At 37.6% G+C, this 72,089-nt stretch overlaps 3 protein-coding genes across 7 annotated transcripts in view; all 3 read left to right on the top strand.

The window, feature by feature from the left end:
- The window catches only part of LOC308680264 (uncharacterized protein), a 9,422-nt gene extending 2,210 nt beyond the window's left edge, over window positions 1–7,212 (top strand). For both annotated transcript variants that reach the window (XM_081348293.1, XM_081348294.1), the window contains 5 exons: window positions 118–228; window positions 393–502; window positions 3,560–3,770; window positions 6,162–6,287; window positions 7,137–7,212. In XM_081348293.1, coding sequence (XP_081204419.1) covers window positions 118–228; window positions 393–502; window positions 3,560–3,770; window positions 6,162–6,287; window positions 7,137–7,156 — 578 coding nt within the window. In that variant the 3' untranslated portion in view covers window positions 7,157–7,212. The remainder of the gene's footprint in view (window positions 1–117; window positions 229–392; window positions 503–3,559; window positions 3,771–6,161; window positions 6,288–7,136) is intronic.
- Window positions 7,213–14,794: 7,582 nt separating this feature from the next.
- On the top strand, window positions 14,795–59,044 carry kazna (kazrin, periplakin interacting protein a). Of its 4 annotated transcripts, none has more exons than XM_081349325.1 (16): window positions 14,795–15,258; window positions 29,528–29,611; window positions 41,142–41,333; window positions 45,443–45,579; window positions 45,676–45,846; window positions 46,040–46,123; window positions 48,189–48,363; window positions 48,474–48,658; window positions 49,683–49,806; window positions 55,350–55,555; window positions 55,716–55,834; window positions 56,226–56,457; window positions 56,622–56,723; window positions 56,826–56,992; window positions 57,121–57,241; window positions 58,415–59,044. In XM_081349325.1, exons 1-16 carry the CDS (start codon window positions 15,081–15,083, stop codon window positions 58,571–58,573), a joined length of 2,436 nt encoding a protein of 811 aa, XP_081205451.1. In that variant the 5' UTR covers window positions 14,795–15,080; the 3' UTR covers window positions 58,574–59,044. The 4 variants fall into 4 exon arrangements, 3 of the variants coding, with proteins under 3 accessions (XP_081205451.1, XP_081205452.1, XP_081205453.1); XR_014028961.1 differs by having other exon boundaries at window positions 14,797–15,258; window positions 57,126–57,241; window positions 58,415–58,446; XM_081349327.1 differs by lacking the exon at window positions 14,795–15,258 and adding an exon at window positions 22,810–22,929.
- Window positions 59,045–60,419: 1,375 nt separating this feature from the next.
- tmem51a (transmembrane protein 51a) lies at window positions 60,420–66,660 on the top strand. Its single transcript, XM_081348103.1, has 3 exons — window positions 60,420–60,765; window positions 62,985–63,452; window positions 65,052–66,660. Exons 2-3 carry the CDS (start codon window positions 63,094–63,096, stop codon window positions 65,443–65,445), a joined length of 753 nt encoding a protein of 250 aa, XP_081204229.1. The 5' UTR covers window positions 60,420–60,765; window positions 62,985–63,093; the 3' UTR covers window positions 65,446–66,660.
- The last annotated feature ends 5,429 nt before the right edge of the window (window positions 66,661–72,089 follow it).

The raw sequence follows: 72,089 nt of genomic DNA, 5'->3' as shown, positions 1-72,089 counted from the left end.
ATGTTTTTAAAGTTCTTAGAAAGAATTGGACATATTCAAATGTAAGTTATAGCCTGTGATTTTTTATTTTTTATTGCAACAAAACTATTAAAAGTGTTGCTTAATCTGATATTACAGTAACACAAAAGGAGCCACAGACCTCTTCTGCAGGCCACACTTCACTCCCACAGCAGCCAGTTCACGGTCCAGAAGAACCAGCAGAGGAGCAAACGGCTATAATACTCAAACGTGAGCATTTTCAAACTGTTTGACTATTAATTTTACATGCATGTTTTTAAAGTTCTTAGAAAGAATTGGACACATTCAAATGTAAGTTATAGGCAGTGATTGATAAAAAAAACGAATATAGTTATCATTCTTGGTGTGAATGGGCCTTTACTCTGATATTACAGTAACACAAAAGGAGCCACAGTCCTCTTCTGCAGGCCAGACTCCACTCCCACAGCAGCCAGTTCAAGGTCCAGAAGCAGAGGAGCAGAGCATAAGACACAGGGATGACAAGGTATTTCGTAGACTGTAAAACACAAACTCTACATATTCCTATCATTTTAATGCAAAGCAGGGGAGTCTTGAGAAGCCAGGTTATCTAGTTTATCCCTGTATACCCTTACAAATTTTTTTATTCAGCTGTGGTATTAGTATTCTTATTTTAAACTAGGGCTGCACGATTAATCACAATGAAACACAGTGCTCGCAAAATCGGCTGCCCGACGTCCCGGGGCTATTGTGTTTTCAAGTCGGGCTACCAAAATGCATAACCGGCCTGCCCGACGGGCTATCTGAAATAGTGTTCGCTTCAGTCTTGTTATAATCAGATTCAACGCGTCTTCATCTTCAATCCGCAGCAGCGCAGAGCAGAGCACATATCAGAAACAGGGTGTGTGTGTGTGTGTGTGTGTGTGTGTGTGTGTGTGTGTGTGTGTGTGTGTGTGTGTTCACCTGAGTCTCATTGGTCTGTCAATGTCAGAATATTTGAGATGACCAATCAAATCAAAGTAGGCAGGGTTTATATTCACAGAAGCTGCTGAGAGCGAATTTGAGCAGAGCGACTCAGTTTACGGTCAAGTGCGAGATAAGATGTTAGTAGCTAAACTAAACATTTCATATTTGACAGTTTTTTTAGGTCATAAATGTGAAACGAATGACAAAAATAATCAGACAAACGAATATACTTTTGTCGAATTTCGCCATTTTGAACTGAAAATAGGCCTATGTAACGTGACTAATAATTAGTTTACTGTCATTGTGAGGGGACATTTAACAGAGCATTAACAAATCCGTTTTCATGTTAGGCACAAGATTAATAATGAATGTGTACATATTGAGAATTAATATACAATTTGTAGCCTTCAGTAAATTAAAAAAAGTTCAGCTTTAGGAGGGGAAGAGACAGGGCAAGATGAGGAGACTGAGAGAAGAAGAAAGAGTAATGTATAAGAAGTGAGAGCAAGTATTGACACATAATCTACTGCCCGCTGACATTGTTTTAAAGCTATTTCTTATCCTTTTTTGGCCTTCAAACGTCTTGAAATGGACATATCAGAGAAATAAAAAATTTGAACTCCCTAATAACCTTAAATGTAGGACCTCTTTGATTTATAAAGCCCTGTCTACGGCCCTATATTAGGAAGAAGATCAATAATGAATGTGTACATATTGTGAATGAATTTAATAAACTTAGTTAGGCTACCTAGCTTTCTTAGTAGCTTTCAGTAAAGGAATGTGTCTGAGAAAATGATTCATAAATCAACCTATCAGTTGACCCTATGTTTACTTCACTGACAGACAAAAATGAAAAGCCTATATCAGTCAAAGCTCAGCTTTAGGAGGGGAAGAGACAGAGCAAGAGAAAAAGAAAGAGAATTGATACTTTGCACTTGACGTCACAAGTACTGTCTGGCGGGCAAGAACGTCGTTCTCCAGCAACGAAACCCAGTAAACTAATCAAGGGTCGCCAGTTTTACTATACAAAAGTTGGTGTTTTGAGGTGTAAACGACATGCCAGATAGTTGATGAGATAAGCAACCTTCACAGTATACACACGTCTGTGCCTATTACCATCAAAGGTAATTTCAACATTTGTTTGAACACAATGGGTGTATGATCATGTAATTAATCGTGTCTTTAAGTTACTGTAGTTTTGTCAATCAACACCACCAATATTTACCAGCTGGTTCGGCGAGTCAGCTGTTTGTGTTATGAATCTAAGCTAGACTAACTGTAACGTTATGTTCACACCGCCGCTGGCGAGAGCAGCAAAATTCATTGAAAATGAATGATTTCCGGGCACTTTGACGCTCTCGCCGGTGGCGGTGTGAACGTACAGTAACAGCTGTCGTCTTTTGCTAACAATAACAGAAGTGTGTGATAGGTTGTTTTGAGGTTTGCGATATCTATGATTTTCAATGAGAACCAGAGATGACCCAACAGTAGAGCTAACGTTAGATTATTTACGGAGGAATTATTACTGCTCTATTATCTTTAAAAAACTTGTCTGCTTTACACAATTTAGGAGTTATTATCTTGGAGTTAATCCTAGTCCATATGCAGCTAGCTCGCTAACAGACTTGATAGCTACTAGAAAGACCTGGAACTACAGGACTCTACGTTGGAAATACCCGTTTGTTGCCCGCCAGGTATCCATGGTAGTCACGTGACTGCAAAGTATCAATAGGAGTGTGCTGATGAGGAGAGAAAAATAATCAGCTGCCCACTTACATGGTTTTAAAGCTATTGTTATCCATTTTTTTGGCCTTTAAAACATCTTAAAATGCACATATGTAGATCAGAGAAATCAACATTTTCTCGGGGTGCCCCCGAACCCCCCTGACTAGCCTGCCTCACATTCGGGACCTCAGTGATGATAAAACCCTGCCATCTGCATGTTAATGAAACTTAATAGTGAGCATTAGACCCTAAACTAAAGTGTTACGTGTTTTTTTTGTTTGTTTTTTCATACCCTCATTGGGGGCTGAGCCACAGACACACTGATTCATGTTCCATACTGGTCACACACATTTCAGTTCAGTTAGAACCAGATGCATATTTGTTGATATTTTGTGTTTTGAAAAGGTTTTTGATTCATTGTTTTGACTCCTAACAAATTTTCTACATTAAAAATTGTCTTTTTATCTGGGCTAGTAAAATTCATTTCGGGGCTACCAAAATACGAAGAGAGCCTGCCCGAAGGGCTACCAGCGATTTTGAAATTTTGCGAGCCCTGAAACAGCACGGTAGTCATGCATTATAAATTCATAATACAATTTTTCTGGATCTCATGAAGTCATAATGTTCCTCATTTAAATAATACCCAACCACAAAATACGCAAAAAAGTACATACTTCTCCAGCCATCGTGGCCAAGAGTCAAGTCAAGAGCCACGGAGGCCAGTCCTACATGACTCCTCAAACTACCTGCATCGCCATGGCCCCCTTAGTTACCTGCTACCTATTGGTGCCAAGTAATCAGTAAAACCAATATAATGGTCGACCTCTACTTTTAAATGAGGTAAAATGGTCTTATGCATATTAATGTTTTTTTTTTTTTTTTTTTCTTTCAGGATCTAGGACATGGAGTCCTGATACCCACAGGAAAGTGGGACATCGTGAGGAGATTAGAGGGGGACTCAAAATTCTGCAAGAGCTTAGCTGTAGTCATATGGGGTACCACAGTCCTCAAACAGAGGAGTGTTACGGGGATGAAATGTAACGCAAAACCTGAGGCTGAGGCAAAACCACCTCTGAGTCCAGAAAAGATCTCCGCTATCAAAGGTAAAACTGTCAAATTTAGCTATAATTAAATCTCAACACAAGACACTAGGGCTGTAATAGGGTTGTAACGGTATGAGATTTTCACGGTATGATAATCGTCTCAGAAAATATCACGGTTTCATGATATACGGTATTAAACAATCCTTATTATTATTTTAATCATCTGCTACAATGCCCCTTAAATTAATGAAAACAGATAGGGTTTTTTGGTTGAACATATGGTTTATTAAAACAAACTTTTTTAATGAAAAAAAAAAACTTTTTTGTGTGAGTCTATCTTTTGGAAAAAATAAGAAAGAAAAAATAAATTCCCATTTGAACAAACATGTCTAATCAATTGAATTCATAAAACCTTAAATTATTTTTATTCTTAATTTATTAATTATTATTTAAGTTAATTATAAGATAGTAGAGTCTTATGAAATGTATTTTATTTCCTCAGAAATTCTGGGTAACTTGTCTGATATAATTTGTCTGGATTCTATGATTTAATACAAATATATTATTGAAAATGCAATCAGATGAAATGTAACAACTTTTGTTTGTCTGGATAGGGTTACTAAATTAAAACAGACACAAAACTATATTTCTTAATGTTTAAATAAACTTTATTATTGTTGTTGTTATAACTAAGCTATATTCTATTGTACAATAGTAACATTTCTTTAAGCTAAATCGAACTTTTATTTTGACAGGTTGTACTAAACACCTATGAGTTTCAGTCAGAGTGTATTTGATGATGATTCTTTTAAATAAAAGCAGAGCAGCTCTGGATATGTTCATGTGTTCACGTCCTCATATGAGTGAGACGGCAGACGCTTTAAACACCATGAGCGTCGTCACACATATTTGAGTATGTACTAGGCGAAATGGCGCTGCTCATTCACACAGAACAAGCAGAATATACAGGGTGGGCCATGTATATGGATACACCGTAATAACATGGGAATGGTTGGTGATATTAAAGTCCTGTTTGTGGCACATTAGTATATGTGAGGGCTCGGACATATCTTTATGCCTGTCGGACTCGGGTCGGGTTCGGTTACTGCTCTTTCGGACGCGTGCCGGGCTCGGACAGAAAAATTCGGCCCGATCCGCACTCTAAACCCATCTTCGAGGAAAATCCCGCGTTCGTTTTTCAGATAACAAAAGTATAACGTTACTTGTTTTCGGCGGGGGAAAACCATAGGGGAAAACGAGCGCACATGTATGGGTGGAGTCTAAGCAGTCAAGTGAAAAGAAGTTGCATATGCGCAGATGAGATCTGGTTTAATTTTTTTTTTTTCAAAACCGTGGATTGGCAAATATTTACGATATGATAATCGTACATGCCAATATCGTGATAAATCGTCATACCGGTATACCGTTACAACCCTAGGCTGTAATCTCCCAGTTGACTAGTCGATTAATTGGTAGGCTCTTGATTTTTCTAACGTCATTTTTAGTCGATTTTTAGTTAAAGACAGCTTGATCATGCCGGTTTGCACTGCACAACATCAGGAAGATCAGGCCTTACCTAACTGAGCATGCAACACAACTTCTCGTCCAGACTCTGGTCATATCTAGGCTTACTGCAATGCTCTTCTGGCTGGACTTCCATCATGTGCAATTAAACCACTACAGATGATTCAGAACGCTACCCCAGAACGCTAAAAAAAGACTAAATGTAAATGTATGCCTATTAACAACTGGCCGGGGACTACAGCTGGAAATTAGCCGTAGAGGCTAAAGCTGCTCTTTTATCAAAAGACACTGTCCACGTTATTATAAACTAATAAACTAAATAAGGAACACAGCAGTCATTTTGATGTTCCTAAATCCAAACCGCTGAAGACGCAGTGGCAGAGTTTTGTTTTCAAAGGGAATATTCCCCACGATCAACGTCAATGCTTTCATGTTTCGCGAATCATTTCTCACCAGACTGCTTTATAAACGAGGGTCAGTATATAGCTGGTTTTGCTAAGAAGCTGCTCCTGAAAAAATAATCGGTAAATCATTAGTCATGATCAGTACTTGAATTAAAAAACACAACCGGGTGTATGTCCAGCTGGAGCAACCAGCACCTGGAGCTTTGTGGTTCTGTGTGCTCTACCTCCTTAAATTGTCACTGTATAACTTCAGATTTCAGTTGTCAAGCATCATATTCTACTTAATTTCCTGTGTGGTCAGATTTAAAATGTTTTAATTACTCTGAAAAGCATCCTGGTGCTACTTTTTTTCCAGTACATCCTCGAATTATTGTCATTCCATTATCACATTGTACACAAAACACTTTGTATTTACAAATTATTTGGTAAATCATTAGTCATGATCAGTACTTGAAGTAAAAAATGTATTTATTTATTTGTGTGTGTGTGTGTGTGTGTGTGTGTGTGTGTGTGTTCTAAACAGAGTGTCTGTCTCAGAGGCTGGAGGAAAGGGGTCACACCTCAGAGGAAATAAATAAGCGCCTCCTAAGTGTACGGAAATACCTGGCTGAGAAGATCAGTGATATAAACAGGACAAAAACTATCACTGGTAAGTATTTAAATACCCATTTCTTAAGTAAGGGATAATGTATAGCGAGGCGATTGTTATAGCAAATACAACCCCGTCTTGAATCAGCCTGAAGGGGTTGTATTGCAATTATTACCTATTATCCAACTGCGCGAGACTTTTGTGTGCATGTGCTTGTCAAACAATGTCAAACATTTTGTTAAAGATTATAACATCTTTGAAAAAAAAAACACTGTCAGTTCTGTTTTTGAATAAAGGGTTGAAATAATATCTTTGTAGATTTATATGTTCATCATTTCATTGGGTAACTGTTGAGCAGCTTTTTTTGTTGAAAGCTTGACCACTTTCTTTGACACATCAGTTCCTACACTTCTTGAGTGCTCGAGTAGTGTTGTAAAATGGATGGTTCCGGTCCTCATGATTGGCTGAATTGCTTTATAAGCCACTGTAAAACTCTAAAACATAACAAACACCTGGGACCTCATTACATCATTAGCCCCTTTCACACATAGTCCTCACTGGTGAATTACTGTTAAGAGATCGTGTGTGAACAGGACTTTTTAAAAAATACTGGTAAATCAGTTTAGCCAAATAGCCAATTTACCTATGTATTTATTTATTTATCACTTAAATGATTTCGGTGCATCCTAGTTGAACTATCTGTTTTATAATTTAAAACCTACACCTGGAGAAGATTAAATAAAAGATGACTGTAATGCTGTAAAGTTTACAAAGATCTTGAATCTGCTCAAAGTACGCCCAAAGATGTTGGATGAATATATATAAATATATAATGTATGAATAATCTTATGTACTGGTAATGTGGTTTAAGAGGTACATTGTCCTAATGAATTCTCCTTCTTGTTGCAGGTCTCAGTCAGCCCAAGTGAAGACACACAATGTGTTAATGTAAAAAAACTGAATTAAGTAATAAAAATGTAATATTAATATTTTGTGTCAGATGTTTATTTCCAGCTGGGTTGAGTAAAAAAGCAGGTCTTAATACTGTATATAGTTTGTATTTCGGGTGCATGTTCTTTTTGCAAAACAAAACCTGAGCTGTAAGCTATTGAAAAGTTGGTGTGAAGTTTATATCAATTGTGTATAATAGTAGTTATAATTCAAATTAATTTATTAAAAACTATAGTTAATGTCCTAATTATTAACAGCTAAAAGCATCAAACCTACAAATCTTAACCAATACACAACTGTAATGGAAACCATTAAATATGTGCAATTCAAGACCAATACAAATTTGTAATGAAACCATCAGAACCAATACAAAAACTGTAATGGAAACCATTAAATATGTGCAATTCAAGACCAATACAAATTTTTAATGAAACCATCAGAACCAATACAAAAACTGTAATGGAAACCATTAAATATGTGCAATTCAAGACCAATACAAATTTGTAATGAAACCATCAGAACCAATACAAAAACTGTAATGGAAACCATTAAATATGTGCAATTCAAGACCAATACAAATTTGTAATGAAACCATCAGAACCAATACAAAAACTGTAATGGAAACCATTAAAATACAAATCATGACCAATACAAATTTGTAATGGAAACCCTTAAAACCAATAAATCCTAATGGAATATGGCCCAAAACACACTACGTAATGGACTCCACTTGGTAATGGTTTTAATGGTTAACGGCTGATGGTTTGTAATGGTTTTGTAGTGGAAACCATTAGCAATTCTGTAATGGTTTCTATTGTTTTTTTCAGCAGGGTAGTGACAACACACAGAGACATTTGTTCAACAGTTTTACTCACCGTCCGGTTCCAACGCCTTTATCATTGTGACTGCTCGATCCTTAAGCATTAGACGATCTGCAAATTCGTCGATCTGGGCTTTGTTTATAAAACAATCATCGTCGAAATGCAGGGAACAACAGTCTTACACAACTCCGTTTATGCTCAGGAAAACAAACTCCATCCACGGGTTCCTTAACGCCGGGTTCCTTGGGAATCTGTGCAGGGTTGTCTTGCCCTGGCAACCAAAAACACACTTCTTTAGTGACATTGACTTCCCAAAAGCCGGGCAGGGCGCTTTGATGGGCGAACTGCTTTCACTCTCTTGCTCTGGTCTACGAGTGTGCGCGCGCCCGCGATCTTACCGGAGAAGTGCCCTTAGGACCCATATAAGGAAATTCCGCTCTATCTTACGTAAGACAGAGCCATACTCGAAAAAAACTTTCCGAAACTTGTGACAAACCGGAAGGAGTATTTTTGGAACAAAAATACTCCTTCAAACGTACAACTTAGTTTTTGAAACTTTGTCCATGTTTAGCATGGGAATCCAACTCTTTACCAGTGTAAAAAAACTCAGTATGCATGAAATAGCATTTCACCCCCCCCTTTAAAGCATATTAAATACTCCAAATAGACACATAAACAACATTCAAAGCTTTATTTTCACCACAGGGGACTTGGCAAGGCTTCTCTTTATCAGCTATGCTAGTGCTTTAATTGTGTATGAATATACATGTATGCTCGTTCTTCTGCAGAGGGTCAGTCTTTGTGCAGTTTGAACGAGAAGCTTCCTTTATATGGGTGGAGGAAGAATCTGGAAGGTGAAGAGCAGGTGTCACTGCTTATCAAAAGAGAAGCACTTCAGAGAGCCATGACGCTCATGACACACCTGCAGCTCAACGCACAGGTATGGCCAATTATGTTCCTTTAAGTATATTTTATATACATTATTACTTTATAGACACTAGTGGTCAAAAGTGTTTTTGCAAGGATGCATGAAATAAATTTAAAGGAACAATAAAGACATTTCTATTTCAAATAAATGCTGTTCTTTTCAACTTTTAATTTTTTTTCTCACTTTATTTTGATTTTCTACATAAACAGAATACATCCCACAATTACAGATACCATTGAGATATCACATGTACTTAAATTCATCTCTCTTGTTCATAGAAAGGACCATACAGCAAACAGAGACAGAATAAGGTTAATTCTAAGTTAAGAAATAATAAAAAATGAATTATACAAATATTACGGATCTGTCATATGATGCAAATTACGTTTAAACAGCATTCCGCATGAGAGAATAAAATAATAACAACAGAAGTACATACATCTTTTGAACTTCTTTTAAAAAATTATTTAGGGTTTCCACCAAAAACATTTTCCACCTGTTTTCAACATTTATAATAATGAGAAATGATTCTTGAGGATCAAATCATCATATTAGAATGATTTCTGAAGGATCATGTGACACTGAAGACTGGAGCAATGATGCTGAAAATTCAGCTTGCCATCACAGGAATCAATTACATTTTAAAATATTTAAACATAACAGAGTTATTTTACATTGTAATAGTATTTCACTGTTTATGTTTTTTTTTTTTTTTTTACTTTATTTTTGATAAAAAATAAATGCGGTCTTAGTGAGCAAAAAGCATTTCTTTCAAAAACATTTGGTATATTTTTGTTCATAATCTTTAAAATTCCACAAAAAATATGCAGTAGAATGTTGTGTTGGTCAGTGTGAAATTGAGTGTTCCAGTATACAGTAGGTGTGAGAATGTGTTTGTGTTATAATGTGTGGTTGGACAGACAATTTCCCTATCCCATCTGCTCCGCCTGGCCGAATCAAACGCTGATGAGCTGAAACCTCCCCCCTTTCCCAAACCAGAGATCCATCAGCCAACCTGCCATTCAAGGCCAAAGGGGGGCTGGAAATGATAATGTTGCTACCATCTTCCTGTCCTTTTCCTGCAATTTTTAATATCCCGAAGCACACTCTCACTTCTCACGGCGTTCACTCACACATAAACACATTTATTTCGAGTGAGCTTTTAATAGGGTTACAAGGTTTATCGTGACTTTATGATTAAAAACCTTGCCGATTCAAGCTTCACGCTACACATTAATGACCCTCGGTATGAATGAGGCCTAGACGGGACCAAGCAAGGTCCAGACTAATCTCAACGGTGAGTCCCTGGGGGACTGATAAGGTCTGCTAGAGTCAATTTGCTATTCCTCATCAAGCCTAACATACACACACACACACACTGGTCAGTGTGCAAAGGCCCAGCTGGTTCTCAGAGGGCACATGTCACAAATGACTAACGTATCCCATAATGCCATCTGCTTCTGATATCCCAGAAGGCCTCCAACCAATCAGAAACACATGGTCACCAAAGAAACACCTGACTGACATTAGAGGGCCGGCTGTTACCATGGTGATGAGCCCAGCTCGGATGAGTGCTTTAAACTCCACAACAAATTGTTTTAGCGGTTTGCGTGCATGAGTGTCAGGTTTGTGTTTAAGGTCTGAGGCAGTTTGAGATCAGGGCAAGATGCTTAGTAAGTGTCTCGATAGGTGTATATGCGAGGGTCTGGCTGGTCTATTGTGTCTGGATGTGGAAGAGCTACATTAATTGTCTCTCCTCTCCTCATTTTCCTGCTCAGCAGAGCGGAGAGAGAGAGAGAGACGGAGAGAAAGGGAGAGGGCAAAGGACAAGGGAGAGGAAGATTCAGAGGGGCATAAAGAGAAGAAGACAAAGAGAACCAGAGGAGATTAGAGCAAAAAAAAGTGTAAATAAGAAAAATGGGATCTCATTCTTTCTCTTAAATCTCATTAAAGCAAAGTCAGAAAGTAGTAATTAAAATCAGGCATGATGAAAAACTCTGTTTCTCGAATGGTGAGGATCTTTCATATCTATAAAACAGCGGCTGGATGAGAGACTCTGGCTCTGGGATTTAAAGCATTTAAAGGGAAAGGGAAAATTCTGTCATCTCTTAAATGGATCGTTCACCCTCAAGTTGTTCCAAACCCGTAAGATTTTCTCTCATCTTCGCAACACAAATGAAAATGTTTTTAATGAAATCTGAACGATTTCTGTCCTTCAATTGACAGCTACGCAACTACCACTTTGACACTTCAAAAAGTTCATAAAGAGATCGTAAAACTGATCCATATGAATTGAGCGGTTTAGTCCAAATTTTCTATTTTGTTCTTTGCTTAGGGATAAAATGAAGTTTGAAGTATCTGAGTAGCGGAATACTGTCAGTGAACATCCCACTGCTGGATGTAGTGTTTAGATGAATACGCTTTCAAGGAACAAAATTAACACAAACATTATTTTTTTGCACTAGCTCTGCAATTTGGCTCTGCAGTGAAGTCCCATTATGTTAATTTAAATAGCATTTCAAAAGCAGTACAAAAGATTGCTTTAAAGCAAGCAGCTTTACAGTATTAAACATGAAGAAACAATGTCAGTGTTGTTTACAATTAGAATTACAAATTCTATCTCTAATATAAAGCAGCTTTCCAGTGTGATCATGTTTTTACTCATGTATGACCTCGAAGGACTGAACAGAAGAAATGAACCAGAGAAGATTTCCACGTCAATAAAAGCGGAGCCTCAGAGCACACCTGTAATGTAATCACCACGGACCATTGGTAGATGTCACAAGGTTTACCATTAGGAGTGAACTTTTCCGGATAGATTGCTTTGGGAAGCTGTTTAAAGCTCCCAAAACAAACTCCATACGAACATGTCATCACATCAGATCGTTCTACGATTTCGCTTGAAGTATATTGACCCGCATGCCGTTTTTGTCCATGCAATGGAAGTCAGTTTTAACCAAAATGTTCAGGTTACCAGCATTCTTCAAAATACCTTCTTTTCTTTTATTAATGTGTAGAACAAAGAAAATAATACGGGTTGGGAATGACATGAGGGTGAGTAAATGATGACAAAGTGTTCATTTTTGGGTGAAGAGTGGCAGTTATTCAAGTACTGAAGAGGTCAGGGGAAAACAGTCCTCCATCAGGGAATTTTGGAGCTGTTTGTGACTGACAATAAACACATTGAGAGAGACAGCTGAATGTCACCCTCACACCACTCTGACAGCAGCCTGGAGGAAGTGATGTCATAAACAGAGGGAGGTGTTGTCATCTGCATCAAAATACAGGCTGAATGCATGTGTTATATTTCTCGCAGTGAGCTGCTCACCTCCAGTTATATATGTTACTCTTATTCTCTTTAACAGTGTTTAATCTGCTTGATTGATACATTCATCCACGTGACGTGAGCAGCAATTATTTGCAGCTGGTGGTCAACATCACGTATCCTAACAGGGATGTGGTCAGTGTGGACATTGGTCAGGGACGTGGGACTAAATTAACACAGTAATGTAATATCTCATTGCTTACTGAACACTGTGGAGTACCGTATACTTGCTCCTTTTTTTGTGCAACATTGTCAATTCAATGCATGAAGCACAGCTCACACAGAAGTCACTTTCAAAGCAAGCAGATTTCTGTTGGTCTTTGCGGTGAATTCACATAGTACTTCAACCTGATGCAAAATCTTGCCCTCATTCAAAACTCCTGATTGTGCAGATTCCTATTGAAATGACTGAATTGTGCCAATGAAACTTCACAGAGCAATGGTAAATGTGACCTCACCTTTATGAAAAAGAAAAAGAGTAGTATGCTACGTTGTTGTCACATGACCTTCTGGCAGTCTGATTAAATAATGAGTCAAGAAAGTAATGTTAAAAATAAGAGATTGTTCATTTTGGAAATAGAAGGTCAGGTTGAGTCAAAGACTTATCTACAAAGATAGTGCACTCCTATTACTATGAATGGGAGAAAGTGCAATGCACACTATGGCAGAATAAGCCCCGCCTTCTAAATAAAAGAGCCAATCGCCAATAGGTAAAGTAATTGCATCACTGCAGCTGAGTGAAATGCCTGCCCTAAAGGGGCTTTGATTGGGTGCATTGCATTATGAGAGAGTACAATGTGATACTGCACTGGTACACAATATTAAATGCAGGAGGTCGTCCGAGTATTTTGTGCGTACTGTGCACAGTATACATACCACATGCTGAAGTAGTAAAAATAGTATGTTAACATTCTATACTGAACATAGTGAAGGTCACAAGAACAAAATGAATTCAATGGCAGCCATGATTCAGCTTTTCACTAAAAGCAGATAATATTGAACTGGGATCCCAATGGAATACTTTTTAGAAGGTGATGGATGTTAAGAGGATGTTGTCAGATTGTTACTACCGGTGTGGTCAGTGATCTTTTAAGCCAAGTCTCAGAGACAGTTTGACATTACGACATTGTGATTAACATGAAAGAGAGAATGAGCAGATGATCTATTGTGGTTCCACGGAAATGTGACAGGACTGGCCGCAGTCAGGAAGCTTTTGGGATTGACATTAATGTGGAATCGTTTTGTTTATACAGGGGAATGAAGAAAAAGGATTCTCAAGCAGAAAGTGGCATAAAGGGGATTTTTGAAATGAGTCCTTTATTTTGCTTTGGCTCTTGAACCTTCTTACGCACACACACACACACACACACACACACACACACACACACACACACACACACACACACACACACACACACACACACACACACACACACACACACACACACACACACACACACACACACACACACACACACACACACATTCATACCATTCTCCAAAAACCGCACTATTCTGCTGTCTCAGAGATGATTGAAGTGAAGAATTTGAGTGGGTACAGTAGAACAAAACATATGCTCTTTCTCTGTCTGTCACACACATACTGTAGCCTAAGCCTCACAAACACTTTGAATGCCTCGGCTTATCCTTTTCTCCCTTATGGTTTGATATAAAACAAATAAATGTATGTGGGAGAAGTTTGAAATAAGAAATGGATGAGTGTCACACATAAAGACCTTATATGCCATATTAGCAAGGGTCTTTTTATATACAATATTTTTCACATTTCACATTAATAACATTTACTATATCCAACACTTTAACCCTCACAGAAACCAACTCACTTTATTAGTTTTAAAGTGGAACATAATTCGGCAGTGAGGAACACTTCATATCCCCAGGTTTCACATATTTCACCATGTATTTGTGAGCACATTTTTTTAAATGCGGCCTGTAGCCAAACCTAAAACAGGCACATTTCCTCTGGGATGCATTCACTCAGTCGATCAGAACTATATACATGTTAAAATAAACTTGGTAGCTTATATACAATTAAAAAAAAAAAAAAAAATAATAAATTTATCAAAGATGATATTTGATATAGGCTTTTGAGGGGGGAAAAACTAATTATTAATCGAATAGTAACTATTTTTTTACATTTTATATTTATATAATTTATTATTACAATTACTAACATTTATTATTATTAGCTGTTTTTATACCTATAGCTATATGCTTTTTTCTACTTTATTTATTAAAATATTTAAATTAGGCTAAATAGGGGGAAAGTGTCCCAATCAACCTGAATTCATGCCTAATTAAATAAATAAACAAATGTATTTATCTATTTAGCTGTTTACTTTTATTTACCTTAAATTAGTTTTAAATCCTATATTGTTAAATAAATAAATAGTTAGTTAGTTCGTTACTTTAAGATTCAAATGTGACGTTCTGTTAGATGGGTGCCCTCCTCCTCTCTTCCTCAGATGGTACAGTCCGTTTAAAGAGCCGCTTGGAGTCTCTCGTGCGTTCAACTCTCTCCACGAGAGCGCGCGGCGGAAAGATTCGTTTAGTGAAGCACGCTGTTTTATTCTCTCCAAAGTCTCTTGTCTCTCACTGTTTATCTTTCTCTCTGACAGCCACATCCAAACACAGGACAGTATGGGACTCTGAATATCCGTTCTCATCTTGTGGATTTGGGGGGATTTCTGAGCTTATAAAAGAGAGCACAAGGACAGAATGGGATTTTAGTGTGCTTATGATGCAGCAGGCGATATGACACGCTCCGTGGGTTCTGTGGATTCTCCCGGCAGGCGAAGATCCGGAGAATGATGGACGAGAATAAGCAGCTCGCGCAGCGGATCGATGGCGCGATCCAGTGCGCGAAGCAGGAGGTGGCGAACCTGCGCGCGGAGCTGACAGCCACCGGTCACAGACTGGCGGAACTCGGCGAGCTGGAAGAACCGGGCGAACCGCAGGAACATCAACAACAACAGAACCACCACGGTAAGAAACCGCACGTGTGACCGCTCATATCTCTTACCTGCGTGACCTTCGAGTGAATGGACAGAATAGATACAAACTCTCTCTCTCTCTTTTGCTCCGATTCATTCTAGTGGGTTGGTAAGGTGATTCAGTTTTCAGTTTCCTCACTGACAGCTGTGGTGTTTCAGGACAATATGTTTTTGTGTGTGTGAAAGTGTCAGGAAATAATGCTTGTGTGTGTGTGTGTGTGTGTGTGTGTGTGTGTGTGTGTGTGTGTGTGTGTGTTTAAATACTTTTCATTAAGAGAAAGGTTGTTTGTTCATCAGCAAGTTTCAGAAATCAACTTTTTTATCATTATAAGACATATTTAGCCCACTGTTTTTCTAACAATAATTTAATCAGTTCATTGAAATTATGCATTGTCAAAACCCATGGCTGGATATTATGAAATGTTACATAACCAATCTACAAATACCAAATTTATCCTCCATGTTTTGAGCATCTGGTCATTGTCATTTTTGGTGGCAGTTTACATCTTTCCCTTGCTTAAACAAGACATCCACAAGAGAAACTGTTTTATTGAGAACCCGAGTACTGTAATCGGGCACGGCTCATGTTTCAGGAAATGGCCCTTCATTTCATTTTCCATTAATGCTAGTCTCACTAAGTGTACCACATTACAGAAGAGAGAGCATATACGGCTCTCCTGCCATTCTGTTTGCTGTTTGGTCATTGATTGATTGGTCAGTCTTCTGATTGTCTGTAAGCTGTGTGGTTTAGCTTTGGTTTTGAGTCTCTTGGGTGTTCAGAGTGATTCTCTGTTTCAGATCCACCTGCTCTCAGTGGGTGGAGTGGACACCCTGGGCTAACATTTAACAGATGCTTTTTATCCAAAGCAACCTACTGTACTCCAGAGCCACCCTGGGGTTATGCTGTGTGCCTTGCTTAAGGGCACAATGATGAATCAGGATTGTGATTTCCATAATCACTCAACAATCTCAGATAATTTGCTGTATTTAATATGCCCTGAAGTGACAGTGAAGCTTTGTTTCACTGTACAAACAAACATGCATACATCATTTTACACTTTCTTACAAGGTTAATACAAGGTTAGTCTGTGTGTGTTTTGATGAGAATGAATCCATCTTGCTATGTAAAAAATGTTTTAGAAATGCTACAGTAAAAACCTGTTAATTGTAAATTAATGCAAATCTCGCAGAAAGCTGCCATAATTTTACTGTAAATACAACAAAATATTTTTTCCAGTGTGCACGTATTACATGGCTACTTTTTTTTATGGTGTTCATTTTTTATAACGATCACTAAACTGTATATTTGACCCTCGTCTGTGCCACCCAATTTTTTCATATCTGTTTATCTATTTGGTAAGCAGCCATAACAAGTGGGAAAATGTACAGTCAACCAGTAGTTATTGCAAAACAAACGTCTTCCAGATTTACATCACAGGATGTTTAGGCTATTTTGTGATTATGCTGGCTAACTGTACATTATGCATTACATACATTTCTGCTAAAATCAAAAATACAAATCTGCTAAAATTACTTGTACAAAGCATATAAAAATACATTAATCTTTCTATTCCTCAATAGAAATCCATCACATGACCGCAGATGAATCCTGACACTGTGAGGCTCTTGCCCGCAGCTCTCTCTGATTTCATTCAGCACTTCATTGAGAGCTCAGCAGATTGTGATCTTGTGTCTAATGTCCCACATCCACTCCAGGAAAGGCACTTTTCTGCCTTGGGTTTGACTGGCCAAATCACTTGATGCAATTTATTTATGTATTTGGCAGATGGCTGCTTTCATCCAGAGCGATTTAAAAAGCGTTCAGGCTATACATTTTATCATTACATGTATTCCCTGGTAATCAAACCCATGACCTTGATGTTGCTTGGGCCTGTTAAGCTACAGTATTTCAGTCTGGCCAAGCCAAGCTGCTCTATCAGCGAATCAAGGACTTGATTGTTGTTGCTTGTGTTATTTTGCCACATGTCAGAATGCAGGACATATGTATTGACAAAATAATGACTTATCAAGATGGAAAATCACACAGACACATGTGCCCAGACACGGGCCTGTCAGTGAAGATGAGAACAGTGCTTATTTATCTCTTGGAAGAGAGAGTAGCAGTGCAGATGGCCCTACAAAGACCTGCTGGTAATGAATGAGACGCTAAACGCATACAAATAAACACACGCGCACACAATCTTTGTGTCTCAGTTATTTTCCCAGTTATGGCATAGTATCTACATTAAGAGTTATTTTATTTGCTTAAAGATGATGTTTATATAGTGTTTCCCCACTATGGCCAGCAAAGGATGTGTCTTAAGTGCACTTGGCCACCATGCATCTTACTTACATGATATTGATGTTTCTAAATTGCTTTAATGGCCTGGCTGCATAATTGTTTTGATGTAACAGCTGTCGGCGGCCATGCACATACAGAAAGGCTGGTTGTTTCTGTTTCTGTTCAATTACACTTGCATACGTTTGAGAATAGCAAATATGAGCTAGTCAGGATAAATCCAATTTCACTACCAAAGTAATTGCTGTAAAGCTTACTGCTTTAGTTTGAGAGACAATACTAACAGAAGATTCGCTCCACACAGGTGAACCTGTGTTCATCTGTAGATTATGTCATAGGGGCCGTTCAAATTCCCCTTCTATCGGTCTCTAGGCAGCAGTGTGGGTTGCTAGGCAATCTTCTCTCATTATGACATCACAAAGGGGAGGACTGATAATGCAGCTAAAAGCTTTTCTCCCTTCTCTCTATATACGCTTGCACACACTCCAGCGGATCAATGCTTTTAGTTTATCCTACTGACATTAATGAGCTATTAAGGGGGTCATCAGCTCTTTGTATTTGATTGTTGCGTTGTATAAAAGCGATTATATTTTCATATGGGTGTTTGTCCATGTTCACAATGGTGTTTGACCATTTATTTGTCCTATCTATTATTAAAATGCTGAATCTAGTTGTTTGTATCGCAGCAAGAGCGTGTTTATAGACAGGTGTTGTATGTGTGTGAGCGCGCTGGGAAGGGAGCTGGCTGAAAGCAGTCCTGATCCTCATCCCTCAGACGTGTGAACTGCCTAATTTAAATGCAAGGCAGAAGATGAAACATCACAACATATATCCAGATCAAGCAGCTGGATTGAAGCAGTCAAGAGCTCAGCTCACTCTTAAAGACCATTTCCATGCTTGGATCAAAAGGAGTCACCATAATTTAAGATGTAAGGCTTTAAATGGCAGTAAAGCAGCATTAAAGGTCAGGCTAAATCACCACCATCAAGTTAGAGAGAGTTCCGGGCTCAGTTTTAATCTAATATTATTAGACATATGAGTAGGATGTGCTCTCAACTAATCTGTGATACCTCATTCTCTCTCTCTTTATTTGATCCTTCTTGAATTCCTGATGGTGCTGACTGATGTTTCCCCTGGCCTGTGATTCTGGCTCCTTTCTTGGGAATGATGCTGTTTAAACTTGCGATGAAATGGAAGTAGCTACAGTAACGACGCGGTTTTCAACTAAAAACAGAATTGTTCACAATAAGATCACAATAACATATGCATTTAGAAAATAGATGCAGTGAAATGTAATGTGCCTTTAACCTTTAACTAAAGGTTATAAAGACTTTACCCCTTGAATAATGCAGACTCATTATTTTATTTGACTGATAATGGTGCTCTACTCTATTTACTGGTGATGTAGAGTCAGTCTTGTACCTTGTTAATATTCACTGCCTCTTTCCACACCAATTTTGTGACTCACTTATTTTCACGTCATAGGAAGAAAAAAAAACACAGTGACTAATACTGTAAGTGTGCTCAACACAAATATGACAGACTCAATCTATCTTGTTCAGCAATAAATTCCTCTGGCCAGGCCACTGGGTGTTTTGTATTGGCTACTTTAGCTAGTTGTTTTGCTGATTTGCTGTTCTTGAGACACAGCATAATGGACTTTTTTGAACCTTCAGACTGATTCATGATTTCAAAGGGCAGAATTATGTATGTGCTAGTGATGTCATGATAAGTGAATCAGCTGATATTTGATCATTTTGAGATTACTGGCAAATATTTTTTAGTGAATTTAATCAATATTGTGTGAAGTAGGTGAATTCTGTCAAGATTTCATTTTGTATAATTAAAAGGGTCCTATTATGAAGACCCCTTTTATGAAGTCTTGATTTTGTTTTTGGGATGTACTAGAATATGCTTCCATGCTTTTTTGTTCAAAAAACACATTATTTTTTAAATTATTTTCCATTATTACAGCACCTCTCTTCCCATTCTGGCTCGAACGCGCCGTATAGTTCCTATTTCGATGAAGCCCCTCCTTTCGAAATACGAAATGTGCTGTGATGTTGGTTAGCTGCCCCAGTGTGTTGTGATTGGCACCGCTGGCTTTTACGCGCATGTTTGGGAAATGTCCCGCCCCTTACCATCACCACAAGCTCTACTCAGGTGTAAATATTAAGGATGGTGTCAATTTCAAACCAATTCAAGCCTGATTCAGACCCTGACAATGTTAACCAACAAGAGGATTATCTTGAATGGATTTCATGCACAGACTTTGCAAGCATGGATTTCACTGGATGTTTCGGGGTGGTGTTTTTTTTTTTTTTTTTTTTTTTTCCTATACATTTCAGATACGATGTTATACACCATTTAATCATGATATTTGTGAAACTATGGTAATAGGAATCGATCATAAAAGCTACAGTAAAAACTATATCAACACTATTGTTGGTAGCATGGGAGCGGAGCCAAACAGCTTTGCCCTTTGTTCACATCGTAGCTACAACAAAAAACTTGTAATTGGAAACAAATGAGTTTTGGAATAGGGGTGGAAAAAACAGCGTCCTTTTGACATAGCTGTAGCTCAACCAGGCCTCATCTCCTTTTTTTGCGAATTCCGTGGGTGGGGATTATTTATATTAGTAACATTATGACATCACAAAGCCCAGAAAAAACGCATTGTAGTCCAAACGAGTCGTTCGTTGTAGTTCTTGAAAAGTGGATTCTGTTAAATAAAATATCTCCCTTTGGAGTGGACTTTGAGCTTTGTAACCTTGCAGATCTTGTTTATGCTCAACATTACAGACTAACTAAAGTTGAAAAAGTCAAAAAGCATAATAGGACCCGTTTAAGTTATACACTACCTGTTCAAAAGTATGATGTCAATATTGTTTTTTAAAATAAATTAATACTTTAATTCAACAAGGGTGCATTAAATTGATCAAAAGTGACAGTAAAGAGATTTATAATGTTACGAAACATTTATAATGTTTTCTATTCATCAAAGTATCATGAATTTTTTTATCATAGTTTCCAAAAAAATATTAAGAATGTTTGAAGATTTCTAATAATAAGAAATTTTACTTGACCACCAAATCAGCGTATTTGAATGATTTCTGAAGGATCATGTGACACTAAAGACTGGAGTAATGATGCTGAAAATTCAGCTTTGCCATCACAGGAATAAATTACATTTTAAAATATATTAACCTAGAAATTTTCAATAGTAATAATAATATTTCACAATAGTACTGTTTTTAATAAATACAGCCATAGTCAACAGAGATTATAGAGACATTTTCTCAATAATTAATAATTCAAAATAATTAAATAATCTTTTGAACGGTCTCTGTATATCGGCATCAGCTATTCAAAAACTCACATCGGTCAACAACTAGGCTACCCAGAATATTATTGCTTGCTTCTGGATTGATGTGTAGGATCTAGGATTTTAAAGACCCATACACACTGTATCACAGAACATAACCTGCTGTTTTGCAAAGTGAAGTTCTGTGAAATTGACAGTCTGTCATGAGTCGACAAATTGAGAGAATCTTATCTTTTGCTGCAACACATTCTGCCGTTGGCATCCATTGAGCAAGAATCTCAGACAGATACATCCAGTACCACATTTCTTTCTCTCCCTGTCTATCTCTCCGTTTTCTCTCTTCCTGTCTTTTTCTTTCATTTTTTGTTCACAGGTACTCACTTGCATGCTAAACTGATGAACGCTGTGGTCATAAATCTTTACTGCTGTGTTGTGATATGTTTGGCTGTCACCATACTGAAGGTGTTTAGGTCACCTGACCTGACACCTGCACATCCTGCTGCTCCAATGCCTGTGATTGAGGCTGTTTACTCCTCTAGAGCATTGCCGTTCTCTATCTGAGTCACTTGGTATGAATATGTGTGTTGCTGTAAACCTAATAAATCATCAAAATTTGAAAATAACTTTTTTTCACACCTGCCAATGGCGAATTGAGAATTTACCAGCATAAATATGTCTTACATGCCATGAAACTGTCATACATTTTATAGAAGTCTTTTGCCTTGCATGTCTCTGACAAACAACGATGAGCCACTTGAACTGCAGCAAAAATACATGAAAAATCAAGTTTACTACAGCAGAAAGTGGAGCTGGTTATGTGATGCAAGCATTATAATAGATTAGTTTACAAATCACATACTATGGTAAAAGTGTGTTCAGATCATACCATAGTATTGTTCAAGAAACCGTCCAAAAATAACTCTTTATTAATCAATGATCTGTGCCTGTAATCATAATAATTTGTGTGAAAAGGAATACAAGTTGTTGGTGTTTTATTGTCACTACTAGTGTTCATTTCAGCTGGAAACTGCAGTGAATTGTAGATATAGGTATGAATCTTGCGGTTTGCAAAATATGTAGGTATGTTTTTACAGTTGGTCGAAACAGTTCTGGAGAGAAAAAAAAGAATGGTCATTTGCATGTGGTAAAAATTATAGAATGCAATGAATGTTGTCTTTACTGTTTGCCATTTGATTTGATCTAGAACATGCATTAAAAAGACTATCAGTCTAATGCTTTGATAATTATCAAATTTTTTATGCATTTATTTTTAATGTATTATGTTGCAGCTTCTAATAAATGTACTATTCTACTGCCACTATCAAAACAATCATACTAACATACAGTTGAGTGTGTTGAAAGTTATATTATAACATTACTCTACTTGTTGCACACTGCAGTAGCTAGATCAATATTAGAATATCATACTCATAAAAGCTGAATGACCTAAAACACATAATATATTAAAGCTTCTTTGGTGTTTCTATGGTTTCTACGGAAGTAAAACCAGAAATCGAGGGTAATGCAGATCATTGACAGATGAGGTCATTGACAGGTGACGCAATGACACAGGATGTTACACTGGTTAAAATTGCAGATTTCTCTGGATTTGGGATTTGTATTATTTGGGATAATGTAAGTATACAAGTCTAGAGGCTTCTGGATATTTTAATGTTATCTATTGTGCCTTTTAAAGCATTTTTTTCCTACTTGCATTTGTTGCTTGTCGAGTGTTAATTTTGGATCCCGTATATAGCACGTCCATAACTTCACATTTATCAGCACAGTTACAGTTTAACACATAGGTTGAATCTCTGAGAGAAGGTGTAAAGGGACAGTCTATACAACCTTTGCACAGCATAGCTTTAAACTTCTCAATGAACTCACTTCACTTATATTTCCCCCCACACACACACTTCACAGAGTGTCATATTCCACCTGCTCTGTTAGTATGGAAGATCTGGAGGAGCTGACAGGACATTTTTGCCTCTCGCTCTCTCTCTTTCCCGTTTACTGGGCTACAAAGCAGTAGGAAAAAAGTGAGTTGTTATTTTGTGTGAGAGGAAATGCATTTGTTGTCATTCACACAGTGACAGTTACTAACCTGTGGAGCGTACGAGTTTTGCTCCTCGCCGTGTAATTTGATCAGCCACGTTTGAATGTGAACCGTTTTCTGCCATATTTAAATGTCTATAATAGGGTTTCAGTTAATTTCTTTTGCACTGTTGTAAAATGATGCAGTTATTTTTGTTTTATATTATGTAGCAAAGGGCTTGGGGTTTGGGACTATGTGTGATTTATATGGAGTTTTGAGAAATAAATTTGTGTAGATTTTCCAAACAAATCATCTGTACAGCATGTTTGGTAGTAGATAAATCATAAAAGTTTTTGTGTTAATGTTTGATTTGTAAGGGTGCAGTTTGTGTGTGCTGGTGTTTGCCAGTGTTCACTATAATGTTAAACACAGATGTCGAGAGTAAGCTTATATCTGTTTGCCGTTTGGCATTAAAATGACTGGATGGGGTTACCAGCCAGAGAGAGAGAGCGAGAGTGAGTGTGTGTGTGTATTTTGCTATTTGAAGCATTGGAGATGATATGCTTCTAAAATAAACCATGTACACTGCCTACAGTACCAATGAGGTTTAAGAGGTTACAGCTACATGTCAAACTCTGTCTGCACAACTGGAATTTTTTTGGTAACCGTTTTATAAGTTTTGGATCACAGACATTGTACTCTGCACTGCAGTAACGGACTTTGATTCAAATCCAGCTTCTTTTTGGGTGTCCTGGATCAAAATGAAATTTTCCAATATTTAAGCTGTTAAACCAGAGGTGTTTATCATTGCCGTGCCTCTGGACATTATTTGGCTGGGATTCATGATGGAAAAAGCTCTGCACATACATATGTGTATTTTGATCAAGGAGAAGATGACAGAGGGAGAGTTGTGGCATTAAAGCTGGGAGGTTAAAAAAGGCTAAAGGCTTTATTAAAAGCACTGACATTTTTCACTGTGGTCTCTCTACACTTTAAAAGCAGCAGCACATTCAAGTTCAGTACATAGCAGCTTGATGAAGGCCTGATTACATGCCTGTGGATTGTGAAAGCAACATTGATCACTTGTCATTCAGGGAATGCACAAGGCCATCTGCACAGCTTCAGCTGATCGGTTTAAACAGATCTTTCTTCCACTATTATTAACTTGTTTGTGTCCTATAACATCTCATTCAGTGGGTTTAATTGGTTGCTTATGGCACTTACAATATTTTATTCTTCCTTTTATTTTGCATTAATATTCCCTTAGAGTCTCTTTAGTGATGCACTCCAATTTAACTATCATTAATATAGTCATGCTTCTAAATTAATTGAATAGGTTTAGTCATTTATTGTAAGTATTCCATTTCAGATAAGGGCCAAACTTATTTAATTCAAGCGCCTCTTAACTTCCTTTGTTGTTCTGTATATATATATATATATATATATATATATATATATATATATATATATATATATATATATATATATCACCCAAAAATGAAAATTATGTAATGAATTACTCACCGTCATGTCTTTCCAAACAATGTACAGAACACAAATGAAGATAATTTGGATGAAATCCAAGAGGTTTCAGAATTTTCATTTTTGGGTGAACTAACCCTTTAAGACTTGATGCATTTGCTTAATAATAGTGACCTACATTGTAAGAGCATTACTGTGTACATTTTTCTTTGGTTTTATTAGCTATTTTTAAAGGAATATTTTGTGGTAATGCCACAGAGGCTGTCAATAAAGCTCAATATTGTTAACAGTGAACTTTCTCAATTGAAAGTCTCTTCAATGCAACAAAACACTTGATTTAACTACTTTATCTATTTAAAAAGTTTCATATTAATGCAATTAATTATTGCAGTTATTATTATTAGCTAATACATTACAACGATTGCAGGTACCTTTCAAGTATTTTCCAATTAATTAAACATGAATTAAACGGCTTTAAAGGGACACTAGGCAAGTCTGAGTGTTTTTTCTATACGAAGCTCCCCCTAGTGTCTGGTAGTAAATGCTTTCAAACACTCTGTCGTAAAAACGACCTGTTGTCCCTCCCCCCTCGCCACGAGCAACCCAGCTGATCAGCTGTCAACCCAGCTGAGCAGAGGAACCGGCTATTTCAAAACCAGTTATGTCTACCGAGGCAAGTAAAGCAATACTTTCTTTCGAACTGATGGCGAATTTTTTTTTTTTATTGTGTTGTCATGCATACTAGTATTTTTACAGGGAACGAACGATATGAACGAGGCGAACTACTGCTTTCGTGTTTGTTTGTTTTTGGGAGAATGGGCATGAGCATAAAAAAAAAAAATATATATATATATATATATCGGAGGCTAATATTTGTCTAAAGTTATATTAGCAAGGTCTATAAGTTCATCTGGTAGAATGATGGTTTACCTTTGCTTGTCTAAGAAAACATCAGAACGTTTTTTCTAGCTCGATCATGATATGTGCAACATTTTGCACGTCTGATATTGCCTATTATCAGACGCGTTGACTTAGTGACATAAAATAAAAGTGTAAGTTACACAAATAAAACCGACAGAGGAACGGCCAAACAACTACAGAAATCAAACGTGTTTGCTAATGACAATGCTAACATCAAAGTTATAGCCTAGTATCTAGCGTACTAGTAAGCCCGAAACAGACAGCGATCATACAGTCAGGTCCATAAATATTGGGACATTGACACAATTCTAATCTTTTTGGCTCTATACACCACCACAATGGATTTGAAATGAAACGAACAAGATGTGCTTTAACTGCAGACTTTCAGCTTTAATTTGAGGGTATTTACATCCAAATCAGGTGAACGGTGTAGGAATTACAACAGTTTGTATATGTGCCACCCACTTTTTAAGGGACCAAAAGTAATGGGACAGATTAACAATCATAAATCAAACTTTTACTTTTTAATACTTGGTTGCAAATCCTTTGCAGTCATTTACAGCCTGAAGTCTGGAACGCATAGACATCACCAGTTGCTGGATTTCATCCCTGGTGATGCTCTGCCAGGCCTCTACTGCAACTGTCTTCAGTTCCTGCTTGTTCTTGGGGCATTTTCCCTTCAGTTTTGTCTTCAGCAAGTGAAATGCATGCTCAATCGGATTCAGGTCAGGTGATTGACTTGGCCATTGCATAACATTCCACTTCTTTACCTTAAAAAACTCTTTGGTTGCTTTCACAGTATGCTTTGGGTCATTGTCCATCTGCACTGTGAAGCGCCGTCCAATGAGTTCTGAAGCATTTGGTCACAACATGCTTTTCTTCACAACATTTGGCCAGATCAAGAACACTCTCCAGGAGGTAGGTGTATGTGTGTCAAAGTCAAAAATCAAGAGAAGACTTCACCAGAGTGAATAAAGAGGGTTCACCACAAGATGTGAACCATTGGTGAGCCTCAAAAACAGGAAGGCCAGATAAGAGTTTGCCAAACAACATCTAAAAAAGCCTTCACAGTTCTGGAACAACATCCTTTGGACAGATGAGACAAAGATCAACTTGTACCAGAGTGATGGGAAGAGAAGAGTATGGAGAAGGAAAGGAACTGCTCATGATCCAAAGCATACCACCTCATCAGTGAAGCATGGTGGTGGTAGTGTCATGGCGTGGGCATGTATGGCTGCCAATGGAACTGGTTCTCTTGTATTTATTGATGATGTGACTGCTGACAAAAGCAGCAGGATGAATTCTGAAGTGTTTCGGGCAATATTATCTGCTCATATTCAGCCAAATGCTTCAGAACTCATTGGACGGCGCTTCACAGTGCAGATGGACATTGACCCGAAGCATACTGCAAAAGCAACCAAAGAGTTTTTTAAGGTAAAGAAGTGGAATGTTATGCAATGGCCAAGTCAATCACCTGACCTGAATCCGATTGAGCATGCATTTCACTTGCTGAAGACAAAACTGAAGGGAAAATGCCCCAAGAACAAGCAGGAACTGAAGACAGTTGCAGTAGAGGCCTGGCAGAGCTTCACCAGGGATGAAACCCAGCAACTGGTGATGTCTATGCCTTCCAGACTTCAGGCTGTAATTGACTGCAAAGGATTTGCAACCAAGTATTAAAAAGTAAAAGTTTGATTTATGATTGTTAATCTGTCCCATTACTTTTGGTCCCTTAAAAAGTGGGTGGCACATATACAAACTGTTGTAATTCCTACTCCGTTCACCTGATTTGGATGTAAATACCCTCAAATTAAAGCTGAAAGTCTGCAGTTAAAGCACATCTTGTTCGTTTCATTTCAAATCCATTGTGGTGGTGTATAGAGCCAAAAAGATTAGAATTGTGTCAATGTCCCAATATTTATGGACCTGACTGTAATAAAAACCTTTACAGACAATAGCAAACATCCTGAGGTCGCAATTACTTGAAATTTAAATATTAAACACAGTTTATTCCAAAGATACTTACAAGTGCAACAGCAAGAAGGCCAGGTCAGCATCCGTTTTGCAGGCTTCTGTTTCTCACAGTTCTCACCATTCTGAAAAAGCCGGTCCGATATATTTACTCGAGTCTGACTTCTTGCTCGGTCAGTCTCCCGTTTCCTCTTTCGTTGGTCCTCCGAAAAAGATTTCCTAGCTTTCTGCTTCTTTTTTTTACAGGCTCAGCCATAACTCAATCTATCGTTGCCCTTTGCGTATAGCTAGCCGGTGCTTGAATGGGGGCGTGTACGTGTGCAGTGCCGTCAAGCGATTCGTTACATCGCGAGACCTGATATCACGCAATACTTTCTGACGGCGAGGCCGCCGATCCGCCGGCCCAAAGTTGCAAGTGAGTTTTTTCCGCTCTCGGGCACCAGGGGGGTGCGAAACCACCACCATTCAACCCAAAATAAGTAATATAACCATTCCAGTGACTACGAAGCTGTAAGTTACCTAGTGTCCCTTTAAAAAGAAACAGTCAGTATAAGTAAAATGAGGAAATTGCAACAAGCAATCAAGCAAATTGCTTTTCAGTATCGAACAGTTGAAGGATTGCTTTCCAAAAAATTCTTGTTTGCTAACATTCACTAAACTGACTGTGTTTGAATAATTTGAGTGTTACACTACCAGTTAAAAGTCTGGAAACATTAAGGTTTTGTAATGTTTTTGTCTCTTAATCTCACCAAGGCTTATTTGATAGGATACTTTTTTTAGTTAGTTTTTAGTCCACGGATTAAAGCTTTGCCGTTTTAAACTGTTCATTTAACAGGATATTTTTTAGTTTTTTAATTGCTGTTTTCAATTGTCGTAACTTGGAAAAGTATTTTGCACCACAGGTGTTTCCTGTTTCCAAATTTTGGCCCTCTGACGACCTTCTGTCTGAAACAGCCAGGCATATGAGTTTTGGGTGCCGTTACCTTGGCATTAGTTGCTTAGCAACCCCTGGTCATATCCTGACTCAGCTCCAGACTTTCTGTCAGAAAGACAGAGTTTTGACCTCTGAATGAGATGTTTCAAACTTCACATCCTCCCAGAGCACACACGAGTAATGTCAGATCTGTTTAGTAAACCGATTGTATTTAACCTCTCTTTAGTCATCCCAATTGGTTCCCATGGTGATGGGATGCTTATGGTGATGTGAATTTATTTGATTAAGAGGATGTCATTTCAAGGATTTACAAGAACAAAAATGTTCACATTCTGTATTTAAAGTCTTTAGTTGTTTGAAGTTTCCTTCTGCTGCATTTTGTTCTTAGTTTGACATGTCATTCCTCCCCCTCACTCTCTTTTATCTTGATTCTGTCGCTTTGTCTGGGAAACAACACATTCATCCATTCATCATTTATCTGTTAAACTCAGTATGTGAGAGAGTCACAGAGACGGAACATTTTCCACTCAAATTGCTATGCTGAGAACATAATTTGTACCGTAAGACGATAAAAAAAGCAGCATTTTTACTAGTGGTCTCAGACTGTGTAGAGAAATGCACAAAAGTGTTGAAGAGAGAATGAAAGAGCAAAGGAAACTAGATGTCTTAACACTTAGCACTTTAGCGATTTTATGTCCCTCACAATCACGAAATCAATATTTTTCAAGTGCGTGTGTACATGTGTGTATGTGTAAGTGTTTTGAGTCGCTGACAGCTGAAGGATCTTATCGCACTCATCTGAAGGATGTTGATCTTTGCACCCGCCAAACAGGTTCTCTTATCCGTCAGTGCTGGAATTAAAATTGAGTGACGGATGATCAGAGTGAAAACATCTTCAGAGAGAGAGAGAGAGAGCTAACACATTTCCCCTGCAGAATAAAGCCAGTGATTTAGTTTTATAAGATTATGCTCATTTTAATTAGGTAAAGAAGCTTTCTAAGCATTGAAATCCATCCTGAAGGCGTTATAACAAGCATCCAGTGGCTGAGCCTCTATTCTGTCATTGATTTGTGTGTTAAATGCTTCCAGTTCCTTCTGCAGTGAGTGGTGTGATATTTCAGCCGGATCAGAGGTGAGATAGACTGCTGCCGATACCAGAGGTCATTCAAGCTGAACTCTAGACATTTATTTGACTAAAATGTGAACTTCCATCTTCCATCTGTTGCGATTATAAGGAAGCCAGAAGAGTTTATGTGTAAATCTAATGTTATGTGTCTGTGTGTTTCTCCCACAGATGCACCAGTGCAAAGACAGAAAGCTTTGACAGAGCTTGGTCAAAAAGGTGACGCCGTTCTCCAGGAGACGTCATTGGATAAAGGTAAGAAAGAATAGTGCACATGCTGAAAGCCTAAATGAAGTCCAGATAAGCACAAACACTCTCACACCACTAAAACGCACCGCTGACTAGTCGAATGAAAATGAGTGTGTTTCAGATTGAAACTCAGAGTTTGATCTATGAGGCGTCACCTGAAAGATAGAGAGTGAATTTTCCTGAGCTGGAAGCACACACACACACACACACACAGAGAGAGAGAGAGAGAGAGAGAGAGAGAGAGAGAGAGAGAGAGAGAGAGAGACACACACACTAGTCTCAACATCAGGCTAAAGGGATAAAGATTTTTTCAAAATCATAAGCTCCACTCTGTCTCTGTCTGGCAATCGGGATGCACATATATACCCTACCATTCAAGTTTTGGGCTCGGTAAGATTTTCTTTTTAAAAAAGGAAGTCTCTTACGCTCAACAAATCTGCATTGATTTGATCAAAAATACAGGATTTTTCCTTTTTGAGAAATTTAAATATAAACAACTGTTTTCTATTTTAATATATTTTAAAATGTAATTTATTCCTGTGATGTCAAAGTTGAATTTTCAGCATCATTACTCCAAACTGCAGTCACATGATCCTTCAGAAATCATTCTAATACGCTGATTTGGTGCTCAAGAAACATATTTTTTATTACCATATTGAAAACAGTTGCGCTGCTTACTATTTTTGTGGAAACTGTGAATACTTTTTTTCAGTATTCTTTGATAAATAGAAAGTTTAAAAGAACAACATTATTTGAAATATATCTTTGTAATAAGTGTTTGTTACGATTGAGCAATTTAATTCATCACTGCTGAATAAAAGTATTAAATGAAGTTCCAAATATGTTCATGAGGAGCCTAATCATGTAGGCCTGTCAATCATCATTACGAGCCTAAATAAATTGAATCCAATTTAATTCTTCCGGCATCTCCATCTCCTCCTCTATTTCTCTCATTCTTCTTAGTACCTTTATAGGGTGGTTGAGCTTGGAGTTTAAGCCAACCCTCAGGTTTGAGTCTCCTTCAAGAACAGCAAGCCAAGTTCATTTATCATTAAAGGGATACTTCACCGTTTAGCATTAAGCTTTGTATCAGTAGAAACCTGGTAGTTTTTTCGAATGACCGTGCTTCCCTCCCTCATGTCCCCCTGAGACGAGATATTTCTGTATTGTGTGTCTGGAAAAAAAACTCAGAACGGAGGCTTTTTTGGCCAGAGGCTAGAGACTACAGCTAGTAATAGGAGCTAGTTCCACATGTTTTTAACCCGGATCTCCTGATAAAACGGCGTCTTTTCAGTTTCGAGTCAACTAGTGGCCTAGTTGTGTCATTTCTTCCGATACTGCCCTCTGTAACCGGTAGGCGTGGCTTGGGAGTGGCCTCGTAGGGCAACGAAGCAAGTGCATTCTGGGAGTTGTTGTCTTTCATCCACATGAGCCAAAAATACATTTTCTGACTTTTCCCAGTCTAGAAGGCACCAACTTCTAAAATAATTTCACATGTCTACTACATAACTGAGCCAATTTAAATACACATTCATCTTTACAGCTGTGAAATATCCAGGGCCGGATTAACCATTAGGGCAACTGGTCACTTGCCCAGGGGCACATGACATCTAAGGGGCCCTGACAGGGGCGTTTTTGATAATACAATTTTCCAACGTTAAACAATTTTTCAATAATTAGCCTATTGTAAATGTGATTTGTTTTTGTTTTTGTTTTTTCATGCATTAAAACAATTTCCTAATAATATTAATAAAAACATGCTAATTCGCCTCTTCAGTTACGTCACGCCAGCGCCCAGTAGGCTAGTAAGTTTCTTCTTCGCGCAAATATTCGGATTTTAGCTAGCAGCGCCCTTTTTATGTTATTACAAAAATGGCTTAACCGCTATCTATGATGAATTTAATAAAGAAAAACGTCTTAACAAAGATGACGGGACGCCGTAACAACTTGACACTTTTGGTGTTTGAAAAGAAAACTAACAGATAGGCTAAGTTTATGACGATGTGAATATTCAATTCAAAACGCAGACAACTGACTTGTTTAGAACAAACATCAGCCATACAAGGTAAGCTATGGGTTTTTAGTCTGGCCCGCCGTGGCATGGTCGGCAATATTTTTTTGCAGTATAATTGAAAGCTATCAATTTAAAAAATATAAAAACTTATAACAAAAAATATAACAACTTTTAATTTAAGTGAACTTAAAACAATCTTCACATAAACCCATAATAAATGTCATATTGACCTGTGCTGTGCAACTGTCTACAGGTGAAATACACAGAAATTGAATAAAGTTATCAAACACTTTACAGTCTTCACTGCATAAAGTGCATCTACGCGGGTTCAAGCAGACAAAGTCTTTCCTCCCTCCCCGCTGAACGCCAGCGATTACTAATGCGTGAAATGCACTCCCGCTGGTTGAGTGCGGTAACGTTCGTTTAGGTTCGATATTAGCCGGACATTTGTTCTATAGGTTCGGTAGTCTAACAAAGATATCAATAGCAAGATTAGTTTTAACATTATGTGACCATTGTATATCAACATGATGAAATATTCATTCAAAATCATTCGTGCATTAATGCTGCATAATTATACATGAGAATGCTTTGACGCGTTTCCAGAGCGCACAATGCTTAAGGGAACGTCTGCCAATTCCACCAACTGCGGTAAACGTAGCCTATAATTTGTATTATTTAAAATTACTTTTAACATTTAAAAACAGACGTTTTCAAATTCCAAAGCTTGCAGAAGGTTCCTAATGGCAATACTGACATTCCTGGTAGCCTTGAGTAAATTAACTTGTCTAAGAAAATGATTCATAAAACGTATAAATATCAGTTGAGCTTTTACTTTCGTTACTGACAGAGACGGAAATGAAAAGACTATCAGTCAAAGTTCAGCTTTTGGAGGGGAAGAAATAGGCCAGGATAAGAATACTGAGAAAATAATAATTATGAAGATGAGGAGAGAGCAGGTATTGACAAATAATCTAATGACAAGGTTTTAAAGCTATTTCTTATAATTGTTTGGCCTTCAAAAGTCCTAAATTGCACATATGTAGGTCAGAGAAATCAAAATTTTCTCGGGGGAGCATGCTGCCCAGGGCACCGAAAATTGGTAATCCGGCCCTGGAAATATCCCTTTAATTATTAAAACTGGATAGGAAGGTGAACTTGTGAAATGGTTTAAAACATTTTACTGACCCAAGACTTTTGAATAGTCGTGAATATTTACTAGTAAAAATTGTTTACGTACCACTTTGCAGCCACAAGCATCTTCTGAGGAAGAACTGGGGCCGGATTCACAAAAGATTTCTTAAGAAAGAAGTTAAGAAAATTCTTTAGAAAAATTCTAAGAAGTTCGTAAGAATGTTCCTAAGTGTAATTCTTGAAAATTTAAGAAGTTCTTAAATATTTTCTTAAGAACATCTTAATTTGTTTTAAAGAAGAAAATGACAGGCTTTGGGTTTTTTTTTATTGAAAGGTGGGTATTACTCATTGCTCGCCATGTTTTTAATGTGCTGTGTCAAGTTAAAATAGATCATTTAAAAGAGCCTGTCTCAAGATGCAGCTTTCTTTCCAATTCATTTGCGCTCTGTCTTTCTTTAGAAATCTTTTGTGCTTTAGAGCGAATGCGTCTTGTATCCGTGTGGTGCCTCTGTAATTCTAGAGTAGTGATCACTGTTTTTTATGATCGATCGGTGTCACTTAAGAGTACACGTCCACATTCCTAGTAGTAATTTGTATTATGTAGCTAGTCTTATGTTGCGATGTTTACCATTTAAGACAACCCAAAACATTTATTTAAGACAGTTGTGGCGATGGTACACAGGGCAACTTTTTGAGCAATGTTGCTGGGCAATGTTGCCGTCAACGGGCAACCAGATGAGACACAGGGCCCACGACTGATCTAAATTATCCAGATAGAAATTTATTGCCCATTTTCAATGGGAAAGTGACCAAGCAACAATCGCCCGGCAAGATTGCCCAGCAACATTGCTCAAAAAGTTGCCCTGTGTATCATCACCTTAAGAAGTTATTTACGATGATTTTTAAGAACATTCTTTTCAGGAATATGAATGCTTCTTAAATTTGATCTGTCTTAAGAAATGTTTTTGGGAATTCTAAATATTCTTAGCATTTTTTTTTTTAGATTAGAAGTTCGAAAACAAGAAGAAATGGGCAGTTAAAAAGATTTTTATTCTTAAGAATGTTTCGAGAATCCGGTCCCTGTTTACTGGAATTGTGAGCTTTGTGAGATTTTCTTGTAATTTCATCATTGTCTTTACAACCTTAGTGAGAACTGCTGTGCATTTGAATGAGCTGCCAGTTTATTTTCTTTGCCTGTTTTGTTGGTTGGTTTGTTTTTTGGGGGGGATTTGGGGGATGTGTTTTTGCCTTTATTTTTATATGACAGTGACAGTCACGTGACATGTCCCAGATTAAACTTTTTTCCCATGAGCCGACAGCCCTTGAGCATCCTGAGCATGTGCACCGCCGAGTGCGCCACAGCTCTGATGCCTTGTTATTGAGGGATTTCAGCTTTACAGCACTTAAAATCAACTAAAAAGTGTGGTTAGTTACTTTGTGTCAGTCAAATGACCTTTATCTAATTAAATGGTGGTTCTTGGTAGGGCTGGGCAATAAGCAATATCATATTGATATTTACTTAATGAACTTTGGAGATTTTTACTTGATATTGATTAATGTAACAACCTATCATACAGCAGAAATAAACGTAATAACAGCCAGTCAGTGCATGTCGCTAGTAAGTAATTTCTGTGTGTCTCTGTGTGAATGAACGGCGTGGTTTCGTCTGATACACAAACTCACATACATGTGACGCTCACAGTGTTTTTAGCATCTGCAGTCTCAATATGAGGACATGAACACATGAACTCCAGATAATATTATTATTTCTAAGGAATATCATACAACCAAGATATTTTTTTCATCATGTTTTACATTTATATAGTTTTGTTGTGAAGCATCTTGACAAAAATACAAATCCAATGTTTTGTTGTAAATTAATTGATATCTTTTCATTTGATTACATTTTAAAAGCTTGATTAAATTGTTAAAGTTTATATAAATTTGTATTAAATCATAAAACACAAAATCCTAGAAAAATAAAGTAGAATTTAGGGGAAAATAAAATGGATTTCAAGGTGGCTACTCTGTGGAGTTTAATTGTGAACTAACAAGTTTACATGTTAACATTCATTCTCAAGGTCTAACAAATATGTGGAAAGCATTTCCTTCCCCATTAATAGTAGGCTAAATGAATATTGCGATGATGAATATCAATTTGGTATGATGTGGAAAAAAATATTGTGCCATATTGCCCAGCCCTAGTTCTTGGCCAGACTAGCTTTCAACAATGTGGACCAGACGTTATGTCAGTGATCCAGTCTGGCTATGAGAGACTGCACACATTCACTCTCTACTGAACATGTCATAAAAGGGAGAGAGATGGAGTGTTAGAGAGACACTACCATATTATCTTACAGTGTTTTCTTGGCCCTGACTGCAGGTTGACTCTTAGAGACTCTAACTGATTGAGGTTCTCTATTCACTAGCTTTGAATCAAAGGTTATAAATTATGAATCCACTGATTCATCATCTCCATTGAGGGAGTGACTGTGGCTGCAGTTCTTAAACAAACGTTGTCTCATTTATCACTCTTTTATTCTCTTACATAAACTTAGATTTTTCATCTGGGTCACGTTGTCAATATATGTTGGCTTTTGTGAGTGTGTTTATTATACTTCATAAGTGTAAGGACTTCTGTTTCTGTGACTCAAAGACTAGAATTATCCGCTGTCAGAAGATGACTCCAGCCTGCATTTATTTGTCTTTGAACAACTTTGAGTTGTTGTCAGTCAAATCTTTGATTCCTCTCTTTCCTTCCTTCCACACATCTCCTCGCTCACGTGGTTGGCACAGCATTTATTCACACTTTACATTCCTTTGTGTAAATGGGATTGTATGTTTGTCTGTGCGTTAAGCGGATTTGTGTGAACCCTTTTGACAGGTGCAATGTGAGTGTTGATAAACCATCCTGAGGGATCTGTAAAATTGAGCTCAGTGTTGAAAAGCAACACAGCTATATTCAGACACACATATTTTGTGTGTGAATCAGTTTTGGTTTGTAAGTACCAGAGTGAATATGTCAGTGTGCACGTATGACCTAGTGAGCTTAATCACATTTTTGGGCATGCTTGTTAGACTGCTCAACTGTTACTGCCAACATTATGCTGCCAACACCAAGGTCATGGGTTCAATTCCCAAGGGAGATACAAACTGATTAAAAAAAAGATCACTGTGGGGAAAAAGATGTGCCAAGTCAAGAAATGTAAAAATAAATCCCTCACATCTGACAGACTACTACAAATCCCCCCCCCCCCCCCTTTTTTTGGTATAAGAAACATTGGGGTCAGCAGGTTTTTTTTTTTTTTGTATTTTTTTTAAAGGAATTAATGCTTTTATTCAGCAAGGATGAATTAAATGTAATCAGAAGTGACAGGAAAAACATATAATGTGATAATTATTACATAAATAGAAAAATAGAATGTAAGCAAAAAAAAAAATTTAATCTGAAATGTCATGAGATGTCATGACTAGTTTTGATTCTCAACACAGCCATGAAGAAACATTTTTGTTAAACGGTTAACTTTAACCGAGAGATGACATATTAATTTAATATTATTTTTAATTTAAAACATTAGACTGCAGAAGAGAAATATTTGAAAAAAAAAATTTGTAAATTCCTCACAAAGTGAAACAATTGAAGATCTTTCTCTCAGATGGGAATTTATCTTTACTGAGCATGAGCTGTATAAGTGTCATCTTTCAATTTAGTGTGTTACATTTGCCCCCCTGCCTCCCCCCATCACATGCTGAGATACTTGGATCAAAACTGATTGACAAAAACAAGTGAATGGAGATAGATGCCAATATCAGGGGTTTCCTGTGGCTTATTCTGAGAACAGTGTGTTAGTTGTTGATTGTTAACTTCAGTGTGTGTGTGTGTGTGTGTGTCTGTGTGTGTGTATGGTTTCCTCTTACCGGAATCTGGCAAGTGTGTGTGTGTGTGTGTGTGTGTGTGTGTGTGTGTGTGTGTGTGTGTGTGTGTGTGTGTGTGTGTGTGTGTGTGTGTGTGTGTGTGTGTGTGTGTGTGTGTGTGTGTGTGTGTGTGTGTGTGTGTGTGTGTGTGTGTGTGTGTGTGTGTGTGTGTGTGTGTGTGTGTGTGTGTGTGTGTGTGTGTGTGTGGAAATGTTTAAAAAGAGAGTCATTACCTGTTTGAAATTCTGCACCTTGACCTTAGATCCTTCTTTTCCTTTAGCACAACATGTGTGTGTGTGTGTGTGTGTGTGTGTGTCTGTGTGTGTGTCTGTGTGTGTGTCTGTGTGTGTGTGTGTCTGTGTGTGTGTGTGTGTGTGTGTGTGTTGAACATTGGTGTCAGTTGTAGCTCCTCCTTTTTAAGCAGAGAAAGAGAGGGTGGGCTGAGGATAGTTAATATCTGTAAACCAGTGAGAGTCGCTCCTGGCAGGTGAAGAGGGAGTTTGAGCTTTTGAATTTGGCTTGCTGTTGGATTCCGTTCAGGAGATGATAGTTGAGATTCTTTTAATCCCAATCATTTGATTTGTGGAGATGTCAGCGAGGAACGAGGGGTGAATGCGGGTGAGTAAACGAGTGATCGTGAGCGTTTCCCTCAGGCTGCAGAGAAACGGAGAGCAGCAAAAGTTTCTTTGTAGCTGCATGACTGGTTTTACGGAGTGAGGGTTTTTGTGTGTGTTCAGATTATTTATGTGTATGCATGCAATGAAGCATCAGAAATTATGGACTGTTACATCATCAGGCTTGTTTATATTCAAATAGACACACAGTCATGCATGCACACAGGCATGCACATGTGGACACACACACACACACACACACACACACACACACACACTTGGATAGTTAACAAATGGACAGTATATCAAGAGTTTAAGTTAAAGTAAATATTTGTGAAGTGTAAAACAAAATTATGTTGTTGCTGATGATCATTTCTTTAGATTTAATGGTGTACACAATAATACTCATTATAATTATCATCATAATAATAATAACCATAATAATAATTGAACATTTTACCAAATATTGGCATATTTAAAATATTATATTTAATATTGTATATAACTTTTTATATTATACAGTAATATAAATATGTATAATTTGCTTTATTTATGCTATTAATGCTAAATATCTCTCTTTTTATTATGTGGAGGTGTCACGCCATAAGACTATGTAAATGAACATTGAAGTAATTCCACATAAACATTACTTAGCTTGAAAAATTCTTATTTATTTCCTGAAATGATTCATGTGAGTCACTCAACTCTGCAGGACAAAATTGTGAAAACCTTTTTTGTCAGTCCATATAAATGATGAAAATATAAGAGAAAATGAATGGCTTTTTTTACATGTCGTCATCATCATTCTGTTTAATGTAAAATTCATTTTTAAAAGCTGACAAAACCTGCAGTGATGCATTGTCGTGGAGCTGTTTGCATCAAAATAGCCCACCATCAGAAGATGGATAACACAGAGCATGGTGAAACTCTGGGAGTTGTATTTATCACACTGGACAGGCCTGGCATCGCTTCATCCCACTGTACATAAACTGAAGCACGAGCTTTCCAGAACAGAAACAAATACACATCACAAGCCAGCGGCTTCGTTATTATCAAGTCCAAACTTCATGTGTATGACGCAAACGTTCATCTGATCAAATGTGACTCTGCAACACTCATGCCGACAGTCACTGTTATTTTTTTAAATGCTTTTTATGGTTGCTGTGAGATTAGAGTAAACGTATCTTAAGTACAGTGACTGATCACCTTTAATTAATTAATTAATTAATTAATTAATTATTTAACTTTTTTTTTTATTTTTATTGTTGCCTTCACTACTTTCTTTTTTATATTAATTAAAAGCCCAAAGATCAGTCCTCTTCTAGTCATCTCCCTAAAGCTTACAAACTCATTTTGTGGTTGACTGCACTAATAGAATTAATCAAACTCTTCAGAGCGTGGCTATCAGATTTCTGCCCTTTTCTGCAGTGTCCTCAAAGGCCAAGACACTCAAGACTCTTTAAATTGCATGAAAAGCCCACACATTCTGTGTTTTCTTTCTTTGTCACTCTTAAAATGTATTAATGTCATTGCCTTGGTTAGCAAAACATGAAACCAAGTGGTATCTATTGTAAAAAAGGAACTTAAGTGGAAATAACTGGAAAAATTGCTCAAAATAAACTACTTCGGAATAAACGTTTAGCATCATTTCCAGATACCAATTGGTTTTGATATTTTGTTATTTCATGCCATGGACGTTGTTTGAAGTGTTTGCTTTTTTGAGGGCTACTTCTGTAGCTCAGCTTCTTTAAATTAGATCTGATATCCTGTTTTTAAAGGCCTAAAATGGCAAGCACAGTGAGTCCAGGTAAAAACTCACTCCATACACTTATGTAATACATAACAATAATTTAAAAAAAAATCCTGTCTGGACAAGAAACGACGGGCTAGTGCCAACTGTAACCCTTCACTGAACCCATAAGCTAATCTAGAGACGCATCTGCATTCTAGAGGCTCATTTTTGGATTAGTTGATGCTAAGGTCTTACAGCTCTAATCCGTGTAATACAGCCTGCCGGATCTGCAGTGCTGTCTCGTATCTGCAGTCTGAAAGTAAACTAAAGCACACTCTGGAACTGCATTAGATGCTTGTGACAAGACTTCAGCCTGTTCTGGCAAGGAGGAACACCAGATGTTCAGGATTCCTCATCTGTTCCATACCAGCCAACTGTGATGTGAATGTTTATTAGATTGTTGAACTTTTTAAACTCTCACAATCTCCTCACAGTGTTTAGAAATGATAGAGAGTGAATCAGACATCAACTGAAGCTCTCACGTGACTGAACTGAACTCTTCAGAATATGGCAACAACTCAAACTCATAAACACGGCCATATAGACATGGGTCAAAGCTCATTATGAATGCCACACACACACACACACACACACACACACACACACACACACACACACACACACACACACACACACACACACACACACACACACCTTACATTGGTACACACCTCACAGACTACTGTTTTATTGTCTTTATGGTTTTATTCACACATTACTGTCTGTATGCACACTTATCTCTTTGTGTAAATCCAGAAGTGCTATTTAAGAATTTAAAGCTCAAAGATTGTAGTAAGCAGATGTTTTGTGATTCTGCATGCATATGTGCAGAATCATGCATATTTAGATGATGAATGTGTGATTTCGTTTTGTACTGTAGATGCATGATTACTGTGTCTTCTTTATCACTATCGTCCTTTACCTATACTCAGTTTCTATAGCTTCTCTTTGCAAAATTCTGCAGAAATGACTGGAATGCTCTTATGCTTGTGTCCTACAGTAACACCTGCTGAGCGGATCTACTTGTTTCAGAATGCAGTTTCAGAATGTAGGAGGAATATTTGCATATTGAGTATGTAGTTAAATTGATGGAATACTTAAAGATTTCTTTTCTTATTCCAAAACATATACAATAAAAGACAAATCCTGGATTATAATTGCCATTATAATAAACTTCTTCAGGTATATTGTGATTTATTGGTATGGTTAGGGGTTGCATGCACTGCAAAATGAATAAATAGAAAAATAATATTTATATATTTATTGGGTTAAAAAACTGCATTTAGTTGAAACAGAAAAGTTTTAGAACACGTGTCGGTCAAAAATGACCTTGTTTTTTATTTTATTTAATATTTTGTATTTTAGGAGATTTTATGTTACCAATGTACATTTATGCAGTAGTTATAATCCATTTATTCACTTTTTCAGCATGGACCTGAAAATTACATTTCCAAGTTAAACTATCATAAATCTTGAATGTTTTGGATTTCATATTTTTAAATACTTGGCAGATTATTGCTGAGGTGAAAACAGTTTTTTTTTTTTTTTTTTTTTGTAAACTTGAAAATAGTTATATGAAAAATGCTGAAAAAGTTCATAACATAAATCTAAACAAGTTGTGTTCCTAATTTGAGGTTGATATCTCAAAAAAAATCTGGGCACAGTACCAAATGCTTCCACTAGTTGAAATTTGTTTCCCATTCATTTCCAATGCGCTCATTTTTGACCGCGAACAATAGAAGTGTGACTATTTCAGGACCATTTAACATTGTCAAATCATGTCCATGCTTTTTTTGATTGATTGATTGATTGATTGATTGATTGATTGATTGATTGATTACATTGATTGATTGATTGATTGATTGATTGATTGATTGATTGATTGATTGATTGATTGATTGATTGATTGATTGATTGATTGATTGCATTAAAAATCCACTTGGCTCATGCCACTTATAACAATGCTTGTAAATAATTGAATAATAATAAAACCTTCAACTGCAAACCATCACAGTGATGAATTATAATGTTTAATTATTCTCTCTCTTTTTGTCCTTTTCTCTGTAGTGCTGTTGCATGAGGAGGTGGTGCGTCTGCAGGAGGAGGTGTCGGTGCTGAAGCAGGTCAGGGAGATGTTGAATCGTGAGCTGGAGGAGACAGGAGGAGGATGCTCCGTGGAGCTGCTGTCTGTCTCACAGATCCGAGTACAGCTAACACAGAAAGAGCAGGAGCTGGACAGAGCAAAGGAGGCATTACAAGGTAGGAAATGAATACAATGAGCCCGACCTTTCATCCCCAGCTCTCAGCCTACCCTGGACCTGTCATTTTGAAATAAACAATAGACATAAAAGCACAAACCCCTTGCTTAGTGCTAACTAACTGCCAACTTGCTCAGGGAAACAAAGACTATTCATAAATATTATGGAGATATTATTATGAATAGTATGAATATTAATTATATATATATATATATATATATATATATATATATATATATATATATATATATATATATATATATATATATATATATATATATACTTTATTGTTGATTATTATATGCAGGGCTGTTGATTTAACGTGTTAATTTATTTAATTGAAAAATAACGTGTTAAAATAATTTGACGCATTTACCAAACCTGGCCTCACCCCCAGACCTATGTAGATAATCTTACATTTCATATAGTTGATTGGTGATGAACATGATGCAGGGCAACAACTCACTGCGTGATGGAGCCTATGAAATGTAGTAAGAATACCCCTAAAATTCAAGATAAAAATGCCCCTGTATGAGTTATGAGTTAATATATAGGCCTATATGATATGATATGATATGATATGATATGATATGATATGATATGATATGATATGATATGATATGATATGATATGATATGATATGATATGATATAGTTAAGCAATATCAATATCACACGAGTAACAAGCGCAGTATGAGTGCTGTCTTTGTCTCGAAGCATGAGTGCAAATGTGATATTGATTTTATACAACAGTTCAATAAATAAGAAGGTCAAATTGTGAGATATTTTACACACAATATTGTCTGTTTTTGCAGAAAAATTCCAACGAATATATTGCCTATAAAGCCAGAGCAGAACTGTTGTGCGTCACCGAGCAACACAACAGCAGCGTTTTATTACTGTATGAATCCACGTTTCGAGCGAATCAATCGGGTGAACAAATGATTTAATGGCCCATTAATGAAGAGAGCTAATAGGTGTGTTCAACTTGAAGCGGCTCTGCGCAGGCCATTCGGTGTGACATCAAAGTACTGCGAGAGAGATTAGAGATCATACAGGGCCGTCTGCCCTCTATTCACTCTCACAGTACTTTGATGTCATACACCGATTATACACACCTATTTACTTCATTCTTGAATGAATCAACCATTTCAACTAATCGAATGAATGACTGACTCAATGACTTACTCATTTAGACATTTACCCCCACCTAATAGCAGTTTTATTATATTATATTATATTATATTATATTATATTATATTATATTATATTATATTATATTATATTATATTATATTATATTATATTATATTATATTATATTATATTATATTATATTATATTATATTATATTATATACCTCATATTTAAATAAGAGTCTCGGACAAGTGATTTGATCCAGTTTTTATATTTGAAGTGCAAAATGTGTTTTGACTGCACCATTTAAAATATTCCTCAAAGCGATTTAGATGTCATCTCTCGTCTTTCTTTATTTTGTGCTGCTGCTCTTTTTTCAGCTCTGTAGCTGTGAAATGCAGAAGTAATCAGAACAGCACTGACCACAAAACTGCCATAATATTCTCAGTGCTTAGGTATCAAGGGATTCTAACCTCCTTGGTCTGACTTTGTCTTGAAGTCTACTTTTTCCAATGACCATTAAAGCCCAATGTGACAGGAATGCAGGAATATATTCTAGATCAGGGAGAGTTGAATGGCATTAATTAATGGCATCCTGAACATTAATTTCACCTAAACAGCTTTGCATTGTGGGTGCTGTCTTCTGTGTTCATCTGAGCAGAGCTGACTTTGTGTGTCTGCAGTATTCTGCGAAGGCTTACTGAAATCAGTTATGAAAATCATAATTTTGAAATGAGAATTGTACATGTCTGCTGTAGAAATCCACGGCAGCAAGAGATGGAGGGATAAAGAAAACTCATATAACTAATAATGTGATTTGTGTGTGAGCTAATGGAAAAGGAACATGTTCCAATATTAAATGAAACGCACACTGTTTGGGAGAAAATTAAAGAGCTCTGCTTACAGGATCTACTGATCTGAATGTTCACTGCTATTCACAATCTCTCTCCACCTCCGACCAGGTGTTCGTGTGCGTGTGTGTGTGTGTGTACACGAGTGTGTGTTATTTTTTTTTTTTGTGTGTGCCTTTTGGCTCCTGTATAATGAGTCTTTAAGTGGTGGGTGAATGGACTCAATGTCCTTGGAAAAGAAGAGCTGCAATTTGCAAGTCAGAGCAGAGACTATACAAACAACCTAAAACAGTCAATTACTGCCTCTGTTATCACACAATATTAACCACAGCCAGCTGGAGAGAGAGACACCCTAGAAGAGGAAAAAGAGGGAGTGAGAGAGAGAGGGATTGGACATCTTGGACATCAAGAGAATAATAGTAATGTATAAATGGGAACGGCTGTATGCAAATTAAACCGTATTATAGTTTTAAATTGATCGAGACCACAGACCAAAATAGCACATGAAAAAACATTTCAGAAAATCTTTAAGGTGTAATATTACTACATAAAACTGCACTGACAGGTGAATTAATAGCAGCAATATTTTATCAACATTGAGGTCCATTATAATAGGTAAATGAGTAATTCCCTTTCTCTTGGCTTCTCGACAAGGTCTTATTATGAATATTATTTTAATTCATACTGTTTAAAACAGAGCAGAAGGTTGATAATAGTCAAGGTTGTGAAGCACTTCTGATTTGTCAGAGCAAAACTAGCAGTGGAGCACAGAACCTTGATTTTAGAAAATTATTTTAAACTATTGTGGTAGATTTTTCCCTAAACCTAACTATCTGGGTCGTCTCCAATCGCCGTTCCCTTCCTACTCTAAGTCTACCTGGGTTGTCTCCAATCGACGTTCCCTATATAGTCTTCCTGGGTCGTCTCCAATCGACGTTCCCTATATAGTCTACCTGGGTCGTCTCCAATCGACGTTCCCTAACGTCTCCAATCAACGTTTAATATATAGTCTACCTTCCCAGCTAACTTTCCCTAACTAGCTTTATTGCTGCGCAGCAACGATCGACAAACAGACTTCACCAAATGTCCTTTAAATGCTTTAATCACGACCGGAAGAGTTCCCGAGCAGTTCTCAGGGAATCTCTCCCAAGAAGAAGCAAGGCCGGAGGATCTCAGACAAATTCCATTGAGAATCCCACTAGCTAAAAGAATACAACAGTATTTATAGAATAAGGAGGTATGGCAAAAATGATATGAATTTGATTGGTTCTTCATATGCAAACCCTGCTGTTACTAGGTAAAACAAACTTTGTTTTAATGATTACTTCATTGTTAATCACAAGATTTAAACTTAGTCATCGGTCTAGTTTCATTTCCCATATTTGTTATTTTTACACTCACTCAACCAAAGTAAAAGGGGTATGGCAACACAGCATACAACATTCAAAAACACAGGACAGAATGTTTTAGTACATTGTGTTTCAAAGTGTTATCATGTTAGGCCTAAAAAGAGAAATAACGTTAGATGTTAGAAACATGGTTAGTTTAATATACAGTTTACTATTTTATCTATTAAAAATCCACCACACTATATCACACATTACAAAGTTAATACAAGTATTTTCATTTACTTATAATGTTTTCTCTTTCTTTTTGGTTTGTGTTATTTAATTATTGGTGCTCGCAAGGCCTCCAATAAGGATTGCTATTGCTCATACTTAGGGTTAGGAGTTATTTTAAATCGATAACTCTATGTATTAAACTTTGGTGTTTGTGCTATGGATTTGAATTATACCTATAATCATGCAAATTGAGGAAACAGACTACTGCTCAAAGGTTTGGGATTAGTAAGATGTTTTTATGGTTTCCAAAGTAGTCTCTTATGTTCACCAAGGCTGTTTTTTTTTTAATCAAAAATACATTAAAAGCAGTAATGTTGTGAAATATCATTGCAATTTTAATTACAAGTCACTTCACAAATCCTTCTAATATGCTGGTTGGTGCCCAATAAACATTTCTTCTTATTATTATCGATGTTGAAAACAGCTTTGTTGCTTAATCTTTACGGAAATACATCTGAAGAATTTTTTGTATATCTTTATCTTTATCTCTCATTTCCTCCTAGCAATGAAGGCAGACCGGAAGCGTTTGAGGTTGGAGAGGACTGATCTCGTGAATCAGATGCAGCAGCTCTACACAACACTGGAGAGCCGTGAGGAGCAGCTACGAGACTTCATACGCAACTACGAGCAACACCGAAAAGTATTTTTCTGGCATACTCGCATGTCTTATGCATTAAAACTTGCACAGCAACTTTAAACATGCATAAATTCATACACAAACTTGTTTGTGTTGTAGGAGAGTGAGGATGCAGTGAGAGTCTTGGCAAGGGAAAAGGATATGTTAGAGCGGGAGAAGTGGGACCTACGTCGACAAACCAAAGAGGCCACAGAACATGCAAGTGCACTCCGCTCTGCACTGGACCTGAAAGAGAACAGGATCAAGGAACTGGAGGCTGAACTAACTATGGTAAGATACACATCATTTAGAAAAAACAGGATACCACACATTAGAATATCCTGCTTCTTGTCTGCTGAGTGGGTTTATAAATATTTGAATGCGTGTTTATCTGGTTTCTTCAAATTATCTGTCAACTAGCTCAAAAACTTTAGTGCTGAGTAGTGTATGGGTGCTTTTGTTTATGTGTGTGTTTCTTTAACAGATGAGTAACTTTATGGCTCAGAAACTAGAGAGTCGCGTGTTTGTTCGATCTCCAGAAAGACCAGCATCACCTAAAACCGTGTCGGTAAGATCAGCCAGGCCTGTCACTCAACCCCAAGTCCCTGTTTGATTGGTCTGCAGTGTTGACTCCCTCTCTGATATGCACAATTTAGACAATGTTATTGGTTGCACGTTTATTTTGTTTTGAGAACAAACGCGTTGTGTATATGGAATGGAAAAAGCATGTGCAGTTCTGTTTCCTTGCTGTGAGTATCAATGTGTTTGTGTGTTTCTCTCTGCATGCTAGTTTATTAGAATGTTTAGAAACTCGGGAAGCATTCTAACCCAGTGATAATGGAGAACATGGTAATGGTGGTGGTGGTGGTGGTGGTGGTGTTATTTGGGCTTGTTTTCTGTCGTGACTGTGATGTGAAATAATTTTGAACTAGGCCCAACATGGAGTCTGCAGGTTTTAGCGCACCGATTGTGGGAACAGTTGTGCAGAAATTTGCTAAAATTATTTACAAATGGTATAATGTATTAAAAAGTACTGAGAATTCACTTTTATTGGTTGCCTGTTTTTATAAGAAAGCAGGTTTCCCACAGTCCCACATAAAATAGCAACATAGATTTAAATATTATATAGTCAAAAGTCTTGGCACGTTAGTATTTTCACCCCAAAAAATGGGTTTAAGCCATTTGTTTATATATTTTTTGTAGCGTGTCAGTAAAAAATACACACATTCCCTTTACCATTCATTTTAATAATCCAGTGAGATTTTTGTATGCACAAGGAGTCTGACAACAGCCAGTATGATCTGATCTCACCAACATCGAGTCCCATAGAGCAGTGGTTCCCAAACCTGTCCTGAAGGACCCCCAACACTGCACGTTTTCTTTGTCTCCCTAATCAAACACACCTGATTCAACTCATCAGCTCATTAACCCATGTGATAATGAGCTGATGAGTTGAATCTGGTGTGTTTGATTAGGGATACAAAGAAATCGTGCAGTGTTGGGGGTCCTTCAGGACAGGTTTGGGAACCACTGCCATAGAGAACTCCCAGATGGACTCGATGATGGTGAGATCAGATCTCTGTGTGGAATATACCGGCTGTTGTCAGACTACTTGTGCATACAAAAATCTCAATGGATTTTTATAATTAATGGCAAAATTTTGTTTGCAAATGTAAACTGATATTTCCTACTGACACACAACAGTGTGTATATATATATAAATGTATATATTTAGGGATGCACCGATATGAACATTTTGGCCGATAACGATAACTGATAATTCTTTATATTTGACAGCCGATAACCGATATATTGGCCGATAAATCCAAATCCAGATTTTTTTATCATTTTTGAGAGCCTGATTACAAAAGCAAAGTCTCACCATTCAAATCCATGTCTCAAGCACACAATTATAATGTTCTCATTATAATTTTAAGTAGCCGATATGACAGACTTGCACTGCACATGTTGCACTTTACTATATTTTTCTTCTTTCCAATCATATTTCAAGCAAATAAAAACCATCATGGCGAACAGTGCGCATCTGAAGTGTCTCAGCTGAAGGAAATAATCCATTATTTATCGGCTTAAATATATCTGCAAAGTTTTCTTATCGGGCTGATAACGATAACATAAAAATTTACATATATATCGGCCGATATCGATAGGGTTGCCGATTTATCGTGCATCCCTAATATTTTATAAACATAAAAACAATCCTTATGTTTCATATATATAAATTATATATATATATGTATATAGCATAAAGCTTCTAAATGTGTTTTTTAAATATCCGAATTCAGTAGACACGAACAACTTGAAAATTCATGGATATTTATTGGTCAAAAAATGTTAAAACAATGGGATTTAACACATAAGGGGGGAAGAAGGATGTAGAATTTTGACAAGTTTAGAATTAAACAAGTTTAGACATATGTAGTATTTTGTGCAGAGTTCTGTGTGGGCCTATTAATAACTTAACTTTAGCTCCAGACTGCCACTACTGTGAAACGTTTGGAGCAGTTATTCTGGGCAGTACTACGCATTCATTTTCACACATTTTACACTTGTTTACAACACTCTCTGGACAAAGAAGTGGACCTAATTGAATTAAATCTGTTTGTGTGTTCCAGGCAAAACAGTCTTTGGCTACTCTCACTAAGGATGTTCCTAAGCGACATTCGCTGGCCATGACCACGGAAACTGTCGTCAACGGCAACCAAGAGTGGGCGATGCATGCAGAGCTTCCTCTGACTGCGGCGATACGACAGAGTCAACAAAACCTATACTACTCAATGGACAGACAGGGTACATATAGTACACATTACACTTACAATAATGACCTGTCTTTATAAAGATCTTAACAAGTTCAAATCAGCCTCCTAATTCTGAATCAGTCATATATTTGTGTCTGTTAGCACTGAAAGCATCACCATGCGTTTGCGATGCTGATGGCATCAGCATGATGTCATCAGCCGCAGCCAGGATCAGTCCGTGTCACTCGAAACAACCGTCTGTCATCTCAGACGCCTCAGTGATGGAGGGAGAGAGATCCTCAACGGCATCCGATTCACCACGACACAGAACACACTCCCTCTGCAATGTAAGACACAAACACAGAATCCAACTCACTGTGACACTCTTTGCATTACAAAAATACACAAACGTGTACGGTGGTGTGGCATGATACTGTCTACCTGATACCCAAATCTCAAAATACATTTACATGTACATTTACATTTATTCATTTAAGAGATTCTTTTATTTAGAGTGACATACAAATGTGAAATATATCTAGCAATTCATCACAGAGCCAACAATATTTATAGTATACTATATTAAACAATATTCATAGGTTTATTGAATGGCTAGATAAGGAAACAGAGGTGAAATGCAACCTTTTTTGTTGTAAATGCCTTGGTTTAGATTAGTGATTAATTGTTCAGAAGAGGTGCGCAAAATATGGTGTTACTATTATTGCATGCATAGTGTTAATATTATTTGCCCTGTCAAACTTTTAGTAAAAAAAATTACATTATATTACTATATACTATTATTATTATTATTATTATTAATTTCTATTAATTCAATATTGCAATTAATTGTATTCTAAAATTATAATAATATTCTTGTTTCTATTATTAAAAATGTTATACGCAGACTGCAATGTGCATATATTATTTACTCAATCAAAATGTAAATAAACATTTTGTCTGCAATAAAAAAATTTAGGGACTAAATAATAATTATATATAATAATTTTAATTTATTTTTAATTTAATAATAATTGCTATTAATTCAATATTGTGATTAATTGTAATCTAAATTTATATTAGTATTTTAATAGTACTGTTTTTAAAATTGAAATCTGTAATAATATAACAAAATCCATTGAACTGTAAAGAATTAAAACCACAGCTGAGTACCCGTCGCCTTCTGTCCTTGCACATCTTGAATGACACATCTTGAGTGGTATTATGATACTTTAGCTGGTATTCTACCGTGAGATTAAGATATTGTGACAACCTTCATGTGCGTTGGGCCATAATGCCGAATAGCTGCTCTGCTCATTTTTGATGTATCACCTTTACTTCTATTACTTATGTCTTTCTTTATCCTGTCTCTAGTCTCTAGAGGATCTAGAAGAGCAGAGACGCAGAAAGAAGAAAGAGAGAATGGGTCTGGGCTCTCTGTCGCGGGTGTTCGGTCGAGGAAAGCAAAGAAAGTCCCTGGACCCCACTCTGTTTGATGGTACTAACACACCCGACTACTACATAGAAGAGGATGCTGACTGGTGACGCTGCTGAGAGCCCCGCTACTCATTTCTGTGTGTGTGTGTGTGTGTGTGTGTGTGTGTGTGTGTGTGTGTGTGTGTGTGTGTGTCTATCGCTGCCGTCTTTATGAGCACAAGCTGACTGTTCAATGATTCCAAACTGTGCCGCAGTAGAACCAAACCTCCCCTGTGTGTGTGTGTGTGTGAGAGAGAGTGTGTGTGTGTGTGTGTTCATTTTTTACCCACTTTAGCATCTCACTGGAAACTTGAAGGACTGCTGAATGTGAAATAATAGTCATTGTGCACTCAGTGCTTGTAAATGTTTCCAGATGCCTTTTTATATCATTTAACGCTCATTGTCTCAGCTGTTTTTAAACCTGTGTGTTAAACATATTGATGGAGCTCTCCTGTAGGAAGTCAGCAGGACCCTCAGTGTGTATGAAAACCTCCAAAAAAAGGATGTGTGCCATTTCACACTGTGATCTAAAAGATATCTATTCGTCTAATTGTAGCATATTATGATATTTGGATATTTGATGTAGTTATGTGAATTTAGTGAGCAGTGGCTCGCCCTGCCTTTCCCACAGGAGAATTTATAACCACCGTAACACACACTAACTCTGACAAATCCCTTCACAACTACACTAACCAGGAGGCAAAAAATTATTTGAGAACAGTGTGGAAATACAAAACTCAGATCATTGGTTATAAAAGCTTGGGATAGTTGTCATGGAAATTATTACTGTACCTTAAATAAAGCAGGGTATGCCATAGAGCTCCACAGTAGTTTCCCATGCTGCTTTCTAAATGAGGAATGGATTGCCTTTACAGGGCCTTTCACCATTAAACGTTGTAATTATAGTCTTTTTTATTTTTCTGAAATCAGTGCTAGCTATCATTCAGTGGCAGATTCTTACCATTGTGTACATTTCAATATTGCACTGACATGAAATGAAGAAATAAACAAGTTTTTTTAGAGCATGTAGTGTGTTGTTCATCAGCTGGAGATGGAGAGACGGCTCTCGTTTCCCCTGCTGTGTTTTGGCTCAGGCTGGTGCTGAATAGCATGGAACTCTAAATGGCATGGAAATGAAAATGGTAGTAAGTTATATAACTACAGACTATTTTGAAATAAAATCAGAAACACTGAACAGTGTGTGGCTGAGTTATTTGCTCTTTGTATTTGTGTTTTGGCACTTTGCCTCCCTGAGCTTGTCTTTGGCTACCTCATCTGCCTGATGGATCTCAGGTAATAGAGTGTGTGTAATCATAATTAACTCATTACTAAATATCCTTAACCACATGGGGCATTTATCTGTGTGTGTGTGTGTGTGTGTGTGTGTGTGTGTGTGTGTGTGTGTGTGGTTGCTTAATCCATTTGTTCTTTTAATCTCACTTTGAAGTCTTGATGGGGGCTCTCAAAGTCAGTTTGGCGCATTATGAATTCTGTATTGTTTTTTTTCCTCTGCAGTGCCTCGTTAGCTTCTGGTGATGTGCAAGCTCCACAATCCTGATAATGAAGCGCTATTAGAAAAGGGGGGAATACAGTTTAATATATGGATGGCTTGTGTAGAATAGATGAGCAAAACCAGGCTAGACGAGCTGTTTATGTCTTTTCCAACAACATTTACTCTTTACAAGCACTTAGATGTAGCCATCTGGTTTGTCAGTCGTGAATTTATAACCTCTGGACCCAAACACTTTAGGTTAAATCTTAAGCAAACACTGCCAGGATCACCCATGGAGGCTAAGGTTGGTTGAAGTTTTGGAGGCGGTTAAGTGCTGCCGTCTACTGGTAAAACAAGATGCTTTAACAGACGTAACGTTAGTAGTGGCTGGTGTTCGAAAACTATGGAGGTAGATTTGTGTCTTTATTATTCAATCAAAAAAAAGGTTGCTTCAATCAAAAAATATATTTTCAATCAAAAAAACCCGTTTCAATCAAAGAAAAAAAGTGTTTGAATGCAAAAATATATTTGAGACTCAAAAAAATGCATTTGAACACTATTTTTTTTTGCTTGAAAATGTTTTTTTTGATAGAAGTGAAGGTTTTTTTGTTTGAAGCAACTTTTTTGATTGAAGTATTGTTGTTTTGTGTTTGGGCCATATTATGGGTAGGACATTTGTGTCTTTATAATTCAATCAAAAAAGAAGTTGCTTCAAACAAACAAAACATATTTTCAATAAAAAAATCACTTCAATCAAAAAATAAACCTTTTCAATCATAGAAAAAATGTTTTTGAATGCAAAAAAATATTTGAGATTCAAAAAATTGCACTTGAACACTTTTTTTTTGATTGAAAATGTTTTCTTTGATTGAAGTAATCTTTTTTGTGTTTGGACCATGTTATGGGTAGGACATTTGTGTCTTAATTATTCAATCCCAAAAAAGTTGCTTCAATCAAAAAAAAAACATTTTCAATCAAAAAAAAATAATTTCAATCAAAGAAAAAACTGTTTAAATGCAAAAAAAAAAAAAATCATTTGAAGTGTTTTTTTTTTATTGAACTTTCTTTTTTTTTGAATGAAGTGAAAAAAGTTTTGAAGTCGTTTTTTTTTTAAATCATTTTGACACAAACGTACCGCAGTGGGGGCGGGTGCTTCCCCATTGGTCAGACATGCTTGAGTGACAAGTGTCTACACCAACGACGTCTTTCTGACAAGCAAGTCATGGTCGCCACTCGCCAGCGAGCCAGGAAGCAGTGGTGGAGTTGTTGGTAAGTAGATAAAACCGTATTAAAATGATTGGTGTCACGTTATTAGCCTACTCTGTTTGATATTTCGATTAAACATACAGCTTGCTAACTTAGCTCACGTTGACTAATTTGTGTGATGGTGTTAGATATCTGACGCCTCATATTGTCAGGCAGGCTAGCAGGGTGCGCTAACGGCTAATTGAATTGTTTATTTCACTTAAGTAACGTTACAGAGGCTTGCTATGTGCTAGTGCTATATTGTGTTATAATACGTAACGTCATTAGTGGTCAAACAACAGTCCACAGGCCAACTGTTGCCCACAGCGCTGCCTGTTTAGCAGCAACAGGTCATGCAGAGCCTGAGTCTATCTTCTCACACAGCCCACAGGATTACAGCTATTTGACCGTCCCGCTCTCTCTCTCGCTCACGGGTAGTGGTCTCCCCACCATCACAGTCAAATGCTCGCAGACACAGAGGCAGATGCTGTTATTTTGAGAGCGGGGCTTACATATGCCGTCCCGTACGGAAAATAATGTTGCATACCACCGGTAACATGAATATATATTCCGTTGCTCGGTGCGCAAACTAGCTGTGTCAGGCATTATTTATAAGTAGCCTAATGTCCTGCACAACTCCACATGGAAAACTGGCAGTTCAATGAAGTGATGTATTCATTTATTTAGATTTCTAATATCATATAGTATTGTCCTGTCAACCCATTACAAGTCTTGCCTTATTCAGTGTTGATTTATTGACATGTTTATGTAAGATGTTTTATTAGAAGGTGTGTGAGTGAAAGTTGTCTGAAGTTGTATTTTTCTATTTTATTGCAATGCTGATTGATAATGTAGGACTCTGGTCCTACAACAATAAATCAACACTGAATAAGGCAAGACTTGTAATGGGTTGACAGGACAATACTATATGATATTAGAAATATAAATAAATGAATACTAATTAAACAAACCATCTTGTCTTCTTTTCCAAGGATTTTCATTAAACTAAGAGCTTTTGTGTCTCAACTGAATGCCAAATTTACCAGAAGGATCATTATTGGCACAATACTTTAAGCTAGTAACTACTTGTACACTATGTCAGACAATAAGCATCACTTCATTGAACTGCCAGTTTTCCATGTGGAGTTGTGCAGGACATTAGGCTACTTATAAATAATGCCTGACACAGCTAGTTTGCGCACCGAGCAACGGAATATATATTCATGTTACCGGTGGTATGCAACATTATTTTCCGTACGGGACGGCATATGTAAGCCCCGCTCTCAAAATAACAGCATCTGCCTCTGTGTCTGCGAGCATTTGACTGTGATGGTGGGGAGACCACTACCCGTGAGCGAGAGAGAGAGCGGGACGGTCAAATAGCTGTAATCCTGTGGGCTGTGTGAGAAGATAGACTCAGGCTCTGCATGACCTGTTGCTGCTAAACAGGCAGCGCTGTGGGCAACAGTTGGCCTGTGGACTGTTGTTTGACCACTAATGACGTTACGTATTATAACACAATATAGCACAAGCACATAGCAAGCCTCTGTAACGTTACTTAAGTGAAATAAACAATTCAATTAGCCGTTAGCGCACCCTGCTAGCCTGCCTGACAATATGAGGCGTCAGATATCTAACACCATCACACAAATTAGTCAACGTGAGCTAAGTTAGCAAGCTGTATGTTTAATCGAAATATCAAACAGAGTAGGCTAATAACGTGACACCAATCATTTTAATACGGTTTTATCTACTTACCAACAACTCCACCACTGCTTCCTGGCTCGCTGGCGAGTGGCGACCATGACTTGCTTGTCAGAAAGACGTCGTTGGTGTAGACACTTGTCACTCAAACATGTCTGACCAATGGGGAAGCACCCGCCCCCACTGCGGTACGTTTGTGTCAAAATGATTTTAAAAAAAAACGACTTCAAAACTTTTTTCACTTCATTCAAAAAAAAAGAAAGTTCAATAAAAAAAAACACTTCAAATGATTTTTTTTTTTTTTGCATTTAAACAGTTTTTTCTTTGATTGAAATTATTTTTTTTTTTATTGAAAATGTTTTTTTTTTGATTGAAGCAACTTTTTTGGGATTGAATAATTAAGACACAAATGTCCTACCCATAACATGGTCCAAACACAAAAAAGATTACTTCAATCAAAGAAAACATTTTCAATCAAAAAAAAAAGTGTTCAAGTGCAATTTTTTGAGTCTCAAATATTTTTTTGCATTCAAAAACATTTTTTCTATGATTGAAAAGGTTTATTTTTTGATTGAAGTGATTTTTTTATTGAAAATATGTTTTGTTTGTTTGAAGCAACTTCTTTTTTGATTGAATTATAAAGACACAAATGTCCTACCCATAATATGGCCCAAACACAAAACAACAATACTTCAATCAAAAAAGTTGCTTCAAACAAAAAAACCTTCACTTCTATCAAAAAAAACATTTTCAAGCAAAAAAAAATAGTGTTCAAATGCATTTTTTTGAGTCTCAAATATATTTTTGCATTCAAACACTTTTTTTCTTTGATTGAAACGGTTTTTTTTGATTGAAAATATATTTTTTGATTGAAGCAACCTTTTTTTTGATTGAATAATAAAGACACAAATCTACCTCCATAGAAAACGTGATATAAATGAAGAAAAAATATGTGCTACATGACATTTATATAACTTTATATCACTGAATTAATACATTTTGTATTTATGGTACCGTGAACACACCTGTCTTTACCTGAGAAAACACGATGAATATGCTCATAAACTAGAAAAAAACCTACTCGCACTTAAGCCCCGCCCCTCTGCCGTCATCCACCAATCTAGACTCCGACAGTTTATCAAGCCCCGCCCGCCTCAGTGTGAGCCTATCAGAATGCGAGGAGCAGCTGGATCGGCTTCAGCAGGTGGAGCTCGCGCGGACGGCCCCCATGTGTCGTTGGCGTGCAGGAACCGTGCAGGCGTGGCTGGAGGTGATCATGGCTATGCCGATGTACATACGGGCCTGTTCAGACAACGTTAAAAGTGGGAAGGTAGATGTGTGACCTTGTATTATACAATTTGCTCTTATTATTCATAAACACTACATGAGTCTATAATTATCATGATTAATGTTCATATCAGCCCTGAATACTTTAGGCTATTTTGTGCTGAATGTAAGAATCCCACATTAATATCGGTGTGTTTTGTTAGGTCTTGTTAGTTCTTACAGATGAGGACCTAGAATTTGTTTTGGGTATCAGTAATTCAATGCACCGCAGAAAACTCCGTCTGGCAATTGAAGACTACAGGGATGCAGAATCAGGACATGGGTGAGACATAAACACACCTTTAGTCATAAAAATGATATTTTTAGTCAAGTGTGACTACGCAAAACCATAATGCATAATATTATGTTAATAATTCATGATATTCTTGAAAATATCATGATGTACATGTACTTTTATCCTATAAAATATATATATTCAATAAAGTTTCAAAATAATACATGTTAAGTTCAGACTACAAAATTTGTGGCATAATGTTGATTACCACCAAAAACAAAAAGGCTTGTCAAATATGATCATTTTTAAAGCGTTTAAATGACAACTTTTTCTTGTAAGTGGTGTTTTTTTCTAAACCATATGAAACCAGCATGAATAAAAAGCATTTTAAGCATTTACTTCTAGATTTTCAAACTATTATGGTGGCCATCTGTTTCAGCCTTTCTAAAGCAGCTGATCTGGATCATCACTGGGTGGCTCAGGCTTGGCTGACGGATGTGGGTCTCCCTCAATATTCCCAGTTCTTCCACACTCACCTTGTGGACGGACGTCTCCTGAGTACACTCACGCGCACCGACCTAGAGAAACATATGCACGTTTCTAAAAAAGCCCACCAGAACAGCCTGCTACTGGGAATACAGCTGCTACACACGCTCAGCTTTGACAAAGAGGTAAAACCAGAAGCTGTAATCCTGGCAATTCCCACAGGCACCAAACCTTACCAAAAAGGAACAACAACCGTCACATCAGAAAAGCCCAGTTTGGAAAAACATAAAGTCTCTATAGTAAGCTAATGAAGCTAAACAACAAATAACCAAATACTGTTTTGCTGCAGATTTTGCAGTCCAGACGATTTGAGTGTGAGAATCAGAACACAGACCCTGTAGTGTGGACTTGTCATCGCATCATCAAATGGATCAAAGAGATTGATCTGAAGGTACCAAAGAGAGAGAACGGCAATGCTAACAGAGAAAGTGTAGGTGTTGGTATGTCTCAAGAAGACTCAAAAGAAAAATGTGTCTTTGTATTTTGTATTTAGGAGTTTGCTGACAGTCTTCAGAACAGTGGGGTTCATGGTGCTGTCATGGTTTTGGATCCCTCCTTCAGCTCTGACACCATGGCAACAGCTTTATGTATTCCAAGCAACAAGCAAATGGTCCGTCATCACCTCAATGAAGAGATGAAGGCACTTGTCAGTGCAGCCAGGTTAGTATTGAAGTACTGTCTAAGAACACTACACAATCATAATAAATGTCTCTTTATATATTGTAAAATCAAGAGATGAAGAGACAGTCGAGTGGTGCAGATTTCTCAACAGATGTCTGTATCTGCAGGGCAGGACTTGATCAGGAAGTTGAACCTTTGGGGACTCCACCCACACTCCACCGACAAAGTTCTCTAAGCAGCTCATCACCCAGTTTTCATGACGATCAGCAGTCTTTAAGGAGGGTGAAGGTAGAAAACTAAACCTGAATCGGAAATTCTTGAATCTCATACTAATGCCACCTTTAGGGGGGAATCTTTTGGAACCTGTCAAGAACATGTATGGATGGCAACATCAAAGATAGAAATAAACAATTATAAAAGAAAATAAAGGCCTGTTCACTTTAAGAATTATAACTATAACGAATACTATATTAGCATCCACACCAGCGGATGATATCGTTCTGTTTATTCTTAGTGCGCGCTGCAGTTTTGTCATCTGTCGCTTTAAATGCTTGAGCTCTTTGAAGCAGGATATATTCTGATTGACTGTCAATGTTTGTAACGTTCATTCCCTGGGGGGGAAATAGTTCTTAAAGTGATTCCAACAATATTGTTTCTCTGTGCTGTTATCATTATACTTGTGGTCGGGCCTCTGCTATTGGTGTGAATGAGCCTTAAATCGTATTTTTTGTGACATTAAACTCATTACATTTGAGTACCTCCACCCCAATATATATATATATTTATTATTTTTTTTAAATAATTTTTTATTCTGTCATCATTTACTCATGTTGTTCCAAACCTGTATGATTTTTTTTCTGTTGAACATAAAATAAGGTATTTTGAAAGAATATTTCAGTGTTTTTTGTCCATACAGTGGAAATCAATGGGCTCCAATGTTGTTTGGTTCCCAACGTTCTTCAGAATATATTCTTTTATGTTCCGCTGAAGAAAAAAATTAATACAGGTTTGGAATGATGTTTCATTTTTAGTTCAACTATCCCCTTAAAGGGTTAGTTCACCCAAAAATGAAAATGATCCCATAATTTACGCACCCTCAAGCCATCCTAGGTGTATATAACACAATCGGAGTTATATTAAAAAACATCCTGGCTCTTCCAAGCTTTGTAATGGGAGTCATATACACCTAGGATGGCTTGAGGGTGAGTAAATTATGGGATAAATTTCATTTTTGGGTGAACTAACCCTTTAAATGTAGCCATTTAACACAAATCTCTTTGCACAACCACTGTGTGTTCTCTTCTCAAGGTCTGTGCTCTTTAGTTTCCTTTGAGTGTAGTTCTCAGTAACAATGCACCCTCAGAGAGTGAAGATTTGTATTATTGCTTGAATAATTCTTAAAAGTCAAATATTTGTAGAACCAGTGAATCAGAAATCTGATGGATCCATTTCTTTCTGCAGCAGCAGCTCGGTCTCAGCCCAAAGAATTTCACTGGACGGAAGATCAGCCACCAGAACAGGTCCGGCTCATTTCCAAGGAATGGACTTCAAGAGGTCTCGCTTCAGCAAGAGCGTTGCCCAGTTCGACATTTTTCTGCTGCCGAGCTCACTAATGTCTGAGTCTTTCACCTGTCTAGACTGGTGTTGAAAAACATGACACTCCTCCCACATGAGGCTCCCAAATGGAGGGATTTTCTTTTCTTTTCCAAGGTCAACACTAAAGAAATCTCAAAGAAAGTTCCCGTTTTCTGACTCTGGACTCTCAGTATGCCAGAAGGGGCCTTGGCATTGTTTTGTAGACCTTATGTTGTTGTGAGTGTGGACTCATTTGTCTCAAAGTGAGACAGAGTTAAGCATCCATTTGAAAGCACATAACATTTATTTATCCGTTTAGATGTTTGATAAAATTATAGCTGACGTTTGTGTGGAAATTGGAATTCATTTCCATTTAAATTAATATGTTTTACATTGAATTTTAGCTGTTGATGTTAGATTTAAAACCAAGATTAGAATGTGAAATGTCATGTTAAATGGTACATTATTATTTGAATAGATGATTATTTGAATTGAATAAAGTTCAAATCCACTGGGGTTCAGATAGTCATGTGGTTCATATTAGAATAAGGATCATGAGGATCATTGATGTCAGATGATTAGCAGATCCATAACTAAAGGTTACTACTCATGCTTTCCCAATGACGGTGCAAAATTTTTTATAATATGACATTTCTCTTAGAAGCCCATTTAAAACCCAAACGGTTCAAACCTGCTACTTTTGTGTCCTAACTGTAAATCACCAACCTCATGCTTAAATACTGTAGTTAGTATATACTAACTCCAAGGTCATGCACATTGGTAAGTTGTAGCAGAGGTTATTCTAATCGTCACAGCAAATGCGCAAAGATCAAAGATATGACCTTTGTAAGGTTTTGAAGCAGTGTAAGGTGCATATGTATATAGAGTACAAGTTTGTCAATTTAAAAAATGGTCTTAAATTTTATTTTGTATTCATCTTTTATCCTAGGACATTAAGACAATTATAAATTATTATTTATGAAAAATAATCTGCTAAAGTTTTTTTTTTTTTCATTTGTTTCTTTGTTGTGTTATTTTTGAGTATTTGTTTCACATTTTTCTAGCATCTGTTACACATCATACCTGTAATTCCCACAATTTCCCCACACAGGATTAATTATGTACTTAATTTACTGAGAAAAAATACGTAATACCTATCAAAGCACTCCTTATTCTGTTTACTATAAAAGTTACATGACGTCCCTTAACTTAGACAGTTATGAGGAAGCACTTTGCCTATATGGTCAACCTTTGCCCAACATCATTAACATTGCCAGAATCACAACTGCCCATAAAAGTAGTTAAATATTGTTGAGCGTTTGTTCCGCTCTAGGGATTTATGTTTGGGTGACCCCTGTTTCGACACATTTATGTGGGTGCTGCTGGTGATTTGACGTACACCACCCTGACTGCCGATTAGTGTGATTAATAATGCTTGTTGTTTCTTAAAACCTGTAAATCGAGATTAGGTATTTCCTGAGAATCATAAATAAACTCTGTCAGAATGCCAACAGATCAACAGTCTTCCTATTTTAACGTTAGGGTGAAAATATTAAAAGATGAATGAAAATAAGATTAAGACTTGACTGCTTAAGCAGTTAAAAACTGGAAAACTAGTTTAGTTCATGATTTTATTTCAAAATAAAGTTTCTCTGTAGCCTAGGCTACTATATATGACATTTTTATTTTTATTCACTCTGGAATCAATATCTGTTTCACTAAAAGTTTCAAAATGTGGTTTTGTAGTTTTATGGATCATCACTGCCAGGGGATGGGGAACTTTTTACCCCTCAGAACACATGGGCGGAGTAGGAGCCTGAATAGGTCTGTTAAAGGGGTTAATTTGGACTCTGTAGCTTACTATATATGGTTTTTTTTTTTTTTTTTTTTTTCACTCTGGAATCATGCATCAATATCTGTTTCACTAAAAGTCTCAAAATGTGGTTCAAAGTAGGCTATATGGACCACTGCAAGGGGATGGAGAACTTTTTACCCCTCCGAACACATGGGCGGGGCAGGAGATTGAATGAGTCTGTTAAAGGGTTAATTCTGGACTGCATGGACAGGAAGATGTTCATATCTGTGAAACTTAAGGCCATATCGCTTTAAGGAATTCAAGTTCAGCTTCTTAAGAAATGTTACAAATGCTCTGATATATGTGTGCATCGTTGGATTAAACGTGGTTTCATTCAGGATTGAAACGGACTGGGTAAACACAAGAAAGGGAAGTTTTCTCGGTAAGACTCTTTTAGTGAACTTGAAGTTTGGCTCGCTTTCCTGGTATGTTTGTTACTGTAAATATGGTTAGCGCGTTCGTTTTTTAGCCACGTGTTGTGCGCAACGTGATTTGTTGTTTATAATTTATCTTTGCCTGAGAGGGTTTTTTTTCGCCCTGCAGTGTGATTATTTTGAAAAGAATTGTGTAACGTTACATTATGGGGACGTCTGTTTGTGTAAAGTTGCAGTTATGTAGGCTAGTTAATGTTTGCGTTAAAGATATTTAACTATTTTCTATGTTGGGGTTTTGTTTAGATGTTTTACTCTTTTTTTTTTTTTAGTTTTTTTTTTTTATTAGTAGGCTAGTATTCTCTGGTAGATTTTCGGACGTTGATGCTTAAAGGGACAGTTAACCCACATTTTTGTTTGTTTGTTTTTTGCCAGTACTCGCCCTTATATTTTTTCAAACTTCTGAGTACTTCTTTCTTGAGTAGTACATAAATAGAAATGTTTGGCACGAGTTGTAGGCACTGACAGCCTTGGGGCTATTAACACGGAACACGTTTTTGCTCTTAAAGATGCTGCATGGTCTAGAGACCTTTTTCTTTTATTTCAACTACTTTCAAACTTAAATTTGTGTGTTTTTTTTAGAACACACTGTGTAGAACTTTATTGTTTTCTATGTAAAAATTAGCTTGACAGACGTGTTTCGCGTCTTTTACATTAGATGTCATTCTTAAAAACGCGATCGCTCAAGTTGAAATTCAACTTTAAAAGTTAGCCTAAATTTTTTTTTTATTCCACTGTCTTGCGTATTCAAATGTAATACCATGTTCTGTGTTAACAGCACCTTTTTTACCTTCTGTGAATGATGAAATGTGAGTGTAGCCTATTTCCTTCCTTAGATCTTCTTAAGAGATATACGTATAGGGGTGTCGCTTAGGTTTCTAGAACCCTGTAGCCTAGTTTGTTGCCTCAAGCTCCCTCAACTGTAACCTTCTTCCTTGTTATGGTACCCCTGTGTAATGTGAATTTATGTGGCACTATTTTTTTGTGTGTCTAAGTGGCTTTTGTGAGAGGGGAAATTCTTGGCATTCCTCAGCGTAGATTCACTATCATAATTTTATCTGTCTGCATGCGTAGACGTGCTCAGTAAACTCAGTTTTCGGTCACGTACACTTTCTAAACTTTGCTTATGTGTCAAGGAAATCGCATTCAACAAGTCAAATGTCCCGGGATGAAATTATGTCTGCCATTGGAGACTTTAATCACCCTGCAAGAATACAAACACAGAGCTCAGAGCAACTGCCCACATTTTTCCATACACACAGCATAAAGTATGAGTCACTGCTCATAAATAGATTCCACCATAAACCACCTGGCTCTACATGTATGATTTACAGTGATCTAAGACCATGAATTAATGGTGCTTCCATGCTGAGAAACGATTAATTGTGTGGTAAGAACGCTTATCCCAGACCTGCCTGTACAGACAACCAATACCAGAAACTGTGTAGGCATGACACAGCAGAGTTATGATGTGCTTTCTTTAGTGTGTGTGAGTGTGTAACTATGAAACAATAACACATTGTCAGTAAAGAGAATTTAGGATTTTTTTTTTAACGGCCGCCTTCATTCCAACGTAAACCTTTCAGAGCAGAGATGAAATTTCACCAAAGTCTGTGTTCATGAACTCTCTCTCTCTCTCTCTCTCTCTCTCTCTCTCTCTCTCTCTCTCTCTCTCTCTCTCTCTCTCTCTCTCTCTCTCTCTCTCTCTCTCTCTCTCTCTCTCTCTCTCTCTCTCTCTCTCTCTCTCTCTCTCTCTCTCTCTCTCTCTCTCTCTCTCTCTCTCTCTCTCTCTCTCTCTCTCTCTCTCTCTCTCTCTCTCTCTCTCTCTCTCACTTCACTCACTTCACTCTTGAATTGAACTCTTTCTTCCATTTTCTCTTACCTGTAACTAAAGCTTGGCAGGCGAGACACTTACTTAATCTCATGGAAGTCATGCAAGCCTAACATGTCTACCAATGTGTGTGCAGACAATAAATATGCTTTGATAAAAACTTTATCACTGCTTAAACACAGGCCGGGTGACTGCTATGCTATTTTCACACAGGATTTATGGAGGGACTGGGCCTGGATCTTTGACGTTTATTGATTTAAGACTCTTTTATGATAGTCTGATCATTCAATCACATTTTGATGTCCGATGATTCATCCTTATTTGATTTTCTGTTCACAGAGTGGGTCAGTGCTCCAGAAAACAAAGTGGAAAATGAGATAGGTCAAGTTTTCAGACATTTTGAAAGGCACTGGACGAAAAACTACGTGTCCGGAGGAGATTCAAGTCCATGGTAAGGTTTGGAAGCATGTCCTACAGCGACCAGACTCCACCCAGTCCCAGCAGGACCAGCGGCAGTAACTCTGGGGCACAGTATGCTACCGCTGCGCTGGGAGTGGGCCTCATCGCTTTGGGGATCGTCATGATTGTGTGGAGCGTGGTGCCGGCAGGGTCCGGTGGAAACAGCTCCAGACCAGGCATGGAATCCACTCAAGTTAAGGAGACCTCGTCCGTGGCTTTCGTCTTAGTGGGGGGAGGAGTGGCGCTGCTGCTGCTGTCTGTGTGTCTGAGCATACGGAACAAACACCGGGCGGCCAGGGGACAGGAAGCCGGCAGTACACCCGCTAACACACAGGGGGAGGAAGCTACGTGAGTACATATTGTTAAATACACACCCAGGTGAAATCACATTCATTCACTTTATGATGATATTTGCGCCAATGACGTGACGTTTTTATTCTAATAATTTATGCAAAAACATTTAAAAATGCAATTTATACATATAGTGACTGGAATACACTTCTATGTTTTTTTTTTTTTAGTTTCTGAATTAAAGGAACCGTATGTAAGAAATGTATTTCAATTAATTATAAAATGGCCCTGATATGTCACTAGACATTAAGAAATCATGTTCATTTCAAATACTTATATCACTGACAACAGTCTGGCCAGGATATTGTCATTATAAAAGTGAAGTTGCAGCCCTCAACTGATGTTGATGTTGTCATGTTGTGTTTTGGTCTGATGCCCCACCCTCCACCTATCTACTAATCAGGAAGTCAGTAGTGTTTCGGCATCCGGGTTGCCAGCTCTGCTCTAGTTACCACAGCTGCAGCTACAAACGTGTCGGATAAAAAATGTCTAATGTTACGAAACCTAAAAGACCTTGTTATGAATCCGAAATACGCAAAACATCTCTCATGAAGCATAAACATAATTAACAGGAAAAAAAACTTACTGTGTAGGACTCATCACTTTCCATTGGAAGCTCCTTGTAGCAGCCTACGCTCCTGCTGGATCCTGCAGCCTAACTGGCAACCTCGAGTCAGGGGGGAGGGGGAGGGGATACACCGCTCTACAGTAATTTGAAAGTGATTGCAGTACCAGTTTTGGCCACAATCTTACATACAGTTCCTTTAAAATAAATGTTTATTTATTTTTTGGGGAAGTGTGAAGTCATAAATATCAGGTTGATGCAACCTCCTGATTTCATTATGAAGAAAAAAGTCTTAAAGTCTTTGAACATTTAAAAAAAAAATATATATATTTAAACATTATAAAGTACTTTGGCATAATCTTGTATTATTATGTCTTAGAAAAAATATTTTAACAAAATTGCTTCACTGCTTATTAATATTTGACAAACTTTTTTTCTGCCAAATCAATATCATGTGGTCCAAACAACATACAGGATAACATATAGGCAAGGCAGGGCAAGTTTGTTTATATAGCACACTTCATACACTATGGTAATTCAAAGTGCTTTACACAGAAAGGAATTAAAGTAATCAAAAAATAAAAGCAAGGAAAATTAAAACAGTTATAACAGGGATGGAAATTCACTTTTTTGTCCACCGGCCACTTATTGTTCGTTCAAGCTCGAAAGAGAACTGTCAGGACATCCACAGGCAGCTCGTTCTTTTTTGTCTTATCGCGCATGAATGGTTTAAAAGCATTTGCATGAATAAGAGCGGGATCATGTAACACTAGCCAAAGGATGGCAAAAATTAACAGATGCTGCGTTAATTGCGTTAACAGCGCTAATTTGTTTATTTAATATAAAATCGCAGCATTTTGCGTCATATAATCGCGTAGGCTTGACATCACGATTGCGATATGATTAATCGTGCAGCACTAATACTGAATAAAAGAATTAAGTTTGTATTAAAAATAAAACGTAAACGGTAGTGTATAACAACCTAAATTTGCTGTGTATGGTTGTAAATGGGCGTTTATTTTTGTATCTAGGATGGATCAGAACTTCATGGTCCCCACTTATGAGGAGGTGGTTATGAGTGGCCAGTATCCCATCACTCAGTCCTCTGAGCGACACAACAGCGTCACACAGCTGCCAGCCTATGAGGAGCTAGAGGAAGATCAGCGCATCGTACTGGATGGAACCAGCCCAGCACGCAGACCTTCATCCCAAATCGACCCCAGCACTGGAGCGGGCGGCCGCAGAAACAGCCGTCCCAGTCGCAAGCTGATTCCCCTTAAAATTAGGCGCATCAGATCGGACAACCTCCGAAGGAAAAGCTTAAGCGATATCCAGCAGAGCAACGTGTTCACCATCGAACCTCTCACTCCGCCCCCACAGTATGATGATAAAGACCCCCCACTTCCTCCTAACGCACAACAGTGAACCGTGCTGGAGGTTTACACTGACATTGCAGTGTCAAAATGTGATGAAGTGCGTCTACCTCCTTTATGAAATACTATAGCACTGAACTGCATACTACTCCTCTGGATAGGATGTCACTATCAACAGCACAGAGTTCACAGTGTTCTGTAAAGGTGAAGAGCCTTCAGGATGTCTTCCTGTGTTGGTCGTACATTTCCTGTAACTAAAAAAGCTGTTTGGAATAAAACCTAACTGGATTTTTGAAAGATGTTTACTGAACAACTGCTGGTTTTGATATAGGCTGGTCTTGTTATTGCCGTTAAACTTGAAATTCAGCATCCGAGCTGCCCAGAACTTTATTTCATAGGACGTCCACAAGAACTTTCGAAGAGATGTCAAACTATAAACTCTGAGTCACATCAGCACTGTTGCGTTTTTGCACTTATGTTTTGTGTGTTTGTCTGGTGTGGAAGAGGGCATGTGATGTTTTGTAAATTTTCCATGAACTTCGTTTTAGTTTGTGTGTTGGCTTTAACTTTCTGTTTGTGTGCAAGTATGATTGTTCTTAGTGACCTTGTTGCCGGAGTGACAAACTGTGAGGTCATCCGTATGTGTCTCTCCTCATGGTTTATGACACAGAGAGGTTCTTTGACCCTGCAGCTGCTTTATATCACTCTCTCACCAACGCACACCACCAGACACTGAGAATTTCTTGTCTCCCTTTTTCGCTAACTTGGATACACAAACACTCAGTCTTTTCATCCCTTTATTTTTAAATTTCAGAGTTGATTTGTGTGAAGACAACTGTGTTTCTCATAGGGCAGCGGTAGCATCTCCATGCTGTGAGGTTCAAGCTCCCCGTCATCTGTTTGAGGCTAGCATTGCTCCTGTAAACAATCCAAGATTTTCACATAAAGACACACCCGTAACTGGTTGTTATCGAAATCAGTGTTTCTTTTTCTGGAATTTTTTGCTGATGACACTGCAGTTTAAGACGTGTGGATGGAAAATGTTGCTGAATTTCATGTGCTATTTAATGATGTTATTTGTTTCTTCTGTAATGTTTTTTTTCTTTTTTGGAATATTCCGTTTAGAATTGTAATTAGTATGGTATATGAGAAATAAAAAAAAAGTTTGGCATGTAGTTGTATTTAATCTAAAATATAAAAAAAGATACATAATATAATAAAAATGGTACCCTGCTTTAGATATTATGTTGTCTACAATTAATGTTGCACCTACATTCCAACTAATTCTCATTAGAGTATTAGTAGACTGTATCTGACACTTTATTTTGATGGTCATCCAACAGACTTTCAGTAACTTTGCAAGTATATGTCAACTTCTTCTATACCAAACCCCTTATTCTACTCCTAAAAGTCTATAAATACTGTCAGTGCAATGCTACTTATACAGTAGTTGACAATGTCTAAAGAGTACCATAAAAATAAGTGTAACCAAAAAGTATTTATCATGAGGGATGCTGATAACTTAAATATAAAGTGTGATTGAGTAAGAGAGAATAAATTGTGTCATCCAGAGCATTACCTCTATTTGACCTCTAAAAAATGTTGATTCATTGTAGAAATAAACTTAAAGGAGAACTCTGGTCAATTTTAACATTGAGCTCCATTTTTTTGTAAATTTGGAGTGCTGTCAATACAGAGAACAACGACAAAAATCGGTGTTGCCTACACCGTGTTATCCTCTTTTTAAAATTTGCACCCTGTTGACTTCAATGGGGCAAGTTTTAAACCAGCTTTTAGTCTCTTAACATCCTTGATGTGTCATTACAAGTGCACAGCTAATGTGAGTGATTCCTTCAGAGTGATCACGGGTGAATCTGACTGCAGTAGATGTGAAAGATATTAATAAAAATGATGTTATTTCAGCCACAAACATATCTGTATTTACATCCTGTTTTCGGTCGAAGTCCATAGTACCTTTAGTTACCTATGATCACGCGCGTGAACTCGACAATCGATTACTATGGACTTCGACCGAAAACAGGAAGAAAATACAGGTATGTGCGCTGGCTGAAATAACATCATTTTTATTAATATCTTTCACATCTACTGCAGTCAGATTCACCCGTGATCACTGAAGGAATCACTCGCATTAGCTGTGCACTTGTAATGACACATCAAGGATGTTAAGAGGCTAAAAGCAGGTTTAAAACTTGCCCCATTGAAGTCAACAGAGTGCAAATTTTAAAGGAACACTCCGCCGTTTTTTGAAATAGGGCTTATTCACCTTCTTTCCTACATTTAGATAGGTGGGCAAATGCATTTTTGTCTCAGTGCATACATTGTTTTAGTTTGACAGGGTCGGCGCTAGCTTAACTTAGCATAATGAATGGAATCCTTTGTTGCCAGCTAGCATGTCCTGAGTAAAAGTAATATAAAAAATAAAAAAAAACCACATAATTACTTCTTGTGGCCTGCGTATTCACAACAGGTACAAATAGCGATGCAGATTAAAGGAGACATATCATGCTTTTAAATCGTTCCTTTTTACATATAAATCATACATTTGTAGTCTATATAAAGCGGAACTACAATGCTTGGGTCTGAATTCCTCATTATTATAGCTCCACAGGCCCCCTTTTCTACCCCTTTTCTGATGTGCGTCTGAGAGCAACTCGTTTTGGTGCGGTCTCTTTAAATACAATTGAGACACTTCATACCCCGCCCCCTCTCCAGGATGCAGAGGTCACACTCGGTTCAACTCCACCCCGTTCGGCCATTTTTGTAGTTTGATAGCAGAGATACGATTATCTAGCGGCACAGAAACTTTTTATTCACACGTTATTAACAAAATGTCAACAACGGAAGACTTGTCCAGCCAGCCTTACATGTTCGAGCCAGAGTCGGAGCCGGAGCGAGATGAAAATGAAGATGACGAACCTGCAAGAACAACGTCTTCATATGGATGTATCGCAATGGTGTGTTACTGTATTTACACATGAAACTTTGGTCTTCCGACCTTTTACCACCGTGTCGATTTATGTTGATTAATATGTGCGAGGGACAGAGAGCAAGACAGCGTCTAGTTTGGAGACGGTGTCTTGTTTACATTTTCGCCTGGCTCCGAAGAGAGGGAGAGAGAGCGCGCGCACGCGACCGGGTCTCTCTCTCTGCTCGTTCTTTCAGTTAAACATGCGCCGTCACAAGCGCGGCAGTTCATCTACATTAGACGGTGTAATGAAGCGTGTGGGTTACTACATCCAACAACCGAACTTTTTAACTTACCCTCTCGTAAGTTCTGCATCCTTTAACTTGGACTACAAAATTGCAGCGAGAAATAAAAATGGCGGATTGATCGAAGTATTGGCCTGGACGTCAATGTCCTTATTTGGCAGTTCCGTGACGTAATAGTTCACAAAACGTCATAGATAACAGAAAAATCGGAACAGGTTGAAAAATAAGGCCAAAACAGAATATAAAGATATCAACGAAGCACCTGAAGAGAATAATTTCAACTTTTCTGTACTTCTAAACACTCTAAATATACAACAAAATGCATTTAAGGGCTAAAAAAAGTGGATTTAGCATGATATGTCCCCTTTAACACTAGGCGATTTCCTAGGCAGATATTGACTTGGGACTATATTATGGGGAAGCACAGGCGAAGCACTGCTACTTGGGCGCAGAGATATCACGCCCAAGTTGCAGTGCTTCGCCTGTGCTTCCCCCTAATATAGTCCTTAATATATAAGTCAATATCTGCCTAGGAAATCGCCTAGTGTTAATCTGCATCGCTATTTGTACTCGTTGTGAATACGTAGGCCACAAGAAGTAATTAGGTGGGTTTTTTTTTTTATATATATTACTTTTACTCAGGACATGTTAGCTGGCAACAAAGGATTCCATTCATTATGCTAAGCTAAGCCAGCGCCGACCCTGTCAAACTAAAACAATGCATGCACAGACAAAAATGCATTTGCCCACCTATCTAAATGTAGGAAAGGTGAATAAGCCCTATTTCCAAAAACGGTGGAGTGTTCCTTTAAAAAGAGAGTAACATGGTGTAGGCAACACCGATTTTTATTGTTGTTCTCTGTATTGACAGCACTCCAAATTAAAAAAAAAAATGAACTCAATGTTAAAATTGACTGGAGTTCTCCCTGATAAGTTTTGAATCTCTATTCATATTACCCAAAATAGGATTTTTTTTTTAAACTTATTTATTCATTCATTAGGTGGCAGCGCATTCATTCCAGAGTAACGCACTCAGATGAATTACTGTGTGCTGTGACACCATGGTCAATTTTAATCCATTACTCTTTGAGAAACAAATGGTATTGTGTATTTCTTTCTGCCAGCCACAGCAAAAGCCCCATACTCACGAAACAATTTTATTTTTTAACATTTGGAATTTTCTCTAAAATTTCCATCTAGAATTGATGTATTCATTCAGTTCCCACAATGACCCTGACATCTGTTTAGTGGAGAATGATTCATTCTCTTTCGGTTCACTATACAGTTTGTTCACTGCTTTGTTCATTGATCCTTACCGATCCTTACTGCAGGATTGGTGATTCATTGAATCGTTCACTCAACCGATTCGTTCCGTGAAGGGCGTATCCCCTCAGGCCCAACCAATCAAACGCTCCTTCACGTTCACGCCTCACGCACTCGAATGTAGAAGGTACGCGCTTCGGAAGTGAAGGACATCAGTTAATGGAAAAACACTTCTACACATACAGTATGTTTGATTTTAGATACATTTCAAGATAACCCAAATGCTCCACTTTGTGGTAGATTGGTATAGCCGCCTAACATAATATTTCAGTGTGCACTGCACACACGTGGGGTGCTTCTCACTCCTCCATCCTATGACCCGGAAACCGATCGAGCTCAGCCATCTTGTAGGACATCTCGTCTTTTTATTTTATTTTATTTTTTTATTCGAAGAACTATAACATACAACATGTTACCAAGAAACAACATAGTAAAAAAAAAAGGAACAGAAAATAATGGAAGACCCTCCCCTTCCGGTCGACCACCATGGGACCTGAGTTCGGAAAAATATTGTATGGTTGTCAATGGCGAGAGACAACAAATATTTTGATCTCGTTTGAATTGTGCCCTGATTTACACATATGATGTTTGTCAATTTAAAAGATGCATTTTAAAGTCAAGAAAGTCGCAGCTTGATGTAAAACTGCTGAGGTATCCACCTTATTCTGCTCTAAACAATGGGCGCTGCCATAACGACGACTCCGGTTCCCTACTTCCGGTTCGTAGCGCTTGACCTGTACTAGTAGCGAGAGAAGTTCAGTTTTAACGCTAACCACTCTAAACGTTTACTTTATTGAATGTATCTGATACATGGGCATTATCTCCTTCTTATCTTATGCTCGAAACACTCAGTTTCTATAAAGTTTGAAATCTTCTTTGAGTTGTTAAAACAAATAACAACAGCACATGAGGAGCTTGAACTCATTCTCTCGCTACTAGTACAGGTCAAGCGCTATGAACGGAAGTAGGCAACCGGAGTCGTCGTCATGGCCATAGACATAATATACATAGACGCCCTATTGGCCGCTTTGGAACGTTGCAGCGATCATAGACAGTAAAAGAAATGGACACAGCGACCCCATTGGAACTCAGTTGAGACAAGTGAAGCCCGTTTTCAGCGATTTCTTAGCACTTCCTTTCCTGACGCGCAGACTCAAACCGAGCAAAGCGTTACACGGACCACGTGAGCAACCCGTCTGTCTTCTAGTAGCTGTGCCAAGAGAAATCTGAATCATTCCCTTCCGAATCTTGCAGAGACGGAAAGTGTGATTAGGAGCTGTCCATGAGCTTGGAGCAGGAGCAACTTTTGCTAGGTATTCCGATTAATTATATTGTCATTTTGCCTCCACGTCTCCCCGATTGCCCGCGAGCTTCTCCTCCCGTCCATACGGTAATCTCTCTAGTGTGCGACAGAGAGTCGCGTGGTTATGACGCAATCGTTAGCCTACTTTTACAAAAACTGCTTCTACGCGGCCATAACATAAGCTACAAGGTAATGGAGCATTTTATACATTGTCGTGTTTCTTTAGAAATAAAAAATGGACAAATGGAGTCTTCAAACGCCTCAGATGTAAAGTTATTCGCTGTCAAAGTGACGCCAAAATGAATGGAAGTCAATGGGATGCTAACGCAAGTGAAGTTCCGCTCAAGATGGCGGCACCCGGCCGACTTCAACTTCCGGTCGACTTCCTTCCCGCTTGGCTGCGATACGTCAACGCGTCCGCCATTTTGTGGAGGGCAAGACTGCGCTGTAATCAAATGCAAGTAAACTGCTGAGCTGCGGTTTTTCTGTATAAAAACCAAAAAAAAAAATACATTTATCAACCGATTTCAGTGGTTTGTATGTGGTGTACAAAAAAAGTTCCATATGTAGTTAGTTAAACTCTCGATAGTTAGACTTATACAGGGTTCTCAAGTCTCACGCATTGGCCGTGAGACACACGCAATTCAACCACTTCACACGCTCACACGCCACACCGTGTATTTCTCACGCTGAAAAGGCAATGCCAACCAAGTTGTCCTGCAAGCTTTTTATATAACGTTGTATATGAGGCGCGGGCACACAAAGTGAAGTTTCCTGCCGCCAGCACGTATCTCGGCCAGATTGTGTTCGTTAATAGGCGCGCGAACACACGGAAGTTG

Source organism: Scardinius erythrophthalmus (genome assembly GCF_964197995.2).
Source record: "Scardinius erythrophthalmus genome assembly, chromosome: 20".
NCBI lineage: Eukaryota > Metazoa > Chordata > Actinopteri > Cypriniformes > Leuciscidae > Scardinius > Scardinius erythrophthalmus.
The sequence above is the reverse complement of the archived record's forward strand: the minus strand, read 5'-3'. Positions and strand labels throughout refer to the sequence as shown.

What these genes read in the sequence shown, in the direction of transcription:
- tmem51a (XM_081348103.1), top strand. Translation starts at nt 63,094, where the DNA reads ATGGTAAGGTTTGGAAGCATGTCCTACAGCGACCAGACTCCACCCAGT. An exon ending in ACACAGGGGGAGGAAGCTAC is followed by an intron (nt 63,453 to 65,051) that starts GTGAGTACATAT and finishes TTTTGTATCTAG; the next exon opens with GATGGATCAGAACTTCATGG.
- kazna (XM_081349325.1), top strand. Translation starts at nt 15,081, where the DNA reads ATGATGGACGAGAATAAGCAGCTCGCGCAGCGGATCGATGGCGCGATC. An exon ending in GAACACACTCCCTCTGCAAT is followed by an intron (nt 48,659 to 49,682) that starts GTAAGACACAAA and finishes TCCTGTCTCTAG; the next exon opens with TCTCTAGAGGATCTAGAAGA. An exon ending in CGCTCAGCTTTGACAAAGAG is followed by an intron (nt 56,458 to 56,621) that starts GTAAAACCAGAA and finishes GTTTTGCTGCAG; the next exon opens with ATTTTGCAGTCCAGACGATT.